This window comes from Triturus cristatus, chromosome 7 (assembly GCF_964204655.1).
Source record: "Triturus cristatus chromosome 7, aTriCri1.1, whole genome shotgun sequence".
NCBI classification, from domain to species: domain Eukaryota; kingdom Metazoa; phylum Chordata; class Amphibia; order Caudata; family Salamandridae; genus Triturus; species Triturus cristatus.
Window position 1 is genome coordinate 1,164,624,724 of NC_140590.1, and position 72,089 is coordinate 1,164,696,812.

The window sequence follows — 72,089 nt, forward strand, 5'->3', positions numbered from 1 at the left end:
CAAATCAATATAAAGCTCAAATCAAATTCAACATCACAATTTACAATCAAACCATACCTTTTAATCAGAGAATTGTGAGAAAGTTCCTCTTATTGGTTGGTCACTCCCATTTTTATGCTGACTGGAATCACAGGTTTTCCACCTTTGCAGGCCGGGGCACTGCTGCCTATGCCACACAGATTGTTCTCTCAGCTTTAAAGCATTGAAAACAATCCCTACTCCTAATTAGTATACTTAACTTTCCAAGAAGGCCCTAGAATATGGTGCAGGAAATACACAAATGGAATGTAAAAGTTAAATGTTACCTGTGGACACTAGCACATGTTGTGCCATCCACTAGACTGAGAATGAAAACATGGCTACAGGTCTACCTGTGTACTCTGACTCCTGTAGACTTAAAACTTACAGTCAACTGTTTAAAAATAACCTTATTTTACAGGAACTAAAACTACCTATAACTATTAAAAAATCATGCTTAATTAGGACTTGTAGCCCAAAAGATAGGATGCCAAGCAATTAAATGTAGTAGATTCAATTAGTTATTATTTGCATATACCCACGAAGATGTGCCCCATAAGCAATTTTCACTGAGACGGACTGTAGCAGTCCAATGAGAAAAAAAGCACCAAATAGAATATTTACTCTGAGACTTTTGGGTTAGATTAAGCTATTGGGATAATTCAAAGACTATTTTTAATCTTTCTTTAATATTCCAACTTATTTGTGAAGTTAGATTTTTGTTAAATAGTTGGGAAAAGCATCTTTTAAAAAGCTATTATTTGTCTGCATGAACCTCTGGTAAACTAATCTGCATTAGCCTGTCAGCAGTTGGCCTGTCAGTCCATCAGCCTCATGAGACATTAAAATTGCTCCCAGAGTAGAAACTATGGCTCAGACCTCTTGACAGGAAGACTTTGATGTGGGGTATCTGACACATATCAGCCCAGCTCAGGAAGGGCAGCAGGGGAGGATTTAAACGTTTCATTACCATTAAAGGAATCAGGATGAGGCCTAACAATGTATAACTAAATAAAGGGAGATCAAAGAAAACAAAGCTGTTTGTTCTCTGGGCTTTCTGTAGCCAGCTTAGTACCAGATCAATGGGAGAGTCAGTTGTTCCCAGAAACAATTTGGTATAGCTGAAGAACATGGAATGATCTATTCCCTAAATATGTTCCTGTTTGACAGACAAGTAAACTGTAAGGGCAGAAAGACGGTGCCATTTTGGATTTTCTTTAGGAGAGTGACTTTGCGATAGATTGGAGTAACACAAACAAGATATGTTTTGAGAGTGGGAAGGTTTGCGTATGTGAGGTTTTTCCTCATTGGTCAGGGAGAGTTTAAGAGTCATTTAATGCACTGGCTAGTAAATCCTTCAAAAGTGGTACCTTACCCAAACCTCTTCAGAATACTTTTGGTCCTGGTACAGAATATTAGGGGCTGGACATGATGTTTTTAACATGAGCTCAGACCTTAAGGGCTGGGTTTCATCTCACCTAAACCCAGGACAAAGAAGTAGACTCCAAGGCAGGAGCAGCCCATGCAGGTAAGTGCGGTGGGGGACAGGTTGAGGGGGATTCAACAGATGACCATGACGGAAAATTAAATAAATAAATAATTTTCCCTTGTTGTTGTATGTCGAAATCCCCCATCCCGGCTCCTCCGCCCCATCCCTTATATCTGCAAAGACCGCAACTGCTCCATGGGTCATTTGGCATGCATTCTCCTTGGTTAAAGGGACAAAACAAACTACAGGAGTAATGTTTGTTAGCTTTAGAAGTGACCAAGAGGAGATGCTCCAAAAACTATGCAAAGTTGGGATGGAGAGCATTTTTGTACTTCCATAACCTTCAGAGTTTCTGCAGACCTCACTATAGCATTGGCCCATTTTTAAAAGGACTTCCACACATAAAACTTTAGGTTTGTCCCACAGGAGGATATTTGAGCTTGAGAAAAAAATTAAGGGCTTGATTCACAGTTTGGCAGAAGGGTTACTCAATCAAAACATAAATGATATCCTGCCCACCAAATAACAAGTGTATTATATCCTAATTCAATTGTAATAAGCCAGACGAGACATCCATCTCCTTAGTAGTGTCATAACTGTCTGCCAAACCTTAAATTAAGCCGAAAGCCCAGAGGTCAGTACTGGATTATGGTGTAAAAATCATCTACCATATGGGAAGACTTCGGCAGTCACTAATTTAAAATTTCTCCAAATAAAAACTTTTTCCACCATACCCAAAGCCTTCAGCAGGACTTCATCAAGCAGCTACCCAGCTTTGAGAGTACTTATGCAGAAACAGATGGCAACATTCCCTGGCTTGAGGATTTCAACTTCCATTTCAGGGACAAAATCATAAGGTTAACATTTTAAACTGGGATTAATTTGCTAGGTGTATCTGACCCTCACTCCATCATGGCTGGAGTGTAATCACATCTAAGAGCCAGCATATTGTTTCCATATTTATGATTTCTGCTTCAAGCCATTTGCAATAGTTTAAAGTTACAATTTTACATATTGACATATTTAGTTTCTCTAATAAGAATTTGTTCATTAGAGTTTACTCAGTTTTTCTAATTCGGTTTGGGATTTTTATTGCTTAGTGTTTTGACTTTATTACTGTTTGGCACTGCTCAATATATTTCACATTTCCCTAAATTAAGCCCCGCTTCTCTGTGTCATAGCTATCAGGGGGTTGAGCTGAGGTTTATTTAGTGTCTTTAGCATTCACCCACAAATTAAGGTTTATAATTTCAGGTGGTTGACTGCCCACCCCAAAAAATAATCCACTTTTCTGTAGTTCACAAGTTTTTTTGTTTGTACTTATATTCTGACAAAAAAACTTTGTCTTTTCAGTTCTTAGTTCAAAGCCTGAAAACACACACTATGATGATATGACAGTTATCAACAGTTGATGCATACAATCCATCACAATTGAGAGAGTTTAGAGAGAAATGAAGTACAACAAAAATTAATAAGGTTCATTCAATAGTACAAAATGTCCAATTTCAGAGATGTTTGATGATTAGAAGAGCAATAAGAAAGAGATGTGAGCAATTAGATATAGAATGCAATCATTTAAACTGAACAATTGAAGTGGCCTTTACAAAATAAAAAAAAAATCATTTACATGTTAACAAAATATATTAAAATATCATTCTCATTTAGAAACATATTAATGTTCAGCCAATAGTGAAAAATTTGCAATTCCAGACATTGCATACAAAGTTCGACTTACTGATGATGACTGAAAGAGAGATAAGAAAGTGATATGAAAGATTAGTTATGTAAATTACTCTCATGAAAAAACAACAACAATTGAACTCAGCCTCTTTTAAAATCACACAAATACTACTTTACATGTTTACAATTTATTTCTAAAAAGCACTCCTATTTAGGTACAAACACATTGTTACCGTACAATTAAATTGACTCTGACAAGATTGAGCTTGAAAGTAACAAGTGCGCATCTTCCTAAAAAGGAATATAGCCAGTGCTATTTAAACTTTCCCCAGGGCACCCCGATTAATTATGTACATTACTGAGAATCATTCATGCTTGTCCATCATGTCATTTCTACATCTATATAGTAGACTACACAGGTTATGTTTTTAATGTGTTCATCTTCTTCCCTGTTACTTTGAAACATCAAAATAATTCCAAAATATCATGGAACAATTTGGTCAATTAAAAGTTGATATGACAACTTACATTGTAATGCTTCAGACCAGTTTTTTTATAAAGCCTGGAAAGTGTGTGCTAAAAGTTACCATTTTTGAAGTGACTGCTATCCTTGTTTGTTCTGTGTTGTCAATTTGTAATTTGATAGCCCAGAAATGCTCCCAATTTTACTAATGTTAAGAGACCTTTGCCATATTTAGACCATGTAAAGTCAGATAACAAGCACAGGCTGCGATTCATTTAAATGAAAACTTAATCCAGTTTACCAGCTTTGATTTTTTTTTATGTAATATCATTGATGAAATTGAACTACCGTTCTCTAGACTAAGTTGTTTTACTTTATACTTTCTTCAGTATCACATCTAAAACCAAAGTGCAACAATGAAAAATTCAAACGTTTCTTAATACATATACTAATTACAGGGCCATTGACTCCAGGGTTAATACTGGCCCGACAAGGGCAATGGTTTCATATGTTGCATGTATGTGTTCAACCTAGTTAGAAATTGCAAGGGGAGTAACAATAATCATGCCTCTTTTTAAAACCTGTCCATAATTGTTGAATACATTTTAATTGGTCCAACATGCTTCTGTCAGCAAACTCCTTCATTTTAATGGAGAGAAAATAGAAAAGGATTTAACTCAAGTGGGTGCTCACCAACAGACATGCAATGACAAGCTTTTTTGACTGTGCTCAACTAGTCTTCTGTGCTCCTATTTATTTATTTTTAAACTCTCTTCTATAAGGCACATAGAGAGTTTTGTTTGGTGATGCTTCACTTTGTTTTTACAAGAAACATAAATAGAGAATATTAAGAGGAATGAGAATTGCTTTGAGATGTTTTCATAGGGTATGGGTGTTACTTATTTTCCTTGTTCCAAAGTGTAAATATTAGCAGCATTAGAGGTGGATTATTCCAGGATAGAACCTGTGTGCTGTGTTACATCTACTTGGAGAACAGTTCTGCATTTTAACACTCTCAGACCACTAACAACTAATAGCAGATTGACTCAGTAAGGAGTGAAGAGATGTGTGGTTTTGCATTTGTGTACTACCAGCAATGGTTTGTAGCAATAACAAAAGACTGCATAATGTAATTTGCATTTTTAAAGAGCTGCCCTGCTATTCATGAATATGTCTACTAGTGCTGATGGAGGGTAATGTTCATGCAACATACTGTTCTACATTTTATGTGATATTTTCTTACAGTTTTAGAGCCCAACTTTACGTTTTGTTAGTGTTTATTTAACCAGCACACACATTTGTTTACTTGAAAAAAAGAAATGTTTCATAACATGCAAATGAGAGCTTAGAGCTCATAAGGAGTAAATGAAAGGCGCCATTGAGATAGAGATTTTCCTAGTAATGCAAAAAATGCAATAGAAATTTGAAACAAAACAAAATGTGCTTTTACTTTGTTGGAATGCAGGTAGAGAGATAAGCAAATGATGACATGGTTTAGACGATTTAGAGATAGAGCCTCTTTCAATCAGACACAATAGGCCGTATTTCATTAGATAAATCTGAGCATGAATTTAAATTTACAGCCTAATATACTGATGGTTATGCATAAACTGTCATAGATATATGCTCCAAGTGTTTGGAGAAATTTGGAGTGGTTAATTCCACTCAATTAGAGTAAAATGGTTGTTCAAAAGCGTGGCTTTATTTGGATGTTTGGATTCACCATCAAGCATCTATGTTTGTGAGCATTCGCAATAGTAGAAAATGAGTCATGTGCTGTGCTCCTATTTATTTATTTTCAGGCATTCTTCTATGAGGGACAACAAGAGTCTGGTTTGGTGATGCTTGGTTTAGTTTTACAAAAAATCATATATAGAATGAAGTAAGAGAATTGCTTTGAGATGTTTTCCTAAGTTATGGATGTTACTTATTTTCAGAGTGTCAAACTGTGAATATTAGGAGCACGAGAGATGGATTGCTTCAGGACAGATCCCTTGGATAGTGTTACATTTAGTTAGAGTACATTTATGGGTTTCAAACCCCATAGACCACTAAAAACTGATAGTGGATCAAATAGGTAAGAATGAGTGAAGTGGTGTATGGTTTAGTATTTGTATTCAATCAATGGGTTGTAGAAATAACAAAAGGCAGCACCAAGGTAATTTGTATATTTAAAGATCTGACACGCTAATTGTAAACATGACTATGAGTGCTGAGGAAGTGTAATCTCCATGGACCATACTGTTTTATATTGTAGGTGAAATGTCCTTACATCCATTAAGCCAATGTTATGTTTTGTAAGTGTATAATTAAGCAGCACACTCAATTGGCTGATTGGAAATATAGAAATGGTTCACAGCATTCAAATAGAGTTCAAAACAACTAGGGAGAAAATGAAAGGTAGCATTGAATTTGAGACTTTCCTTATAAATGCTTAAAGTGCAATATAAATTCTGAACAAAACAATAAGCTTCTACGTCGTTGTTATGCAGGTAGACAGATAAGTAAGATAAAAAGAACAATAAATTAAATCATCATCGAAGTATCAAGGTAGAAAATTCAGAGCATGGGGCCCTTTTTGCTTTAGGTAAATCAGAGCATGAGTTGAAATATATGGCGAAGTACATTGATGGTAATTTCATCAACTGTTTTATGCTCCAACAGTTCGGAGTAATTTGCAGTAGTTAATTCCCACTCAAGTGGAGCAAAGTGGGTGTTCAAAATCATGGCTTTCTGTGAATGTTTGGAATCACCCTCAAACGTATATTTGTGAACATTCTCTCACTGATGTTTTACTACCCCGAAAATAATTGGAGATTTATTCCATATTTCTAAATGATAAAAAATCTCCCCTAGATTTAGTGGGCATGAAGGGGGAAGGGCTTCCCCCACTGGGAAAGTATTTTCTTGCCAATAAAATAAATTGTACATTTACACATGAGTATTCAATCTCTCCCTGTGGGGTTCTCGCTTTTGCAGAATTCCACCCAGGGCAAACAGAATACCTTAGTAAAAGTCTAATGACATTCCACGTATCATGTGTCAGAACCTAGTAGCATTTCAGGTCTACTACTGGAAAATACCCCAGCACCTAATAGACGCCCTCCCAAAAAACATCCCACACGACCATCAACCACCAGCAGTTTAAACATCATGTCTTGGAATGTCGCAGGGATAACCAAATTAGTACAAAATCAAGCGGCAGTGGATTTCCTTGAAGGAGCCGATATATTCTGCACCCAAGAAACTTGGGCAGTTAAACCCATATCTCTAAGGGGGTACGCCGAATTTTGTAAACCAGCTATAAAAGCCAATATATTCGGAAGACCCTCAGGAGGGATCACGATTTACATCAAGCACTCGCTACGCATTGAATTCATTGAAACACTTTTTACTTCCCATTTATTCTTGGCTGGCATTCTGAAAGGGCTCCATACGACCAAAGGTCCCCTCTCCATCCTCTTAATCAGTGTTTATTACAACCCCCATGGGCAGGGGGCCACGGACTCCAGGTCACTGCTGACAAGCCAGTTAGAAGCCTTACTTTTGCATTACCCCTTATTGGACTCTATCATCCTTGGGGATTTTAATACTCACAACATAGGGGCTACCCAAAGTCATCTCCCTGGGGCAGCAAACGTCTTCAACGCTTTAATTAAATCTTATAACTTGGCTACCGCTCACGTGGTCTATTTAAAAACTCATCCAATGGCAGCCGTAGCCCCCACCTTCAACAATCAAACAACGATTGACTATATCATTTTAAGTGAACATCTTCAACCTCTACTGTCAAATTATACAGTTCACCCACGCAATGAAAGCGACCACGCCACCCTAACAATTACCCTGAACCTTACAACGGAATCCCGCCCTAGGACGAACTGCCTCGGGGCTTCCACTGGCGAAGAACTGTACAATCTTCCGAGACGAATCAAATGGGGGCCCGTGCCGGCAACCAAGTTCGAGGCCTGGAAACAAGCATGGGAAGGCTGGCCATTAAGTCCCAACCGTGGGGGCGTTATAAAAGAATGGGACAGATTAGCTCCGGACCTAGCCCTTGTGCTTCGCGACAATCCAGCAGGCCGTGCACGATCGTATGTACCCCATAAACTAGGAACCAATATTGCTATCAAAGAAAGCGCCCGATCACTAAATGCCTTACGCAGAACATACAGAAAAACCGGCTCTGATCAAGATAAAATGCGATTAAAAACAGCCGCAAAAAATCACTCAAAAACGGTGTGGGCGGCAAAGCGTGATCATGCCCAATGGCTGAGGATTTTTGAATTGTTAAGAACCTGTAAAACCCAAGAGTTCTGGACCTATTTAAACACCCTTGCCCAAGGTCATAACCATAGAGAAAACTCACTTGAAGCAGGTTCCTGGATCAGACACGTAGAGACATTATATCAAGACGACCAACATAGTCCCTACCCAAATCACGACCACGCTGGGACTGGCGATTCAGACTCCTCCACCAAATTTAAAGTCGACCTTGAGACTGCTTTAGTTACCAGAATTCTAAAAAAAATCAGACACAACGGAGCTCCGGGTCCTAACGGCCTGCCCGGATCCCTGTTCAGGGCAAATATAGAATTCTGGTCTGAGACTCTGACGCTCCTCTATGCAGAATGCCGCCTCCTGGGGGATGTGCCAGCCTCCTGGAGAGGGTCACTCCTTCATCCGATTCATAAAAAAGGCCCCAAATCCAACCCGAACAACTATCGCATGATTGCTCTCCTGGACATAGAGGGCAAGGCCTACGCCAGTTCCATCTTAGCAGAGTTAACCCACTGGGCAAGTTCCGAAGACCTTTTATCATTCTTTCAAACCGGTTTCAGATCAGGAGCATCGACGATTGATAATATAATAGCCCTCTCTTATCTGGTCCACCAAGCAATTAACCGTAAAAGTCTCCCTCTCTTCGCCTGCTTCATTGATTATTCAGCTGCGTTTGATGGTGTAGACCGATCAATCCTTTGGAAGAAGCTGACACTTTGGAACATCAATCCCGGGTTGCTGAAAGCAATACAATCACTATACTATAAAACTTGGGTCAGAATTAAACTTTCCAACACCGCAGCAACAGAGAAAATAAATACAGATCGGGGTCTAAAACAAGGGTGCGTGCTTGCTCCGCTCTTGTTCAACCTGTATACCGCTGACATGGGCCAAGCCTTGACAGGAGCAGCACTGGCTACGCCAAGGATCGGGGACACAAAGATACAGCTTATTCAATACGCTGACGACTTGGTACTCCTAGACCATACCAAAATAGGTCTACAAAAAGCCCTGTCGGCTTTGGCAACCTATAACGTGGCCCACAAGCTGGTGGCCAACCAAACTAAATCCAAAGTTGCCATCTTTGGCCATTACCCAAAAAAGAAATTAGCTAGATGGAGCCTCGGCCAGTTGACATTAGAACGTGCACAAAAATATAACTACTTGGGCGTCTGGCTCACAGAATCAGGGCGGCCGTCTGCTCAATTGCACAAAATCCAAACGAAAGGGAAATGCATTACTTATGCTCTCTGCAAACTACAAGCCACCTTGTACAGCCCAACCACGACGGCCATCCGGAGAGTTTTACGAGCAAAACTAATGCCCGCCCTAACTTACGCCCAATGAGCATTCCCCGGAAAACTATCGAAAGAACTGGAAAAAATACATTGCAGTGCCCACAAAAGGCTGTTCCATCTACCTGCGTGCACCCGCAACACATTAATGCGCTTAGAATTCTCTTTGAACCACCAACTATTGGAAGAGCTGGCCTTTCTGTGTAAATACTATTTTCTCACAACAGCGGCCCAAGAGAAATCTATGAAGGCGGTTTTAAAACACATTTTCTGTGTACCTGGGAACCCATGGTCAACCGCACTCGCAGCCGGAGCAGACCAGCTTAAACTCGCCCTGGAGTCCTGGAACCCCAAGATCATTAAGTACTCCGCCATCAAGTGCACACTCTCGCGCCTTAGATCTGGATCGATTGGATAAAAAAGGCCTGCATGAAAGTCAAACCTTGCCACAAAAAGGGTTCAACTCTAAACCTCACCTTACGCAGGCCGTGGGCAGAGCAGCTTTACTCAGGATCTTAGCATCCAGACTACACCCTCTGCCACTTCAAGAAATATATAACACTAAACTGAGAACATTGACGAGCAAGGGCTGCCGGCTCTGCGAGTACAAACATGAGTCACTGGCTCACCTCCTATTTTGCTGCCCCGCCTTGCGCACAGCCCGCAGTTTCTATCTACGGCCAATTTTATTACAACTGGGTACCCGCATAGCCAAGGAGGCGATTCATAAATTGTACACATTGAACACAGTAAAAGATATGGCCTCGTTTGGCAAATTCATCCAACAGACTCGAACCCTGCTGACGACTCCACTACCTGGAGCCTCAGTCAACTACAAGTCTGCCTGATGCCCATGGACTTTTAACTATTGTCTTCTTTTATGAGCTGAAATTTTTTTGTTTTATGTTAAAGTTTTATGTTATGGTTTTAAGTAACCAGCAATAAATACTCATTCATTCATTCATTCATTCATTCATTCATTCATACTACTGGAAATATTTGTTCATTAAAAAAGCAAACAGAAATATATACTGTTCTAGCAGCATAAATCTCCAACTGTAATTTTTCATTTTTTGTGTGAACTGGGTCCAATACATTCAACCCAATATTCTGATTTAAAAGAACGCAAATGTACCAGTAAAATGGTAGGATGTCAATAATTCACATAACAATAAGACATAAATACATCATATTTCTATGATATTACTTCTATTTGGAAGTCACATTTACAATTAATGCTTTGAATATGGCTACTATTACAACAAAGTGAAAAATTCAAAGATGACGGAAAATGTAATTAAAGTATTCTTTTCTGTTTGATTTATCAACAATATTTGTAATTTGTGGACTTTGCTAAAGCTTGTGAAAGGTAGGACTATTGGCATACATTGGGCCAAAAAATATATGTTGGTAAATAGACATGGTATCTTTTATGTTTCTATATTCCTGAAGCATATATTAAGCTTCTGTTTTTTTATAAAATTATATTTTCTGAGAACAATGCAGAAGTGATATAAATGTAAGTGACACCTAAAGATTAGGTGATTTACATAAGAAAAATACATTATTGTCTTAGGTACATCATACAACTGTTTCTTACCTCATACACAGGCTAAATGAGAATGAGAATAAAAACAATAAATTAAACAGATGCACTCTAAGGAAAGGTATTAAATATTTAAATTCTATACTGGGATAAATAATCGAATTGCTATATATTTAGAATGAGATGCCAAATCAAACAAAATGGACCACTCACTTCTTTATTTCTAATCCATATGAGACTCCAATCAGATTCAATATCACAATTTAATAACAAATCTTACGTTTTATTCAGAGAGTTGCAAGAAAGTTCCTCTTATTGCTTGGTCACCCCAATTTCTATGCTTACTGGAATCACAGTTTTTGCACCTCTGCAGAATGGGGCCCTGCTGCCCATGACCTACTGAATGTTCTCTTAGCTTTAAGGCATGGCAAAATTGCTTACTCCTAATTGACCTACTTAACTTTCCAATAAGGAGCTACAGTAAGGTGTAGGAAATGCACAAATGCAATGTAAAAGTTAAATGCTAGCTGTGGACACTATCACACATTGTACCACCCACTATGCTGAGAATGAAAATATGGCTTTAGATCTACCTATTTAGTCTGAGTCCTGTAGATTTAAAACTTACTGCCAACTGTTTTAAATAACCATATGTGCCAGGAAATAACAGTACCTTTAAATATAATAAGAAACACCCTTAATTAGGACTTGCAGCCCAAAAGATAGTATGCCAAGCAATTACATTTAGTAGATACAATCAGTTATTATTTGCATATACCCACAGAGATGTACCCCAGTAGCTCTTTTCACTGCGTAGGACTACAACTGTCCTATGAGAAAGAATAAAGCCCAGAAAATAAACGTTCTGCTACTACTGGGTTGGGTTAAGCTACTGGAATAATTCAAAGACTATTTTTTATCTTTCTTAAATATTCCAATTTAGGGGCCGATTCCAATTTCGGATGGACTGGAGTCCGTCCCACATCAGACAGGAACTGGAACCCAACGACCTATTGCCGTTGGTTCCAGATCTGCAAATAGGATGCTCAGGTAGGGTAAGCAGGGGAAGGTTCAAGAATGTCATTACTATTAAAGGCATCAGGGGGAGTCCTAATCATTTATAATTAAGTTTAAAGGGAGACCTGAGAAAAATAAGCTTTTTGCTTCTTTTGGCTTTCTGTAGCTAGCTTGGAACCTTGCCAATGGGAGAGTCAGCTGTTCCCAGAAATAATTTTTGTAATGTAGCTGAATATCATTTCCCTAAATATTTTCCTGGCCGACAGACAAGCCAATTCTAAAGGCAGAAAGGCTGTGCAATTTTTGATTTTATTTAGGAGAATGTACTTTGCGATAGCTTGGATTAAGACAAACAAGATAAGTTATGAGAGTGGGAAGGTTTACCCAAGTGACATTTCTTCTCATTGTTCAGGGAGTGTTTAAGAGTCATTCCATACACTGGCTAGGGAATCGTTCAAAAGTGGTACCTCAGACATATCTCTTTAGAATACTTTCTGGACCTGGGACAGAATATTTTTAGCAGGACCTGCTGTTTGAAACGTGTGTAGAGACCTGGAGGGCTGGACCTTATCCCAGCTAAACCCAGGACACAGAAATAGATTCCAAGGGACAGTTGGCTAGCATTCTCCTTCGCTACAGGGACAAAACAAGTTGCAAGAGGCATTCTCCTGAAATGCCTAGCTGAAACATCGCAACCAGGCATGAACTGCTGCATTGTAAGTACTGTCCTGACTTCCTATTAGCTTTAGAAGTGCCCAAGAGGAGATGCTACTGAAACTATGCAACGTTTGACTGAGAACATTTTTGGGCTTCCAAAATCTTTAGCGTTTTTATAGACCTCACTGCAGCATTTGCCATTTGTTATAACGTTTGTCCCACTGGAAGATATTTGAGCTTAAAAAAAAACGATAAATGGTATCCTGTCCACCTTATTACTATTGCATTATATTCAAATGCAATTGCAATAAGCAAGAAAGTTATATTTACAATTCTCCCAGCAGTATTTCCTATATGGGTGATACTAAAGAAAAGATTTTGGGAGGATGAATTTGTATATCCCGCTCTTCAGAAATTCAGTACTCCCTGGAATTTTCCATGATGTGGTTATGTCACGCTGGGAGGTCCTAGGAGTTAGGAGGATGGAGGTATATTTTTGACGTAGAGGGAATAATTTCATTTGAGGAAGTTCAAACCAATTACATGGTTAATCGGAAAGATTTTTTTAAATATCTGCAGATAAAGGTCTTTATAGCTGAGGAGAAAGGGGGGCCAAGAGGATTTATTAAAGGTTCTATAACAGAGAGCTGCACAATTAGCTGGGTAGATGGGGGGCTGAATCAATGGATGCAAGATGACCTTAAGAAACAAGCCGAGAAATGGAAACAAAGGATAGGTACTAATTGTGCATGTTTTTAAGAATCTTTAAAACTAGGCCAGTCAATTTTGTACTCGGCTGGCTTACAGGCACACCATTAAAAAACAATGTTTAACCACTAATGAACAGTGGCTCAAATAGCCAAATTAGGGGGCCTAGTTGGTGTTCCGTGCGCTCGCTGCCTAAGTACAGAACGAGATTCAGTACATGTTTTCTACTTGCCCACTTTTAGAAATTTTGAAGAAGAAATCTTATAGATTTTTTATTAGAACAATCCATTAAAATATAAGTAAAGTTAATTATTATTTTGACTATGGCAGTGGTTAGAATATGTATTTCCTCTGAAAAGTTGGTCCCGCTTGCTCCAACATTCCATCAATGGCTTGCATGTCTTTTATCAATTATTAATCTTATAAAGGGGGTGGACGAATGGAAGGCACAAAGGGCAAAACATCTTGGAAAATGCATATGGGCTCTGATATATTGTTGGAAAAAAAGATATTTAGATGAAGTATGAATTATTCGGAATCATTGTATATTATATGATATTTATTGTTGTTTGTATATGATGGCTCATGTATTTTTATTTTCTCTATTGGCTAAATCTCCTCATGTATTGATTTATGTATTTATCTATGTGATGCTGATAAAACTTTCAATGAAAATACATCTTTTTTAAAAACAAATGCAATTGCAATAGGCACCCATCACGTTTGTAAGTGGAATAACTGTCTGGTAATCCTTAAATCAGGCCCTAAACCCAGAGGTAGAAATCTGTACTGGACTAAGGTATTAACATTTTCCACCATATTTGATGACTCCAGCAGCCACTAATTTAAAATTTCTCCAAATCAAAGCATTTTCCACCACAATCAAAGGTTTCACTAAGTCCAGCAGTTTTCCAGCTTTAAGAGAATGTCTGAGGATACAGATTGCAACATTGCAGAGCTGGAGGATTTCGACTTCCATTTCAGGGACTGAATCATAAAATAAAATCTTTAACTGGGATTAATCAGCTTGGTGAATCTGACCCACAGTCCATCATGGGTGGAGAAAAATCACATCTAGGAGCCTGCATATTGCACCAATATTTATGACTTGCACTTCAAGCCATTTGCAATATTTTTAACATACAATTTTTACGTATTAACAAATCTGATTTACCTAATTATATTTTGTTAATTACAGTTCACCCAACTTTTCAAATTGTTTGTTATTTTTATTGCTTGCTGTTCTAACTTTATTACTGTTTGGCACTGTAAACAATTTTCACACTTCCCTAAGTTAAGCCTGTCTTTTTGTGTCATAACTATCAGGGGGTTGAGTTCAGGCTTTTTTTAGTGACTTTAGCGTTCATCCTGACAAGTTAAGGTTAATATTTCTTCAGCTGGTTGACCACCTATCCCAAATAATAATCCAGTTTCTTGGTATCAGCCAATTGTTTTGCTACTTAAATTGTGACAAAAAACTTTGTCTTTTCAGTTTCTAGTTGAAAGACTGAAAGCAAACAATATGATTCTACGACAGTTATCAACAGGTGATGTATACCACCTATCACAATTCAAAGGCTGTAGGAAAGTAGGATCTGCTTTTATGGTTATCCCAAATTTTTGTCTTGTGGTATGCTGTTTATGTCTAGTCCTACTGTGATCTTGCTAATCAGGACCCCAGTCTCTGTGCTCTTTCCCCTAAATTAGTACCGTAAGTGCTTAGGTACATGCCAGATTGGACACTAGTGCACCCTTATCAGTCCCGAGTATGTGGTACTGAGGTACCCAGAGCATAGGTACACCAGGGGTCTCCCATCGGCTCAAGCATGTATTATGCCACCCATGAGGGACCACTCAAACTGTAACTACAGGCCTGCCATTGCAGCCTGTGTCAGCTGGTGCTAGCACCACTTACGTAAGACATAGGTGTCCCTATATCAAAGGTCATTGCACTTAAAACCTATAAGTCACCCCTAGAGCAGGCCTTTCAATCCTGAAGGCAGGGTAATCGGTTCTAGATGTGAGGGAGCCCCTACATGACCAGGACACCCCTACAATCTTTGGAGTCCATTCTCCCGGGTTGTAAGTGCATCACCCATTAAGATACATATAATGGCCATACGTCTTTAAGCAATGACCATCTCTAAACTGGCTGTAATGGACCCTATCATGTTTGGTATCAAACGTGTTGTGGGAGGTATAATTCCATGAACTGTGAAGTTCCATCGGGAGGCCCTCAGTGTTCCCAGTGCCAGTCTTCTAGACCTGCACAGCACATTATGGATACTGCCCACCAGAGACACGATTCTGTCCTCCTGTTGCTGAGCCAAGCTCGAGCAGGGGAAGGCAGAACCATAGGTATTCTGTCACAAGGAGGTATGACCACCTCCCAGACAGGGTTTACTGCATTGTTGCCGGGTGGGAGTTCTTGCCAGAGCTACTCAGTCTGCTTGAAGGGCACACTTGGTGCCCTCCTTACATTGTCAAGTTCAAACCAGCTCAGGGAGCTGTTGGCTCCTGCTCTGGTGCTAAACTGGATAAAAGACATGGGAGTATCCTTGCCACTGTCCAAATCCTCCCCTGGGAGGAAACTATGAATCTTCCCAACCCTTTCTTTAGGGTATTTAAGGGCTTACCTGAGGATTGGTCCATAGATTCATCATGGGACAAGATTAATTTCGAAACACTACTTCTTCAGTGACCATCTAGGCACTCTGGACTTCGCTCTGGGCATCAAGGCAGCAAGCGGGAAGACTCCTGCTGCTCCTGATCTCGTTGTGCTGCTCGTCTGCTGCAACGTCCATGCCTGTGCTCCATACAGGAACATTCCAAGACTTGTGGGCATCCAAGACACCTTAAGGAATCTCCTTGAAGTGAAAGAGTCACTTCCCTGCATCTGCAGGCACCACAACTATACTGACTGGTCCACTGAATCTGGGCTAACACGGACTCCGAAATGCTCAGCAACACAGGTTGTAGTTATAGTTCTTCATATTCCTCAAGGCCTGTCCTGTCCTTTCACCAAGTTTGAGGCCAGTATCCCTTGTCGGAGCCAAAGGAACCGAACCCCTGTGCACTGCAACAACTTGCTGTTGCAAAGGCTTGTTGGCTTCCTTTCATCAAGATCTTCAGCCTCCTAGTAGCCCCAACCTCAGGCAGCTCCAATGACCAAGATCTTTGTCCTCACCACATCGCTTGAACCGTGGACCTGCGTCTTTCTTGAGCTGCTCGAGGTCCTCTTGCGGCTCCAGTGCTTCTAGCCTGTGGGTCCTCTTGAGGATCTTCTTTGATTTCTGCAGGCTCCCTAATTGCTTAGGGCCTGCCCTGACTCCCCTGCTTGTGGTGAGTCACCTGGACCATGCTGGTCCCGACACTACACCTTCTTTGCTTTCCACATTGTTTGCAGTTGCCAAGGCGTGTTGTGCTCTTGATGGACACTGACCCCTCAACTCTTGACATCTGACATGGGACAGCTTATGAATGGCTCCTGGTCTTCCACAGCATCAGCTGCCCTTCACAGCTGTAGCTCCAAGGTCACAGTCATCTCTCCTGCAGCACTCGACATCGGTGGCCATTCGGCGTCCGTGCCTCCTGGTCACTCCTGAGTGGCATAGACTCTGTCCCCTCTGCTTGCAGGTACTTCTCATCCTGAATCCACTTTTGGCTTCCACCAGACACTTTCACTTTCTCCAGAAATGGCATCTTCCTGAAGTCAACCATTGAGTTTGACGACAGTTTCCGACGCCACTTCAAATCTATGCACCCTGCTTCCCTGGTGTAAGTACCCTGGTTCTTGGGGTATCCATGGGTGGGGTGGCTCTCCAAAATTCTGTCCTCCATGGGGTTTCTTTAGGGTCCAATGGGAAGGGTGCCTTCTTCACTAAAATTGCAACCGTGACTTACACATTGACATGTATTGAGCCTGTGGTCGTGTTCCTACTCTGCACATGGCCTCTGTGTGGTTCCTAGTTACATACCTCGGGTGGGATCTTGGGTCCCCAGCAATTCTACGTCTTCTGGGTATAGTCTTGACTCAAGTCATGGTTTGTTTTCCACTATTTTAGTATATGGTTTGGTCTCCCCTGATGACCACTGTGTATTTCATGCTATTTACCTGTTTCTATTGATAGGTATTGTGTGCATTGTGTATATCTCCAGCTAGGAGATATCTGTATGTGTTAGTGAGTGTCTTATAATAAATACATATTTTTATAAATACACTGTGTGGTTCTTTTTCACTTAAGCTAAAACAAGCTGCTTTACACTTCTCTGGACTAAGCCTAAAGGCTGCTCTCCACAGCTACCACTTTGAGAGCTTTCTAAGGTTGTCTAAGACCACTAAAATCACTATAATGGGTTGTCTGGATTGGTACAGGGTGCCCACTTACATAAGTGTGCATCATATACCACCTCAGCTTCTCACAAAGACCACATAGAGGGATGAAGTACAACAAAAATACTAAGATTCACTCAATAGTGCAAAATATCTAAATTCATAGACTGAGTAAAACATTTTAGCTTTACTTCTGATGTCTAGAAGAGCAATAAGAAAGAGATATAAACAATTAGATATTGATTAGCATTATGAAAATTCATCAAATAAATCACCCTTTACAAAATGCAGACTTATTCATGTCATGTATTTCTCAACAGAAATATCAAAATACCATTCTCATTTAGAATCCCATTAGGATTCACTCAATAGTGCAAAATGTACAATTTCAGACACAGAATAAAAAGTAAGACTTACTGATGATGACTGAAAGAGAGATAAGAAAGTGATGTTAAAGATTAGATATATCAATTACTATCATTAGACATTTTAACAAAATATATCTAAATAACCATTCTTATTTAGGAGCAACCACACTATTTACTGCACAATTCAATTCATTCAGACAAGATTGGGTTTGATAGGAAAAAGCGCACATTTAACTGAATATGAGTATAGCAAGTGGTATTTAAACTGTCCCAAATGCATCGTAATTAATCAAGCAAATTTGTTGAGAATCATTTATGCTTGTACAGCCCCTCATTTCCACAACTATACAGCAGACATTCATTGTTATGTTTAAGTGTGTTCATCTGTTTCCCTGTTACTTTGAAACACCAAGATAATACTATAGAAATATCATTGATGATGCTGTGATAAAAGTGAATATGGCATATTCTATTTTAATGCATCAGAGCTGTATTTTTTACAAAGCCTGGAATGTATTTGCTCAAAGACATCATGCTTGAAGTGACTGTTATCCTTGTTTCTTCTGTGTTTTGATAACCCACAAATTCTCCCAATTTTAGGAATGTTAAGAGACACTTTCCAGAGTTAGATCATGTAAAGTCAGATTACATTCACAAACAGTCAGTCATTTAAAGTAAAACGTAATCCAGTGCATGTGCTTTTTTTTTAAACGTGTGATTGTATTGATGATATTGAACTACTATTTTCTAGATTAAGCTATGTTAGTTTATATTTTCTTCAGTAACACTTCTAAAATGAGAGTGCAACAATGAAAGATTAAAACATTTCATAATACATATAATAATTAGAGGGCTATTTAATCTAGGGTTAATACTAGGCCTGGGCGGTAAATTCCGTTCCGTTCGCGGAATTTGCGGAATTTTGGTAATTTCGGCCCAACAAGGGCAAGTGTTTCATATGTTGCATTAATGTGCCCAACCTGGTTAGAAAATGCGAGGGGAGTAACAAGAATCATGCCTCTTTTCTAAACTTGTCCATGAGTGTCAGTTACATTTTAATTGATCCAAAATGATTTTGTCAGCAAACACCTTCTTTTAAATGGAGAGGAAATAGAAAAGGATTTAACTCAAATCGTGCTCACTGTCAGACAGACAGTGACAAGCTTTTTTTGACTGCACTCAAATATACTGCTGTGCTCCTATTTATTTATGTTTAAGCAGTATTCTATAAGGCACATCAAGAGTCTGGTTTGGTGATGCTTGACTTAGTTTCACAGAAATACATATATAGAATAAAGTAAGAGAATTGCTTTGAGCTGTTTTCATAAGTTATGTATGTGCACATTTCCTGTGTGTTAAAGTGTAAATACTAGCAGCACCAGAGATGGATTGCTCAGGATAAACCTCTGCACTGTGCTACATTTTTACAGCACATTTTCGTGTTTCAAACCCACAGACCACTAAAAACTGACAGCGAATCAACTAGGTAAGAAGCAGTGCAGTGATGTATTGTTTAGTATTTGTATTCTATCAATGGGTTGTAGAAATAACAAAAGATAGCACCAAGGTAATTTGTATCTTTAAAGAGCTGCCACTCTTATAGTAAGCATATCTACTAGTGCTGAGGAAGGGTAATGCCCATGGACCATACTATTCTACATTGTATGTGAAGTGCCCTTACATTGTTAAAGCCCAGTTTTATGTTTTGTAAGTGTATAATTAACCAGCATGCTCATTTGCCTGAGTGTACATTTAGGAATGGTTCATAGCATGCAAATGTTGGGGTGACGTAGGGGTACGCGTGGTACTGTGGAAATGTGGATTTTCCTGATCAGTTATGTCCCCTATCTTGGACCCCAACGGTTCTATATGCATGTTACAAGTACATGTATGTTCCCTCCAGTTCCAGTTTCTAAGACGCAAACATATGTGTGTCTACCGTCGACATGTTCTCTGTCAGATCCGCCATCAATGGGCTGGATATTCGATTCCTAAGCATGAAAGGCCACCGACTTTATATGGCTAAGTTACTCCATTTTTACAGTTCAGGCAAGTAGGCCCGATTCTGTCCTCAAAGCCTTTCCCTGCTCTCTGTCTTTGACAGCTTCAGCTTGAGCTCGCATCTGTATCCATGAACTTTGTCCTACTCCCTGTGCAGCTAACGGTGCCTGCCTCGGCCAGTTTTCGCCTGCCTGCCAAGAAGCTGTATTTCACCTTCGAATTATCTATTTTGCTCTTCAGCCGATGCATTCCTGTCTAGTGATTTAGGTAAACATTTCCTTTAGCTCACAAGCAAAGGACTCAGCCTTTCCGTCCTCCTGCAAGTGATTCATAGCCTTGCTGCCATGGAAAGTTTTCTGCCTCTCGCATCTCATATAGACACTTAGGCGTTTGTGCACGCACACAGTCAGTATAGACTAGATTCTGTCCGAGAGTCCTTCCTTGTGGATAACATAGTTCTTTAAACATAGGATGTTAGATATGATTTGGGATTAGGTTGACTTGACCCCCCAGACTTCTCGTCTCCACATGTAGAGCTAAATGTCAAGTCCCTTCACCCCCTAGTTGCACGTCACCCACACGTCATGCTGCTGCGCGCGCATCTATGCCAAGTATTATCTTATAAATCCACCTATGTCTGATAATCCTAACCAATCATGTTTCTTTTATTCCTTATTACGCCTAGTTTCGATTACGTACCTGTTTTGTCACTTTTCTTATCAAATGTTACGCCTTCTACATTCGTTTCATTGTAATGTACTTATTATAAAAATGCATGTCTGACAATAAAGTATTGTACTTCACTTCCTGAACCCTCGTGGTGACGGAACCTGAAGGCCTTGACTCGAGTCGGCCATTTAAAATGGAATAAAGCCCATTTAGAAACTCTTATACCACGGATTCTGCCTCTTGTTATTTTGAGCTATTTTACTTTATTTTAAGATCCCGTATAAAATTCAGTCCGGTAAAGAAGATTTTATTTACCACATAATGGCGCCCGAACAGGGACACTTTCTCATCTCACGCGCCGGCGGTGCGTTGCAGGCCCGGTCTCCTGCCACAGCTGGACGGACCATAAACGCGTACCAGCAGGATTTCCTGTAAGCTCCCTCCGGTCAAGCGGGGGCGACTGAGGCTGCGATCAACCCAGACGAGGCGGTGAGAAGTGCGAAGTATCCCGACCAGAGCCTAGCTGAGAGAGCAAGATCCGAGGTATACAGAGGCCCACCAGGTTTCTCGAAATCCCGATGTCCAGAGGGTCCGCTGTCCGCAGTCATCGAGTCCTGTCCATTCTCTGAGGCCTTCCGTTTCAAGGAGCTACTCGGTGAGTACCATCGCCGGGGAGGCGTGTAGACGCGCACATAGGTTGTGCCGGTCAAGACGGATTTGGGTACACAAATCCGGTCTGCACTGTTTAGCAGTGTATATGTACTGTCTAGCAGTATATCAAGTATTCCGAAGTATGCAGTTATTGTCAAGAATTCAGCGTGGTGATTAGTTAGGCAGACTGTCATCATTGTCGGTCATTGTTAAAATATTTAATGTTCAATATTTAAAGTGTTTAAATGTCTTGCATATTGTGGTATGAATGATTGTTCATTGTTCACCGTTCATTATTGTGTTTTTCGTATTAAGTAAATTCAAGAGTAAGTATCAGATCAGTTGTCAAAATGCCGCTCTTCTCGAAGTTAAGACAGATTACTACCAGAAAAGGGGTGCTTGAAGAAGCAGTTCCTATTCCTCCTAGGGACACTCCAGGGCATTTTATGTACCATAAGCATGGCTTAGATGCCATATTGTTTCTTGATCTATGGGTAGACTATACCAAGGGATTGCCGGAAAGTCAAAGGTGGCCCGCAGCGGGAACCTGGGATGCAGAGTGCATCATGAAAGTAGAGGAAGAGTTATGGAAAAGAAAGGTCAGACAGTCACAGAAAGACGCTGTTGAGTTATGGCGTAAAGAATCTCATAGACGAACAGAAAAAGCACGTAGACAAGAAGAGAGGAGTAAAGAAAGTTCAAATAAAGCTCAAGAAAGTCTATTAATTGAGGAAGGTATCCGAGTGAAATCAGAACAAGTAAATAGGCAAAGAAATGCTCTTATGAATGGTATGTATCCCCTTCTAGCCGAAGGACTACCTAAGGCTGCTCCAGAGATGCCAAAAGACTTGCCACCCCCATTATTTCCAATTAAGGTACATCCAAAAGGGCATCCCAGAACCGCAGAAGATGTTTTTCTTTCCTCATATCTAGACGACGCAGCTCCCGAGTATGCTAACGCCCCACCACATAGACCGTCTGGTGTAGGGGTTCAACGTCAGGATCAGGTATCTGTCCCCGTGCAACAGCAAGTCCCGACACAAGCTTCGGCAAGCACATCTGTTTCCGCATCTGTCTCCGCAGTCGACTCTACAGAGGTATCGACACCCATAGTTGCCGTGTCACGTTCAACGAACCCATTCACACCCGACGCCCCAGATGGGGCCACGGGAGGTGCTAGCATTACCTTTACACCACCTAGAATAAATAAACTTGTTTTTCAAGAGTCAGCGCATTCACGTACACCTAAATTCGTAAGTGAACGTACGCTTAAGGAACTCCTTGTAAATTGTAGATATGATCCGGTGGTTGGTAAAGAGGACGAAATGGTCCTGGCATCATTACGTATCAGGCGAGCCGCAGAGTATTTAGCAAGGTTACCAGGAATGACTACGCATCTAGATAACATATATCATTTTGTTCAAACAGGACGAGATCCAGGATGCATTAACAGAGCTATGGAATTCCAGAAAGTAGAAATACAGGGGGAACTGTTACGTTTCCTCATAAACTGTGTGATCAGAAATCAAGACCGCCCGGGGGTAGACCCGAATGCAATGCTTATTCTTACAAGATGGAGTCAGAATATATCAGAAGGGAGACACGATAAGCAAAATTGTATAATAGCCATGTGCCGAAAAATCCGTAAAGAAATAGAGCGTATTCATGAAGAAAGATTGGGAACAGACGAGTTTGAGCAAGATGAAGTGTCCGAATCAGGGAATTCCGCAAGACAGTCAGAGACCATAGCCTATGTAGGCAGAGGAAGATCCTGTGAAAATACTAGATGTTTTTCTGATCCCATACACTCAGTATGCCCAAATAATAGCAGAACGTATCCGACGCCTATAATAAATCTGAAGTCTCCTGAACATTCGTTTCAAGCCGCAGATAAAATACTACGAGAACGAAGGGGTTACCACTTCCTCGATTCCATGGATGAGCAAGAATTAGCCAGATCAGCTGTTCACTGGATTGACAGTCCTGAAAAATACGGCGATGAGACCGTAGCACACACGTTTTTTAATCTCAGTGCAGATGAACAACGTTTAGCTGGAATATATATGATTCAGCAACTCCTCATATTATATAAGAGCCAACATGCTGACCCTGGTCCTTTACCTGATATATTAACGGAACTACTCACGAACAGATGGAGAGGTTCTAGTAACAAGCTAATTAAAGAGATATTAGTGTCACGTAAGCAGTATGTCCTTTTTGTAAGTCCGGATTCTCTCTCGCTGCCCCGCAGAGAAAGAGCGCCGTACTATATGGATAGACAAAATCCTTTACGAGAAGTGCACCCAATAAAAGGCGAAGACAATGAGTTTCACCGTGTATTTGTTTACACACCCATATCAAAAATGGAATTATTGGAAATGAAAAAAGTAGTACCTAGTCATGACAAAGACCCAGCGGGTTTCCACCGAGAAATTAAAGACATGTTACTGATGGGAGAGTACACCTTTCCTGATATTATGACGATATTAAAGGTGCTTTTGCCTGCTGGCATTTATGAAAAACTGAAAGAAAAAGAGTGGGAAGTGGGTGACCAAAAGATAGACTGGACAGCATTAGCAGAGGAAGAAAGGGGCCGAACTGCAGGTTCAGGGCTCGGGGATAAAGTTAAACTGTTACCAGGTTTACTAGTACAGGTACTGCCACGTTTATTAACTACAAAAAAGGAAGATTGGGGTGCAATCACAGCCTGCAAACAAAAGCAAGATGAAGACACAAGCGATTATTATGCTCGTTTTGAAAAATGTTTTGGTATAAATAGTGGTATAAAAGCAAGTAGTGACTCATATCCACATTTATTTGTGACAAAATTAGTGGAAAATGCATTGCCTCCAGTGAAGAATAGAATATTGAAATTCGAGAGTACCTGGCAAAGTAACACTCCGTCGCAAATGCTACAAATGTTACAGTATCATCACAATAGAATTAGGGATGAACAAGAACACGAGCATAGACGCATGAAGGATACAAAAATGAAAATGCTAGTTTCTCAGACAGTACCAGCAGATGGTCACAAAAAGGGTGTGACACATTCTGGTGATTCTGCAGTTCCTGTAAAGGGAACCTGCAATTACTGTAAACAACTAGGCCATTATGTACACGATTGTCCAGTCCTGAAGCGTAATATAGCTACAGGTATTGCAAAGGAGAGACCACGATTAGTTAGACAAGATCAGAATGAACAAGGAGCTATGCAGCATGGACAGTCCATGCCAGCCTCACAGCAACCCATACAGTTTGTGCCAGCTGCACCACCGTTGCCTGCTACTGCCACACAAACCACAACACGACAAATGTATCAGACTGCACAGTATGAATACCCTGAGTATCAGCGTTACGCATGAACCAGCCTAGAGAGGGAAGTTGACTTACCGCTTATCGAGATCCCTGTAGATCAAGAAGGACCTTATGTACATAGTGAATTATTAGGTCAAGATAGAAAATTCTTACTCGATACAGGGGCAAGTCGAACAACCATAAAACGTAGTGAAGTTCCAGGGGCACCCCTCTCAGGCTCTCAAAATGTTTCCCTTGGTTTTTCAGGAAAACCTATTGTTAATGAAGTATCACAGCCCCTACCACTTACGATAGGACCTTTGACACGAACTACAGATTTATTGCTTACTAAATCATGCCCAGAAAATCTGTTAGGAATTAAAACTCTGAAAGCACTAGGAGCCATAATATGTTGTTCTCCGGAAGGAGTAAGGTTGTTTTTACGTGATTTTAAAGGTCACTATGTGTCTAGAGACATGGATCCCCGACTACAGACTTTACCAGTACATCTATGGGCACAAGGCCCTACGGATGTTGGCTGCATGAACATTACACCCTATCGAGTCACACTGAAAGCAGGAGTGGTACTACCACGAATGCGACAATACAAGTTACCGCATGATGCTGTAGTGGCTTTGCTGAAAATCATTGATGAGCTGATTGACCAGGGAGTAGTTGTAGAAACAGACTCCAATGTATGTAATTCACCGATAATTCCGATTCTTAAACGAACTGATCCTACTGCCCCACCGGTGTACCGATTGGTTATTGATTTGCGTGAACTAAACAAGTGCATTGTACCACAATTCCCTGTGGTCCCTGATATATCATCATTGTTGACAGCAATTGATTCCGAAGCAACATTCTTTACTGTAATCGATCTCAAGAATGCCTTTTTCAGCGTCCCAATAGATCCGGAAAGCCAATATTTGTTCGGATTCAGTTTAAATGGGCGCAGTTTTAAATTCTCACGCGCTCCCCAAGGATTCACAGAAAGCCCCAGCATCTACAGCCAAGCACTGAAACGAGAACTTGACAGTATCCACATGCCAGTCAATACTGCACTGCTTCAATATGTCGATGATCTGCTGATCACAGCGAGAAGCGAGCCAGAATGTGAAAAAGCTTCTCTGACAGTTTTACATTTCCTAGCCGACAAGGGGCACAAGGTGTCTCCTTCTAAGCTGCAATTCTGTGTCCAGCGAGTTATTTATCTTGGTCACTCGCTGTCCAAGGAGGGAAGGCAGCTTACACCAGATCGCATCCAGTTAATTGCTAACATGTCAATACCCCAGACACAAAAGGAGGTGCGGGCTTTCATAGGCCTCACTTCATATTGTAGGCAGTGGATCCCTCAGTACGCATTTCTAGCAAAACCACTCATTCAGTTAACTACACAGGAGGCAGCCACATCGACTGTTCTCCCTTGGACTCAGGACCATACACAAGCTTTTGAGAGCTTAAAGAAAGCTTTATGTCAAGCACCTGTTTTAGCAACACCATGTTATAGCAAACATTTTACACTCTTTGTTACAGAACGCGAAGGTACTGCCTTGTCAGTACTCACTCAGGATCAAGCAGGATCACGCAAACCATGTGCTTATTTTTCCAGTACATTAGATCCCGTAGCTCAGGCTTTGCCTGCATGCCTGAAATCAGTGGCAGCGACAGCTTTAGCAATCAGACAAAGCGATGCCATAGTATTAGGACACCCATTGACAGTACAAGTACCACATGCAGTAGAGGTTCTTGTGAACCGAACACAAACACAACACTTGACCATAGCAAGACTTACCGGTTATGAACTGACATTGTTTCAACCACACATAGAGATCCGACGGTGTAATACATTGAATCCTGCTACACTATTACCTGTAATTGGAACAGACCCACTAGCTCATGATTGTGTTGAAATCATTGAAATAAAGACGAAACCTAGACAAGACTTGACAGACGTTCCATTGTTAGATCCAGACCTGACGTTGTATGTAGACGGATCGTGCATGAGAACAAGTACAGGAGATTTAGTGGCCGCGTATGCAGTCACAACAGACACTGAAGTTATTGAGACAAATTGTATAGATACTTTGTCAGCCCAAGCAGCAGAACTTATTGCTCTAACACAAGCCTGTATTCAAGCCACAAATAAGAAAGTTAATGTATACACTGACTCACGTTATGCATTCGGAGTTGTACACGACTTCGGCGTGCTGTGGCGAGAGAGAGGTTATTTAACTTCCCATGGTGCCCACATTCAGCACGGACCCCTCATTCATGCCTTGTTAGACGCAATACATCTACCCACTGCTATATCGATTATGAAATGTAAAGCACACACGAAGGTTACTGATATCATTTCTCAAGGCAATGATTTAGCTGACAGAACAGCTAAACAGACTGCTCAGAATCACACATTAGACATGACAAAGCCAATAGTTCAGACACCAACACAGTGTATGACAATTAAGGATCCCGCACTTGACGTAATTGACATACAGACACATGCCACAGCAGAAGAAATAAAGAAGTGGACTGAACTAGGAGGGATCCAGACAGATCAAGGATGGATGACGAAGGAGAAATCTGTATGGTTTCTCCCTGATTCCATGGTTCAAGCCATTATAGCTACAGTTCACAGTCCAGCACATTTAGGAGAGAAGGCTATGCTAGACAGCATTCAGCACATTTGGTTCAACAAACATTTACGAGCAGCAGCTAAACAAAAAGTTCGTACCTGTATGATATGTTGTCAGTTTAATCCAGGAAAGAGTGTTCCCGTAGAGCAGGGTGGATTTCAGCCTCCTGACCATCCTTTTGAAGTCCTCCAGATGGATTATATTCAGATGGAACGTTGTCGAGGATTCAAATATGTTCTCGTAGTTGTCTGCGCTCTCTCCCGTTGGACAGAGGCGTATCCCGTATCAGATTACACTGCCCCGACTACTGCCAAGCAGCTAGTTCGAGAATTCTTCCCACGGTACGGTTTACCACGTGTTGTATATTCAGATAACGGCCAGCCTTTCTCATCCGAATTAATGAAACATGTCTCGCTTTTGTTGGGATATCAGTGGAAATTCCACTGTGTCCGACACCCCGAGGCAGCAGGTCTCGTGGAACGACATAATCAACTTTTAAAAATCAGACTGTCTAAAATAAGTCAGGAAAAAGGTGTGGACTGGATAGTAGCTTTACCAGTTGCGCTATTTTACATGAGGATGGTAGCACACTCTCGAACAGGGCTATCCCCTTATGAGGTGATCTTTGGTAGACCACCGAATATGTGGGGGACGCCTATACCCCGTAAAATAACTGATGTTGACTGTAATATGCTGACAGATTACCTGGCTTCCTTGATGTCTGCACTACAATCTTGTCGTTCACAGGTAGTCGCAGCTTTTCCCGACAACACCGAGGTGAAACCTCATGATGTAATTCCCGGCGATTATGTTCTCGTCAGGAATTTCGATCGGAAAACCCAACTGGAGCCAAGGTGGAGGCTTCCTAAGTTGGTCCTGCTGACGACCAGAACAGCTGTGAAGATCGAAGGGAGAAAAGGCTGGGTGCATTCCAGCCATATCAAGAAATTTCATGGACTTCCTCCTGACACAAACAGTACTCCCCGTGTGTCTTCCCCCATTGACTCAAAGCTACCCTTGGCTGAGGCCAGTAGCACCGAACTCTATAAGCAGAAACTCAGGTCCAGATCTAAACTGTCGGACGATTTGATTGTTTAAGTCCTCTCCAAGGTGAAGCGGTTGAATCTGTCCCGACATGTATCCCTTAGGTCTGAATGATGTAGAGTCCAGAATCATAATGAAACGACATGCTTATTGTAAATTACTGCGTAGCCACTGTATTGTGACTTTATTAATTTTGTTTTCCTTGAGTTTTTTAATAGTTACTGCAAGTATATTGTTGCATATGTATTATCCTGTTTCTAAACGTGCTTTCAATATAACTGATGAACATTCTTTTAGTGAATTACCCCCACATGAGTTGTCCTATAGACTTGCGCTGCGCAATAACACCTTCATTAGTATGTTACATCATTCCCATCAGACTAGTAATGCCACCAATTGTTGGGTGTGTGGCCGACTCCCTCCCTATCAGAATAACAAAGGAGTTCTGCCTTTCTTTCCACATCCGTTCACACACAATGGCTCCTGTGGAGCATGGTTTAGTTTATTAAATTCCATAGACCCAGACACAGCAGTTTATCAACAACATTGGATATGGGGAAATCTGAATCTAGTTTTATTCAAAGTCTGTCACCCCAATAAGGAGGGTCACCCCAGTAGAACAGGAACTGATTTAGAAAATGAAGTGTATAAATTAGGTAATTTTACGCCTAATCTTATGATTTTGAATGTCAAATCCGAAGTTGAACTAATTCTGCCCACTATGTCAGTATTTCCAGTCAAGGGTGAATTATGTGTGAGAAAAGTTGGTTCCATACATATGGGCCATAGCCAATGCGTTACTACAGTAGAATATAGTGATCAAGGTAAATCTTCATTTAGAGCTTCTAGCCATTCTTACTTGATATGTGGTCAGACGGCATATATGCGTCTGCCTCTAGATTGGGATGGTACCTGTTACATAGCATTCCTTCTGCCACCTGTTTTCCTAGCCCCCCCTGATTATTATCGAAATGTTCATTTAGTACACAATAGAGAGCGAAGAGATCTCCCAGTTGTCGATTATACTGAGACGGCATGGGACAAGTATGTAGATTTCAATAAAGGTATCTTTCCCTATATAGGTACAATATCAAATAGTAAGCTGATACGCAGACTAACCAAGACTCTTGAAGCTGTAGTAAACGAGACTATAGCCGCCCTAGGCAATCTGACAGAGGAACAATCAGTGATGAGAATTGTTGTTCTCCAGAATCGTCTTGTCCTTGACGTCATCCTGGCCGATAGGGGCGGAGCTTGCAGGGTCATCGGATCCAGCTGCTGCATATTTATACCAGAAAATTCGCCATCTGTATATAAAGCTATAACACGCCTTCATAAGATTGTGAGCCAGATACACGAAAATCCAGGCACTTGGACGTGGTCCGGGTGGTTTTGGAGTGTGATATCAGCCTGGGGATGGAGAGTTCTATCCTTCCTAGGTATTGGCCTTCTTATGCTCTTCAGTTGTTGTTTATGCCTGCAATGTGGACCAGCGATTTGTGGTCTGTGTGCCACATCATGCATTCCATATCACAGTTCTCGTTCAAAATGCCGGAAGAAGAAGGAAGAAGAAATGATGCTCCATGAGCAAATCGATGGAATGATGAAGATTGATATCTCTTGAAGGGCAAGTAGGGGACAAGGAGGGAATGTGGAAATGTGGATTTTCCTGATCAGTTATGTCCCCTATCTTGGACCCCAACGGTTCTATATGCATGTTACAAGTACATGTATGTTCCCTCCAGTTCCAGTTTCTAAGACGCAAACATATGTGTGTCTACCGTCGACATGTTCTCTGTCAGATCCGCCATCAATGGGCTGGATATTCGATTCCTAAGCATGAAAGGCCACCGACTTTATATGGCTAAGTTACTCCATTTTTACAGTTCAGGCAAGTAGGCCCGATTCTGTCCTCAAAGCCTTTCCCTGCTCTCTGTCTTTGACAGCTTCAGCTTGAGCTCGCATCTGTATCCATGAACTTTGTCCTACTCCCTGTGCAGCTAACGGTGCCTGCCTCGGCCAGTTTTCGCCTGCCTGCCAAGAAGCTGTATTTCACCTTCGAATTATCTATTTTGCTCTTCAGCCGATGCATTCCTGTCTAGTGATTTAGGTAAACATTTCCTTTAGCTCACAAGCAAAGGACTCAGCCTTTCCGTCCTCCTGCAAGTGATTCATAGCCTTGCTGCCATGGAAAGTTTTCTGCCTCTCGCATCTCATATAGACACTTAGGCGTTTGTGCACGCACACAGTCAGTATAGACTAGATTCTGTCCGAGAGTCCTTCCTTGTGGATAACATAGTTCTTTAAACATAGGATGTTAGATATGATTTGGGATTAGGTTGACTTGACCCCCCAGACTTCTCGTCTCCACATGTAGAGCTAAATGTCAAGTCCCTTCACCCCCTAGTTGCACGTCACCCACACGTCATGCTGCTGCGCGCGCATCTATGCCAAGTATTATCTTATAAATCCACCTATGTCTGATAATCCTAACCAATCATGTTTCTTTTATTCCTTATTACGCCTAGTTTCGATTACGTACCTGTTTTGTCACTTTTCTTATCAAATGTTACGCCTTCTACATTCGTTTCATTGTAATGTACTTATTATAAAAATGCATGTCTGACAATAAAGTATTGTACTTCACTTCCTGAACCCTCGTGGTGACGGAACCTGAAGGCCTTGACTCGAGTCGGCCATTTAAAATGGAATAAAGCCCATTTAGAAACTCTTATACCACGGATTCTGCCTCTTGTTATTTTGAGCTATTTTACTTTATTTTAAGATCCCGTATAAAATTCAGTCCGGTAAAGAAGATTTTATTTACCACAGTACGACCCGTACCCACGCCCTCAGAGCGTGGGTACGGGCCATAGCCCTACGTCACCAGAACAATGGTGGTACGCCACGCGTACCCCTACATCACCCCAACAATGGTGGTACGGCCTTTACCCACGCCCTCAGAGCGTGGGTACGGGATGTACCACCATTGTTGTGGTGATGTAAGGATACACGTGGTACGGCCTGTACCCACGCTCTGAGGGCGTGGGTACGGGCCGTACCACCATTGTTGTGGTGACGGGACGCATCCACATCCGCTTCCGTTGTGGCGCCCCTCGCCCCCCCTTTCACCATGGGTGTTGTTCTGACCTTCTGCGGCGTCTGCTTTGGTTTCTGTGCACCAGGTCGTAGGCTAGGAGGGCCGGGATTACACGTAGGATGGGGTCCATGGCTGTCCGTCGTGTACAGGTGCTTCTTCTTCGCGTCGTCCTCAATTTCCCGGGAGTTTTTGGCTGCCGTAAAAAATGAGCCGTGCGGAGTGACGTAGGCACGAATCGTACTTGCTAGTCCACAAAACGCTGCCTGACTCCGTCCGGACGTCACGTACGCGATGTCCCGGATCGGAATTGTGGGTATTTTTTAGCCGCACGTAGTTTTGTACGAATTGTACGGAAATGGTATTCCTGTACGAATCGTACTTGCTGGTTTGTAAGGAGGATTTACCGGGTACGAGTCGTACGTAGAATACGCTCCGTACGACCATTCGTACCCGGGTTTTACTGGATCGGAATCGGCACCTAAATGTTTAAAACATCTCTTAAAACATTTAATAATTAGAGGTCTGTTTAATCTAGAGTTAATACTAGCCCAGTCAGGGCAAGTGTTTCACATGTTGCATGTATGTGCCAAACTGGTAAGCAATTGAAAGGGGAGTAATTATAATCATGCCTCTTTTCAAAACCTGTGCATGAGTGTCAGTTACATTTTAAATCATCCAAAAAGCTTCTGTGATCAAACACATTCAATTAAATGTAGAGGAAATAGAAAATGATTTAACTCAAGTGCTTACTGGCAGACAGTGACAAGCTTTTTTGACTGCACTTAACTATACTAGTGTGCTCCTAATTATTTATTTTTTGCCATTATTCTATGAATCACATTGAGAGTCTGGTTTGGTGATGCTTGACATAGTTTTACAAGAAAAAATATATAGAATCAAGTAAGAGAATTGCTTTGAGGTGTTTTCTTAAGTTATGGATGTTGCACATTTTCCGCATCTTAACATGTAAATATTAACAGCACCAGAGATGGATTCAGGACAGATCCTTTAAACTGTGTTACATTTATTTGAAGCACATTTATGTGTTCCAACCCACACAGGCCACTAAAAGCTGATAGCGTATCAACTAGGCAAGAAGGAGTGAAGTGATGTATGGTTTCGTTTTTGTATTCTACCAATGGGCTGCAGAAATAACAAAAGATAGCACCAAGTTAATTTGCATCTTTAACCCCTTCCCCGCTCATGACGGAACCGTTCCGTCATGAGCCACGGTTGCCGTGTGCTCATGACGGAATGGTTCCGTCATGACACTCCCGTTGGCGGCCGCTCCGCCTGCGCGGCGCTGTTTCCCCGCCTGTGCGAGGCGACAACGCAAATGGGCGGAGTCATGACGGAACCGTTCCGTCATGAGCACAGCTCAACTGTGGCTCATGACGGAACGGCTCCGTCATGAGCACAGGCCCACCGCGCTGCCCCCCTGCCCCCCCCAGCGCTGCAGCGGAATGTCCGCAGCAGCGAAGGGGTTAAAGAGCTGCCACGCTAATAGTAAACATATCTACTAGTGCTGAGGAAGGGTAATGTCTATGAAACATACTGTTCTACATTGTATGTGAAATGCCCTTACGTTGATGGAGCCCAATTTTATGTTTTGTAAGTGTATAATTAACTAGCACACACATGTTGCTGATTGGAAATATAGAAATGGTTCATAGCATGCAAATGAGAGTTCAAAACTAATAAGGGGTAAATGAAAGGTACCGTTGAATTACAGTCTTTCCTAATAACGCATAGAATACAATCAACATTCTGAACAAAATGATGTGCTTTTACTGTGTTGGAATGCAGTTAGAGAGATAGGTAATGGTGACAGTGTTTAGATAAACAGAATTGAGAAATGAAAACAATAATAAACTCTCTAGGTAGAAAATCTGGGCACAATTTCATGAGATAAATTAGAGCTTGAGTTTACATTTCCTGCCAATTGCATTGATGGTAATTATATCAACTGTTGTAGATTCCTGCTCCAAGAGTTTGGGGAAATTTGTAGTAGTTAATTCCCACTCAAGTCGAGTTAAGTGTGTTTTTCAAAACCATGGCTGTTTTTGAATGTTTGGAATCGCTCTCAAACATGTATGTTTGTGAATGTTATCAACGTTCTCTCACTGATGTTTTTCTATTCCGAAAATAATTGGAGATTTACTCCTAATTCTATAGGATAAAAGAACACAACTAGATTGTGTGGGCCTGAACGGGGGAGGGTTTTCTCCATTTTGAAAGTGTTGTCTTGCCAATAAAAAAAATTGTGCTTTAACACATGAGTCTTCATTCTCTCTCTGGGGAGTTCTCCTTTTTTGGAGACTTCCACACAGGGAAAATGGAAGACCTTGGGAAAAATCGAATGACATTACCATCTATCATGTGTGGGAACCTACATTCAGAGCAGCATCAGGCCTACTACTGGGAGTATTTGTTCATTAAAAAAGCAAACAGAAAATATACTGGTCTAGCAGCATAAATCTCCAACTGAAATGTTTAATTTTTTGTGATATGGGTCCAATATAGGCAACCCAATATTCTGATTTAAAAGAACGCAAACATACAAGATAAATGGCGGGGTGTCATTAATGTACATAGCTATAAGAAATAAATATGTAATATTTCTATTTTATTGCTTCTATTTGAAAGCCACAGCTACAATCCATGCTTTGAATAAGGCCAGTATTACAACAAAGTGAAAAATGCAATGATGATGGCAAAAGAAACCAAAGTATGCTTTTCTGTTTAATTTATCAAGAGTATTTGTAATATGTGAACTTTCCTAGAGCTCGTGAGTGGTGGGACTTTTTGATTGCTATTGGCATAAATGGTCCCAAAATGTATTTAAATGTGAATAGGCATGGCATTTTTTATGTTTCTTCGTTCCTGAAGCATACATTAAGCTGCTAAATTTGACAAAATATTTATTTCAGAGTACTTCTAATCACAATACAATTCAATGCCCAAATGATATAAATGTAAATGACACCTAAAGATTAGATGCTTAGAATATGAAATATGAAAAATAAATTATTTAATTAGGTGCATCATAAAACTTCTTCTTACCTCATATACAGGCTAAAGGAGAAAGAGAAGAAAAATAATACATTAAACAAACGCACTCTAAAAAAAGACATTATTATTCAAAATCTTTACTGAGACAAATGAGTGAACTGCTAAATATTGAGAGTGAGACATAAAATCAAAAACAATTAAGCACTCACTTCTTTAGTTCTAATCCATATAAGGCTCCAATCAGATTCAACATCAGAAATTAAAAACAAAGCTTATGTTTTAATTAGAGAATTGTGAGAAAATTTCCTTTATTGTTTGGTCACCCCCATTTCTGTGCTGACTGGAATCACAGGTTTTTGCACCTCTGCAGACTGGGCCACTGCAGCCATTGCCCTACTGAATGTTCTTTCAGCTTTAAAGCATTGCAAAATTGCTTAGTTTTAATTGGCGTACTTAACTTTCCAATAAGGCCCTAGAATATGTTACAGGGAATACACAAATGGAATATAAATTTTGAATGTTACCTTTGGACACTAGCACGTTTTGTTATCTACTAGGCTGGGAATTAAAACATGGCTTCAGGTCTACCTGTGTAGTCTGACTGCTGTAGATTTAAAATGTACCGTCAACTCTTTCAAAATAACCATATTTGACAGCAAATAACGCTACCTTTAAATATTAAAAGAATCACCCTTTATTAAGACTAGTAGCCCAAAAGATAGGAGTTCAAGCATTTAAATGTAGTAGATACAATCAGTTATTATTTGCATATACCCACAGAGATGTGTCCCAAAGCTATTTTCACTGTGAAGGACTGTAGCGGTCCTATGAGAAAAAATAAAGCTCAGAATAAAGTAATAACTCTGTTACTGTTGGGTTGGGTTAAGCTGTTGGAATAATTCAAAGACTAGTTTTTATTTCTTTAATATTACAATTTAGTTGTGAAGTTGGATTTTGCTAAGTATTTAGCAAAAGCTTATTTTAAAAAGGTAGGTTTTGTCTGCCTGAACCTCAAGTAAACAAATTGGCATTAGCCTGTCAACAGTTGGCATTTTAGTGCATCAACTTAATGAGACATGAAAACTGCTCCTAGAGCAGAAACTGTGGCTTAGACCTCTTGACAGGAACACATTGGTGTGAGGTATCTTATACATATCAGACTAGCTTAGGAAGGGGAAAAGGGGAGGGTTCAAGAACTTCATTACCATTAAAGGAATCAGGCTGAGGTCTAACAATTCATAATTAAATTTACATGGAATCCTGAGTAAAAAGAAGCTTTTTGTTCTCTGGGATTTCTATAGCCAGGTTGTTACAAGTCCAGTTGGCTAGTCAGCTGTTCCTAGAAACAATTTGGTGTTCCTTAAGAGGAGGGAATGATAATTTTGCTAAGTATGTGTCTGGCTGACATACAAGCCAACACTAAAGGCAGAAAGGCTCTGCAATTTTTGATTTCTTTAGCAGAGTGTAGTTTACGATAGCTTGGAGTAAGACAAAAAAGATATATTATGAGAGTGTGAAGATTTACCCAACGGAACTTTTCACTCATTGGTCATCAAAACCAAAAGTGTTATCTCACCCACACCTCATCTGAATACTTTTTGGACCTGGGCAGAATATTAGGGGCTGGACCTGCTGTTTGAAACATGTGTAGAGACTTTGAGGCTGGACCTGATCCCATCTAAACCCAGGACAAAGATGTAGACTCTGAGGGTCATTTGGCAAGCATTCTCCTTGGCTACAGGGACAAAACAAGTTGCTAGAGGCTTTTTCCTAAAGTGTCTAGCTGACTTGTTGCTACTGGGCCTGAATTGGACCCTGCTGGTAGCCTCTGCTGTAGTCAGTGCTGCATCCTAGGTGCTGTCCCTTAGTTCTTGTTAGCTTTAGAAGTAACCAAGAGGAGATGGTCCTGAAACTATGGAAAGTTGGGACTGAGAACATGTTTGGACTTGCAAAACCTTTCTAATTTCTGCAGACCTCGCTGCAGCATTGGCCGATTTTCAGAAGGACTTCCACAGATATAGCTTCAGGTTTGTCCCACTGGAGGATATTTGAGCTTTATAAAGAATGCAAAGGGATTGATTCACAGTTTGACAGAAGGGATACTCTATCAAAACATAAATGATATCCTGTCCACCTTATTAGAAGTGCGTTATATTGTTGCAGGGATTTTGCTCATGCACAGAACTATGCGATAGGAAACCAGGACCTCAGTGAATTGCGGTGTACCAAAAACTCACCTCACTACCCAGAACCCATATCCGACTAGCATCAGTGTCCCATTCGTTCTCCATATCCCCTCGAAGCTACCAATGTATAGACAACCCAGAACAAGCGACTTAGAGTACTCTCAGGAATGGTGGGAATCAGAAATACCTGTTCATTATTATTCTCATAACACTCCACAACAAGAGTAATCAGAGACACAGTAAAGTTTAAAACGTTTATTTTATAAACTACGTGCCCTAAGATGAAGTACTTTGGCTAACATAAGCAGACACATGATCAAAATTAAAACCATCAGCATTGCTACAATACCATAGAAAATGAAGGGAGAAATCATATTACAAATGATAGTGGAATACAACCACCCTCCCTTCGCTAGTGAGCTAGTATTATTATACTAATAGAAGGTATCTAGGTTTGAATGGGGAACCCCATACCGTAAAGATCAGCTTAGGTGAATCACATCACAGGATCAGCTTTGCTCTGCGCCTGGGAAAGTTCTTCTCCAGAATGTGTGTCTAATGCCTGCAAATTGCAATATTTAATGCTCTTGACTTTCAGACATTTGCAGCTGTGTGCGTGTTATGGCTAGAGCATGGGCCGATCAACCTGAACTCAAAAACATACATTGTTTGGTGGCTCAGACTGTTTCTGCACACAATGTTCAGACCAAGGTCACAGTGCACGTCTAGGGATGTGAACAACAGACAGTTCTCATGTGAAGAAAAGGCAAGCAAGCAGTTTTCAAATATTAACATCTATCTGCAGTGTCATGTGCAAAAGCAGCAAAAGTGGCAAGATGGCGTTTCTAACATCTAAGACGCTTATGCTAACATAGCAATGTATGTATCTAAAACGCTGCCTCCACTACACCCTCCCTTGATCGGACCACGAACTGTTAGGGATACAATTAAAGGAACGCAGAGTTCAAGTTCGATAGAGCAGAGCCAAGTGCATGTATTGGAAATCCATATAAAGGGGAGTGAAAGTTCGAAGAAAAAAAACGCAAAAAAAATTAAGGGGAAAAAAAGGAAATGGAAAATCGTAACATCATGCAAAGGCTCAGCGAGCCCAAATGTCGAATAAAAAAAAAAAAATTGTAGGTCGTACAAGGATAGTTGGACGACATCCAAGTTAATCCATCAATGTGTAAGCACAATAAGTAGCGACAGCTTCCAAGAAAAAGTCATTGGAATGGTCTGCAAAAGTTTCCGCCATCCAGTGTAACAAGGTAAAGGAACATACATGTTCTTCGACAACTGGAGCCCCTAGCACAATCAGAGGACAACTGGTGTGTTCTTCAAGATAACTTCCTGCCAAGAAGTCATAAGCAGCCATACTGATGTCCCAATTCCCTAGGACTCCATGTGTCGCTCCACAGGTCATAATCCTGATACCAGAACAGTCCAACTCATGAGCCACTAAGGGACTCATCAGTCGATCATAATCCGGGGTAGGAGACACCGAGTTTGACAAGCACACATCCAGAGCCCATTCAAAAGGACAATCTAGGCAATGGAAAAAAGGTTGCACGCATGTAAAGTAGGAAAACCGGAAGGACAATCCATAGGCTATGCTCAGGGTGGCCAGTGGTAATGTGCCATAATATTCAAGCATCCGGTTACGAAGATGGAACAGCCGGGACAGGCTGTCGTGTGACACAAACTGTGCAGCCATTGCACAGTAAGCAGACCAACAACAGCACACCAGCTGTGAGGGCGAGAATCAACTGGAAAAATAGAATGAAAAAATGTCGGTATCACACCAAAAATAGTTTGGAAGGAGGTCACGAGGCCGGAGCCCACAATTTTGAAAAAATGCGCCAAGCCAGTTGTTGACGAGGCATTAAATATAGTTTGAATCAGGGCACCGAAATGAAGTGGGAGATCAGTATTTAAAAGCGCATGCACCTCGGTGCGGGTGTTTGCTACGTGAAGGACAAATGTTTCACGGGATTAAGTCAGAGCGACTTCTTTTTGAGACAATAGAGTCCTTATTCTGCTCATCTTGCTGAACTCTGCTTTCAAGGTTGGAATGGAAGGTCAGATAGATACATCCAGCCACTCATGCGGGGGTGGTAAAAGGACATTTTTACAGCAGACTACCCTCTGTGAAACAGTCACAATGTAGGGAATTCCCACTAACATCCCGCAGCATGCCTCGTTATTTAAAAGCAAATAACTACCATTTGCTAGCAACGTGAAAGAGGGTGTAATAGCTGGCACTGGAATCCCTTTCAGGACGCATGCTAAATTTGGTGCCTGAACGTTGCATGCGCCATGCAATTGGATGCGCCTACATACTACTGAGTGATCGGGGTGGAAGTGCATTCCTCACCTTTCAAGTATACTTCTTTACCTTCCCACATGCACCAATATGTAAATGGGAGTGACCAAACCTCATGCAGGAAAGCAGTACCCAACGGTTCATATCTACCTAGGGCATAATGTTTCATGCACAAACTGAACAAAGGAAATGATAGTGCGATTAACCCGTGGATAAGCCACACAGCGGAGTTCAATTCGGCCATAGAGAAAGGCAAAGGTTCTAATTTTTCAATATGCAGTAAAGAGTATGTTGCATCTTTCATGGACATGAATTGTTGTTTCCCAGTCAGATTAAAGGGAAGGAATAAAGACGAAGTATTCATGTAGTCCCAAGGGACTTTCCCAGCCTTTAACGTTTGCAAAGTCCATGCAAACTGCATTATAGAACGTAATTGATTTTGACCATGATACAAAACAGACATATCATTCTGCACAATATCAACAACTGATGAAACAATATTATCTAATGTGTAAATTCTGGAAGAAAGGGTGTTAATGCTATTATCGATAACAGCTAGTACTTTTTCCAAATTGGCTTGATTAATGGCTCTCAACCTGGAAGCCACTTCAATTTGCGATAATTTCCAAACTTCGTTATAAACAGCATACACCCATCTTTTGGACCTGCCACCTACAGGACCCTTAACAAAATCATTCAAATCTATTTTGTCATTTAATTTAGATAAATGAAGTTTAACAGATGCCAAGGTGGAATGTTGCAGCCAAGATTGGCATAACTTCCCCACAGAGTCGGTAGTAACAGAATGAGAAGATTCAAAGTGGGGGTCTACGCAAACCTGCGTATCCCCAGGTTGCAGCGAGAGAAAACGATGTTGACAGGAATCTGAGCTCGTCTGCCACGTTAACCATCCTTCTGGATTTAATTTGGAAATATTGAAGGAGGTATTAGAAATGTATGACTGCAACGCATCAAGGGACAGATCTGTAGGATTATCCCAATTTGGATAAGCACCCAGATCAGGAACAGAGGGGGAATTCAGCTTTTTAGAAGTAGCCAATCCAAAGCAGGTGGTCTGAAAAATAGTAGAATTCAAAAATAACATGTGGTTTGGGATAAGGCAAGCACGATGCAGACCCTCAGTCCCTTGCACCTGCCATTTCTTGGAACCCCAAACAGATTTAAGATCAATAGTAGCTTTCCACAGGTCATACCCCTCGATAGCCAATTCATCCATAAAGGATTTGGAATACAGCAATTTAGTATGTGTCAGCCTAACCTTCGAGGAAGACTCTGCTGCCACTTTAAAATAAAAGGTGGCAGGTTTCGAAACACTGAAATCAGTAGAATATGCACATTTGTTCACCAATGTTTTGGAGCTGCCTTGTATTGGCGTCGGACAATGTTCCCATTGCGTATAATTTACAAAATTTCGAAATGTATTGGCCTTATGTAGGAAATGATTGCCATAATGTTGATAGCAAAACAGTTCCCCATAATACAAATCTTCAGCATCAAAGGCGGCATAATATTTTAAATCAGAAAATAATGCCTCTATGGCCTGAACGTCCCAATCATCAGAGCGGATTTTTTGTTTCACAACATCACCCATAGAAACACGAAGAATACTGGAACATTAATAACCTCAGTGGGTCCATGAATTTGAAATTTAACAGCATCCCACACAATCCCATCTAACACAGGCCAGACAGTAATATTCACAAAAGTTTGGTCCCTCTTCATGATGTGTGATGAGGAGTGGGGGGCCAAAGTTCCATCAATTAACCTAATTGTAGATCTTTCCTTCAGGTAGTGTCCATTAACAAGACGAAAAAATACCACCACAAATCCAATGGACATAAACAAAAAAATACATATGAGCACCAGCCAAATGTAAGTCCAAGGGGGAATTAAAAAATGTCTTTTAAACCAAACAGCAAAAATAGAAACTTTCGATGGAGCACTGGAAGTCATAGAGTTAGTGTCAAATGAGAAACGTGACTGGTTAACTGCGGTTGATTGTAAAACAGGCAATGGTACCTCTGTGGGATAAGCATACTCAGTATCTTCGGCAGAACCACCAGCCGGTGGGGCAACAAAGGATTAGTAACCGTATGCATCTCGATGGCAATGTCAGGCATGGTGGTGGAAGCCGGAGTCAAAACAGAATTTCTCAGCATCGCAGGGCAAGAAACTGCTGGAGTCATACTGCGAAGAATCGGCCGCTCGCTGTAGTTTGACATTGTCAATGGAGATGTACCTGTTATCGTTGCGACCAGGAAGTGGAGGTAAAATGACTGTTCTTGTACCCTGCACACCAAGCACTGGAACCGGTGCACGATAAGAGGGGCCGAACTCCTTCGTGTTCTCCACCTTCTCACGGACCAGGTCACCAACTCGAGGTAGCCAGCCGACTACCGGAATATGAAGCGCAGCATCAGATGTGGAGGGCAAGTGTTCCTTACGTTCCTTTCCAGCATCACTCCCACTGACTGGTCAGACCATCAGCTCATTCCTTTTAAGATCAGAACTAATCCCGCTCCCCCAACAACAATCTCCAAACCTTTAAAATGGACCAGAATCCTTAGTCAAAGTCCCTCAGATGTTCTTGAATCTGAACTCCAAGCCCAACTCCTGCTCACCCCTCTCTCCCACAATGCCAACAAGCTCACTGAGCATTTGAACAAGACAGTCAATGAAGTGCTGGATCACTTAGCCCCTCCCAAACTAAAAAAACAAAGAAACATCCCATCCAACTCTTGGTTCAACTCCGATCTGAATAATGAAGGACGCTCTTTTAGACAGACTGAAAGAACATGGAGACAACACCCCTCTCCCTCCCATCTAGCACTCCTCAGATAAGCAAGATCGAAATACAAGAAACACATCTTCAAGGAAAAGGCTAGTTTTGTTCGTTCCCGGTTTGATCGCGCCAAAAATAGGCCCAGAGAACTGTTCAATATTGTTAGAAAACAAACATCTTCCACCCCCGGAGCTGATTGCCTCCTCTGAGAGATGTGCTGACATTGCCAACTTCTTCTCTGAGAAAATCACTTAAATCGAGCAATCTTTCCTCACCACCCCTGCCTCGCCTACCCTTCCACCTGCGGGTGATATCTTTCAGCCCTCCCGTCCACATCGACCCTGCCCCATCATCTCAGCACTCCAACACATAGTCCTGTTTCTACCGCTCCTGATTCCTTCCCCTCCATCTTACAGCTGAAAAATTATGCCTCCTGGCAACATTTCCATCCTGTCACTGAACAGGAAGTCCTCAACATCATCTCCAAATTTAAACCTTCTTCTCACTCCAAAGATCCCCTCCCCCCTGCCTCGTCCATGACCTCAAACACACCATCGCCCCTTACTGGACTTCAATCATTAACTCCTCCTTTGCCACAGGGTGTGTCCCTGTCTCTCTCCAGCTCGGTCAAATCACTCCCATCCTCAAAAACCCATCAGCCGACCCGAATGACCCGATCAACTTTTGCCCCATTTCGAACCTCCCACTGCTATCTAAAGTCCAGGAAAAATGTGCTCTCCGACAACTCGACAATCACATCGACAATTTCCACCTACTTGACCCGTAGCAATCTGGTTTCAGAAAAGGATGCAGCATGGAAACATCCATGCTCAAGATTGTCGACGACCTTCACCGGTTCCTTGACAATGGGGAGTCCTGCCTTCTCATTCTCCTCGACCTCTCCGCTGCCTTCGATACAGTTAACCACGACTCGCTACTTAACTCACTCAAAACCCGTTTTGGCATCAACGGTGTAGCCCTCAAATGGTTCTTCTCCTTTCTCCAACAGAGAACACAACAAATCAAAATCAAGGACTGCCTCTCCAACCACACACCGGTCTCCCTGGGCGTACCCCAGGTCTCCTTTCTCTCTCCCTCCCTCTTCAACCTCTTTATGGACCCCCTTACCCTCATTCTGAAACAAGTCGGAATTAACCACCATCTGTACGCGGACGACACCCAACTGTACTACAAGATCAAATCCCACTCCGATATTCTCCTCCTTAACAATGCCCTGAGTATGATTTAATCCTGGTTCTTCTGCAATCACCTCAAACTTAACCCTAATAAAACCGAAATCATTCTCTTCTCACCAAAAAACAACAAGCTCCCCATCCAAGGCTGGCTCTCTCACCTCAATGCCCTGAACTGCTCGCTCTCCTTATCTAACTCAGCAAAATCACTTGGCTTCAATATCGACAATAAACTCACTCTTAACAACCACATTAAGAATGCGGCAAAAGGAGCTCTCTGCACCCTCCGGCATCTTTAAATGGGTTGTCCAATCCCTAGTCCTCTCCAAAATAGACTATGGTAATGCTATCTTCACTGGAATCCCTAAAACACACCTTGCCCCCCTCAGATCTGTGCTTAACTCTGCTGCCAGGCTAATCACCGACTGCAAATGCTTCAACCACAACTCCCCAGCCCTCAAGGCCCTAAAATGGCTACCCGTTGAGGGAAGATTAGCGTACAAGACTGCTTGCATTACACACAAAGTCCTCCACCAACAAACCCCGCAATATCTCTCCGACAAACTTGAAAAAGCGGGCTGCGCCCAGCAGACTAGAAGCTCTAATGCTCTTCTTCTCGTCCCTTCCCTATCAAATAGGAGCTCCACACAATCCTGCTCCTTCTCGGGAAATGCCCCAATCATCTGAAATGCCCTCCCAAGAGACCTGCGCTGCAATCCCTCGTACCACAGCTTTAATAAAGACCTAAAATCCCACCTTCTCTGCAAATACTGGGGTCCATAATTGCTGCATTCAGCCTTTTATTCATCCCCCGTTATTCATTTCCCCTGATCGTCTGACTCTTCTCCCCATCTCTCTCCCTCCTTGACTTTTTTCTTCACTCTAATGCTACTCTCCCTCCTTTTAACACTTACCTCTAGCTCCTCCTCAATTCTCCCCTAAACTCGTTGCTCCCTTCTCCTCTCTTTTGCTCCCTCCCATTCTATTTCACTCGATTTTTCTTCGCTTCCTCACTTAACAGACCCATCTCTCCCTCTCCCCCTTTCCTAATTTGAGCGGTGCTGCATGTTTCGGACAATGTATATTTGATTAGCCCCATCCCATTTAACTGCATAAACAAAAGCCTTGTCCCGGGTAAACTACCCTCTTTTAGCTCCCTTGCCTTTTTTTTATTGTTTCTGTGTTAATTGTCTGCAGTGACATTTTCATTCTACTCATGGCCATATCTGTTAGTCTATTTTGCTTATTTAAGAAGTGTTTTTTGTTAAATGTGTAATGTCTGTATAATTATTTTCGATCCCGCTGAATCTACTGTACCGACTGGAATCTTAATGCTCATGTAAAGTGCTCTGCTACCCCGGGGTCTTGAAGCGCTATATAAAACTTCTCAAATAAATAAAAAAATAAAGCCAGAATGTAATACTAGCCCAGCAAGGGAAAGTGTTTCATATGTTTCATGTATGTGTTCAACCTGGTTAGCAATTGCAAGGGGAGTAACAATAATCGTGCCTCTTTTCTAAACCTGTCCATGAGTGTCAGCTATGTTTTAATTGATCCAAAATGCTTCCGTCAGCAACCACATTCATTTAAATGGAGAGGAAATAGAAAAGTATTTAACTCAAGTATGTGAGCACTGGCAGACAGAGACTGACAATATTTTTTGACTGCGCTCATCCATACTGCTGTGCTCTTATTTATTTATTTTTAAGTATTCTTCTATAAGGCACATCGAGAGTCTGGGTTGGTGATGCTTGACTTAGTTTTATAAGTACACATATATAGAATAAAGTAAGAGAATTGCTTTGAGATATTTTCTTAAATTATCACATTTTCCGCTTGTCAAAGCGAAAATACTAGCAGCACCAGAGATGGATTGCACCCACACTACACTAAAAACTGGTAGTGTATCATCCAGGTAAGAAGGAGTTAACTGATATATTGTATAGTATTTGTATTCTACCAATGGGTTGTAGAAATAACAAAAGATAGCACCAAGGTAATTTGTGTCTGTAAAGAGCTGCCACGCTTTTAGTAGACATGTCTACTAGTACTGAGGGAGGGTAATGTCCATGGAACATACTGTTCTACATTGTATGTGAAGTGCCCTTGCATTGATAGAGCCGAATTGTATGTTTTGTAAGTGAATAATTAACCAACACACTCATTTGCCTGATTGGAAATATTGACATGGTTCATAGCATGCAAATGAGAGTTCAAAACTAAAAGGGAGTAAATGAAAGGTACCATTGAATTTGAGACTTTCCTAATAATGCATACAATGCTATAGAAAGTCTGAACCAAAAAAATGCTTTTACTTTGTTAGAATGTGGGTAGGGACATAAGTAAAGAATGACACTGTTTAGATAAACAGAACTGAGAAATGAAAACAACAATAAACTATCTAGGTAGAAAATTCAGCGATAGAGGCAATTTTAATTAGGCACAATGGCCCGTATTTCATTAGATAAGTTACGGTCAAATATTTTGACGGTAATTGCATCAACTGTTGTAGATTTATGATCCAAGAGTTTGGAGACATTTCTAGTACTTAATTTCCACTCAAGTGGAGTAAAGTGGGTGTTCAAAAGCATTGATTCTTTGAATGTTTGGAATCGCCCTCAAGCATGTATGTTTGTAAACATTCTCTGGCTGATGTTTTTCTACTCCAAAAATCATTAGAGTTTTTTCTCCGTATTCTATAGCCTAAAAGATCACAGCTAGGTTTTGTGGGCCTGAACTGGGAAGTTCTTTCGCCACTGGGAAACTATCTTCTTGTCAATAAAAAATATTGTGCATTTACACATGAAGCTTCATTCTCTCTCTTGGGAGTTCTCCTTTTTGGAGAATTCCACACAGGGCAAAAAGAAGACCTTGTGAAAAATCTAATGACATTCCACCTATCATGTTTGAGAATCTACAGCCAGAGCAGCAATTACAGGCCTACTTCTCGGAATATACGTTCATTAAAAACAAACAGAAAATATGCTTGTCTAGCAGCTTAAGTCTCCAATTGTAATGTTTAATCTTTTTGCGAATTTGGTTCAATGCATTCAACCCAATATTATGATTTAAAATAATGTAAACATACCAGTAAAATGGTGGGGTGTCATTAATTTACATAGCAATAACAAACAAATATGTCATATTTCTATTTTCCTAATAATGCTTAAAATGCAAGAGAAATTCTGAGCAATACATTATGCTTTTGCTTTTTTGGAATTTGGGTATAGACATACATAAAGAATAACACTGTTTAGATTAACAGAACTGAGAAATGAAAATAACAATAAACTATGAATGTAGGCAATTCAGAGATAGAGACACTTTTAATTAGGAACAGTGGGCCATATTTCTTGAGATGAATCAGAGCATGACTTAAATTTATGGACCAATATATTGATGTTAATTGCATCAACTGTTGTACATTTATGATCCAAGAGTTTGGAGATATTTCTAGTACTTAATTCATGCTCAAGTGAAGTAAAGTGGGTATTCAAAAGCATGGCTTTCTTTGAATGTTTGGAATCCAACTCAAGCATGTATGACTGTAAACATTCTCTGGCTGATGTTTTTCTACTCCCCAAAAAATTGGTGTTATACTCCTTATTCGATAGGCTAAAGGATCATCGCTAGGCTTTGTGGGCCTTAAAGGGGAAGGGCTTTCTCCACTGGGAAAGTATTTATTTACCAATAAAAAAAATTGCATTTACACGAGGCTTCATTCTCTCTCTGGGGAGTTATCCCTTTTGGAGAATTCCATACAGGAAAAATAGAAGACCTTGGGAAAAATCTAATGACATTCCACCCATCATGTGTGAGAATGTACAGCCAGAGCAGCAATTTCAGGCCTCCTACTGGAAATATTTGTTCATTAAAAAACAAGCAGACATTTTTTTTTCACTGAAATGGTGGGATGTCATTAATCTACTTAGCGATAAGAATTAGATATGTCAAATTTCAACTGTATTACTTGTATTTGCATGTCACATTTACAATCCATACTTTGACTACGGCCATTATTACAGAAAAGTGAAAACATTCAAAGATAATGGCAAAAGTAACTAAAGTATGCTTTCTGTTTGATTTATCAAGAATTTGTAAAAGCAATATATATTTCCCAAAGCTTGTCAGAGGTGGGTTTCTATGTTCCTGAAGCATACATTAAGCTACTAATTTTTACAAAATAATATTTTCTGAGAAATTCTAATTACAATACAATTCAGTACACAAGTCATATAAATGTAAGTGACACCTAAAGATTAGGTGATTTAAATAAGAAAAATAAATTATTAAAGTAAGAACATCATAAAACAGGTTCTTACCTCATACATAGGCTAAAGGAGAATGGGAAGAAAACCAGAAAATTGAACAAATGCACTCTAAAGAAAGACATTAATTATTAAAAATCTATACTGGGACAAATAAATGAACTGCTAAGTATTGAGATTTAGATGTAAAATCAAAATATTTGGACCACTCACTTCTTTAGTACAAATCAATATAAAGCTCAAATCAAATTCAACATCACAATTTACAATCAAACCATACTTTTTAATCAGATAATTGTGAGAAAGTTCCTCTTATTGGTTGGTCACTCCCATTTTTATGCTGACTGGAATCACAGGTTTTCCACCACTGCTGCCTATGCCACACAGATTGTTCTCTCAGCTTTAAAGCATTGAAAAAAATCCCTACTCCTAATTAGTTTACTTAACTTTCCAAGAAGGCCCTTGAATATGGTGTAGGACATACACAAATGGAATGTAAAAGTTGAATGTTACCTGTGGACACTAGCACATGTTGTGCCATCCACTAGACTGAGAATGAAAACATGGCTACAGGTCTACCTGTGTAATCTGACTCCTGTAGACTTAAAACTTACATTCAACAGTTTAAAAATAACCTTATTTTACAGGAACTAAAACTACCTATAACTATTACAAAATCATGCTTAATTAGGACTTGTAGCCCAAAAGATAGGATGCCAAGCAATTAAATATAGTAGATGCAATTAGTTATTATTTGCATATACCCACATAGATGTGCCCCATAAGCAATTTTCACTGAGACGGACTGTAGCAGTCCGATGAGAAAAAAAGCACCAAATAGAATATTAACTCTGAGACTTTTGGGTTAGATTAAGCTATTGGGATAATTCAAAGACTATTTTTAATCTTTCTTTAATATTCCAACTTATTTGTGAAGTTAGATTTTTGTTAAATAGTTGTGAAAAGCATCTTTTAAAAAGCTATTATTTGTCTGCATGAACCTCTGGTAAACTAATCTGCATTAGCCTGTCAGCAGTTGGCCTGTCAGTCCATCAGCCTCATGAGACATTAAAACTGCTCCTAGAGTAGAAACTATGGCTCAGACCTCTTGACAGGAAGACTTTGATGTGGGGTATCTGACACATATCAGCCCAGCTCAGGAAGGGTAGCAGGGGAGGATTTAAACATTTCATTACCATTAAAGGATTCAGGATGAGGCCTAACAATGTATAACTAAATAAAGGGTGACCAAAGAAAACAAAGCTGTTTGTTCCCTAGGCTTTCTGTAGCCAGCTTATTACCAGATCAATGGGAGAGTCAGTTGTTCCCAGAAACAATTTGGTATAGCTGAAGAACATGGAATGATCATATCCCTAAATATGTTCCTGTTTGACAGACAAGTAAACTATAAGGGCAGAAAGACTGTGCCATTTTGGATTTTCTTTAGGAGAGTGACTTTGCGATAGATTGGAGTAACACAAACAAGATATGTTTTGAGAATGGGAAGGTTCGCGTATGTGAGGTTTTTCCTCATTGGTCAAGGAGAGTTTAAGGATCATTTAATACACTGGCTAGTAAATCCTTCAAAAGTGGTACCTTACCCAAAACTCTTCAGAATACTTTTTGGTCCTGGTACAGAATATTAGGGGCTGGACATGATGTTTTTAACATGAGTACAGACCTTGAGGGCTGGGTTTCATCTCACCTAAACCCAGGACAAAGAAGTACACTCCAAGGCAGGAGCAGCCCATGCAGGTAAGTGCGGTGGGGGACAGGTTGAGGGGGATTCAACAGATGACCATGACGGAAAATTAAATAAATAAATAATTTACCCTTTTTGTTGTATGTCAAAATCCCCCAACCCGGCTCCTCCGCCCCATCCCTTATATCTGCAAAGACCGCAACTGCTCCATGGGTCATTTGGCATGCATTCTCCTTGGTTACAGGGACAAAACAAATTACAGGAGTAATGTTTGTTAACTTTAGAAGTGACCAAGAGGAGATGCTCCAAAAACTATGCAAAGTTGGGATGGAGAGCATTTTTGAACTTCCATAACCTTTAGAGTTTCTGCAGACCTCACTATAGCATTGGCCCATTTATAAAAGGACTTCCACACATAAAACTCCAGGTTTGTCCCACAGGAGGATATTTGAGCTTGAGAAAAAAATTAAGGGCTTGATTCACAGTTTGGCAGAAGGGTTACTCAATCAAAACATAAATGATATCCTGCCCACCAAATAACAAGTGCATTATATCCTAATTCAATCGTAATAAGCCAGACGAGACATCCATCTCCTTAGTAGTGTCATAACTGTCTGCCAAACCTTAAATTAAGCCGAAAGCCCAGAGGTCAGTACTTGATTATGGTGTTAAAATCATCTACCATATGGGAAGACTTCGGCAGACACTAATTTAAAATTTCTCCAAATAAAAACATTTCCACCATACCCAAAGCCTTCAGCAGGACTTCATCAAGCAGCTACCCAGCTTTGAGAGTACTTTAGCAGAAACAGATGGCAACATTCCCTGGCTGCAGGATTTCAACTTCCATTTCAGGGACAAAATCATGAGGTTAAAATCTTTAACTATGATTAATTTGCTTAGTGTACCTGACCCTCACTGCTTCGTGGCTGGACTAAAATCACATTTTAGAGTCAGCATATTGCTTCAATATTTATGATTTCTGCTTCAAGCCATTTGCAATAGTTTAAAGTTACAATTTTACATATTGACATATTTAGTTTCTCTAATAAGAATTTGTTCATTAGAGTTTACTCAGTTTTTCTAATTCGGTTTGGGATTTTTATTGCTTAGTGTTTTGACTTTATTACTGTTTGGCACTTCTCAATATTTTTCACATTTCCCTAAATTAAGACCCGCTTCTCTGTGTCATAGCTATCAGGGGGTTGAGCTGAGGTTTATTGAGTGTCTTTAGCATTCACCCGGACAAATTTAGGTTTATAATTTCAGGTGGTTGACTGCCCACCCCAAAAAATAATCCACTTTCTTGTAGTTTGTTTATACTTATATTCTGACAAAAAAACGTTGTCTTTTCAGCTCCTAGTTCAAAGCCTGAAAACACACACTATGATGATATGACAGTTATCAACAGTTGATGCATACAATCCATCACAATTGAGAGAGTTTAGAGAGAAATGAAGTACAACAAAAATTAATAAGGTTCATTCAATAGTACAAAATGTCCAATTTCAGAGATGTTTGATGATTAGAAGAGCAATAAGAAAGAGATGTGAGCAATTAGATATAGAATGCAATCATTTAAACTGAACAATTGAAGTGCCCTTTACAAAATACAAAAATATTCATTCACATGTTAACAAAATATATTAAAATATCATTCTCATTTAGAAACATATTAATGTTCAGCCAATAGTGAAAAATGTACAATTCCAGACATTGCATACAAAGTTAGACTTACTGATGATGACTGAAAGAGTGAAAAGAAAGTGATGTGAATGATTAGATATGTAAATTACTCTCATGAAAATCCAACAATTGAACTCACCCTCTTTTAAAATCACAGAAATACTACTTTACATGTTTACAAATTATATCTAAAAAACACTCTTATTTGGGTACAAACACATTGTTACTGTACAATTAAATTGACTCTGACAAGATTGGGCTTGAAAGTAACAAGTGTGCATCTTCCTTAAAAGGAATATGACCATTGCTATTTAAACATTCCCCAGGGCACCCCGATTAATTATGTACATTTATTGAGAATCAATTTTGCTTGTCTATTACCTCATTTCTACATCTATAAAGTAGACAATACATGGTATGTTTTTAATGTGTTCATCTTCTTCCCTGTTACTTTGAAACATCAAGATAATTCCAAAACAAAATATCATGGAACAATTTGGTTAATTAAAAGTGGATATGATAACTTAGATTGTAATGCATCAGATCAGTTTTTTTATAAGGCCTGGAAAGTGTGTGCTAAAAGTCACCATTTTTGAAGTGACGGATATCCTTGTTTGTTCTGTGTTGTCAATTGTGCCTATTGTTTGTAATTTGATAGCACAGAAATGCTCCCAACTTTAGGAATGTTAAGAGACCATGTAAAGTCAGATAACAAGCACAGGCTGCCATTCATTTAAATGAAAACATAATCCAGTGTACCTGCTTTGAATTTTTTTGCATGTGATATCATTGATGAAATTGAACTACCATTCTCTAGACTAAGTTGTTTTGGTTTATACTTTCTTCAGTATCACATCTAAAACCAGAGAGCAACAATGAACGACTCAAATGTTTCTTAATAATATAATAATTACAGGGCCATTGGCTCCAGGGTTAATACTGGCCAGACAAGGGCAGTGGTTTCATATGTTGCGTGTATGTGTTCAACCTAGTTAGAAATTGCAAGGGAAGTAACAATAATCATGTGTCTTTTTAAAACCTGTCCATGAGTGTCAATTACATTTTAATTGGTCCAACATGCTTCTTTCAGCAAACACCTTCATTTTAATAGAGAGGAAATAGGAAAGGATATAACTCAAGTGGGTGCTCACCAACAGGCATGCAATGACAAGCTTTTTTGACTGTGTTCAACTATTCTGCAGTGCTCCTATTTATTTATTTTTAAACACCCTTCTGTGAGGCACATGCAGAGTTTTGTTCCATGATGCTTCACTTAGTTTTTACAAAAAACATAAATAGAGAATATTAAGAGGAATGAGAATTGCTTTGAGATGTTTTCTTAGGGTATTGGTGTTGCACGTTTTCCTTGTTCCAAAGTGTACATATTAGCAGCATTAGAGGTGTATTGTTCCAGGATAGAACCGGTGTACTGTGCTACATCTCTTTGGAGAACAGTTCTGCATTTTAACACTCTAGGACCACTATAACTAATAGCAGATTGACTCAGTAAGGAGTAAAGAGATGTGTGGTTTTGCATTTGTGTACTACCAGCAATGGTTTGTTGTAATAATAAAAGGCTGCACTAATATAATTTGTATCTTTAAAGAGCTGCCATGCTTTTCGTGAATATGTCTATTAGTGCCGATTGAGGGTAATGTCCATGAAACATACTGTTCTACATTTTATGTGAAATTTTCTTACAGTTTAAAAGCCCAACTTTATGTTTCGTTAGTGTATAGTTAACCAGCACACACATTTGTATACTTGGAAAAAAGACATGGTTCATAACATGCAAATAGGAGCTTAGAGCTCATAAGGAGTAATTGAAAGGTGCCATTGAAATGGAGAATTTCCTAATAATGCAAAAAATGCTATAGAAATTTGAAATAAAACAAAATGTGCTTTTACTTTGTTGGAATGCAGGTAGAGAGATAAGCAAATGATGACATGGTTTAGACGATTTAGAGATAGACCCACTTTTAATTAGACACAATAGGCTGTATTTTATTAGATAAAACTGAGCATGAATTAAAATGTTCAGCCTAATATATTGATGGTTATGCATAAACTGTCATAGACATATGCTCCAAGTGTTTGGAGAAATTTGGAGGGGTTAATTCCGCTCAATTGGAGTAAAGTGGTTGTTCAAAAGCATGGCTTTATTTGGATGTTTGGAATCACCATCAAACATTTAAGTTTGTGAGCATTCTCAATGGTAGAAAATGAGTCATGTGCTGTGCTCCTATTTATTTATTTTCAGGCATTCTTCTATGAGAGACAACAAGAGTCTGGTTTGGTGATGCTTGGCTTAGTTTTACAAAAAAGCATATATTGAATGAAGTAAGAGAATTGCTTTGAGATGTTTTCCTAAGTTTTGAATGTTGCTTATTTTCCAAATGTCAAAATGTAAATATTAGCAGCATGAGAGAAGGATTTCTTCAGGACAGATCCCTTGGATAGTGTTACATTTAGTTAGAGTACATTTATGTGTTTCAAACCCCATAGACCACTAAAAACTGATAGCGGATAAATAGGTAAGAAGGAGTGAAGTGGTGTATGGTTTAGTATTTGTATTCAATCAATGGGTTGTAGAAATACCAAAAGAAAGCACCAAGGTAATTTGTATATGAAAAGATCTGCCACGCTCATAGTAAACATGTCTATAAGTGCTGAGGAAGTGTTATCTCCATGGACCATACTGTTTTATTTTGTATGTGAAATGCCCTTACATTCATAAAGCCCTTGTTATGTACTTAATGCATAAAGTGCAATATAAATTCTGAACAAAACAATATGCTTTTACTTTGTTGTAATGCAGGTAGAGAGATAAATAAACAATGACATTTTTTAGATAAACAGAAACTATAATTAAAATCAACAAGAAAGTATCCAGGTAGAAAATTCAGAGCATTGGTTCCTATTTCACGAATTTAAATCAGGGCATTTGTTGAAATATATGGCCAAATACATTGATGGTAATTTCATCAACTATTGTAGTTTTATGCGCCAAGAGGTTGGAGTAATTTGCAGTAGTTAATTCCCACTCAAGTGGGGTAAAGTGGGTGTTCAAATTCATGGCTTTGTTTGAATGTTTGGAATCACCCTCAAACATGTATGTTGGTGAATATTCTCTTGCTGATGTTTTACTACCCCATAAATAATTGGAGATTTACTCGTATTTCTAAAGGATAAAAGATCACCCCTAAATTTTGTGGTCCTGAAGGGGGAAGGGCTTTCTCCACAGGGATAGTATTTTCTTGCCAATAAAAAAAATTCTGCTTTTACACTTGAGGATTCAAACTCTCTCTGTGGGGTTCTCGCTTTTGGACAATTCCACACAATGCAAACAGATTACCTTGGGAACTGTCTGATGGCTTTCCACCTATCATGTGTGAGAACCTACAGTCAGAGTAGCATTTCAAGTCTACTACTGGGAATATTTGTTCATTAAAAAAGCAAACAGAAAATATACTCTTCTAGCAGCATAAATCTCCATCTGTAATTTTTCATTTTTTGTGTGAACTCGGTCCAATACATTCAACCCAATATTCTGATTTAAAAGAACGCAAACATTCCAGTAAAATGGTGGGGTGTCATTAATTCACATAACACGAAGAAATAAATACGTCATATTTCTATTGTATTGCTTCTTTTTGCCAGTCACATTTATAATCCATGATTTGAAAATGGCCATTATTACAACAAAGTGAAAAATTCAAAGATGATGGCAAATGTAACTAAAGTATTCTTTTCTGTATCAAGATTATTTGTAATATGTGGACTTTCCTAAAGCTTGTGAATGGTGGGACTTTTTGATATCTATGGGCATAAAGGGTGCCAAAATATATATGATGGTGAATAGCCATGGTATATTTTATGTTTCAATGTTCCTGAAGCATATATTAAGCTCCTAATTTATACAGAATAATATTTACGGAGAACTTCTAATTACAATACAATTCAATGCCCAAATAATGTCAATGTAAGTGGCACCTAAAGATTAGGGGCCAGATGTACAACCCTTTTTTGCGGCCACAAATGGGAGAACCTGCCGTTTGTGGCCGCAAAAAAGCATAATAACATGTAGAAAAGCTATTTTGTGAGTCACTGACTCGCGAAATAGCATTTTCGACTCTCGCTATTAGGAAGAGGCGTCCCTTCTTAATACCAAGTCAACATTCTATGTACTAGTGTTTTGCAGCCGCATTTACGGCCTCAAAACACTCGCAGTTTGTCACCTACTTCAAGTAGGTGGTAAACCACTTGCAAAGGTGAAGGAGTCCCCAGAGGATCCCTTCCCCTTTGTGAGTATGTTGGAAAATATTTTTTAAGAGTGGGCAGTGGTTCCAGAGACCACTGCCTGCCCTTAAAAAACATTAAACTGAAAAGTTAAATTTTTCTTTTTTAAATGCATCCCGTGTTCCTTTAAGGAAAACGGGCTGCATTTAAAAAAAAAAAAAGCTGTTTTATTAAAAAAGCAGTCCCAGACATGGTGGTCTGCTGAGCCCAGTAGGCCACCATCCTTGGGAGGTCCTGTCATTCCCAATGGGCTTGCAAATTGCGAGAGGCTCATTAGTAATCATAAGCCCCGTAATTTGCGACCCCATTGGGAATCTTAAAACAGTGTTCAACACACTGTTGTACATGTAAAATAGCACCTCGCAAATTGCGAGTCGCAAATGACTCGCAATCTGTGAGGTGCTATTTTGCAGGTCGTACATCTGGCCCAGGATGACTTAAATAAGAAAAATAAATTATTAAGTTAGGAACATCATAAAACTGGTTCTTACCTCATACATAGGCTAAAGGAGAATGAGAAGACAAACGGTAAATTAAACAAATGCAGTCTAAAGAAAGACATCAATTATTCAAAATCTATACTGCGACAAATAAATGAACTGCTTAATATTGAGAGTGAGATGTAAATTCAAAAGAAATTGGACCACTCATTTCTTTAGCTCAAATCCATTTGAGGCTTCAATCAGATTCAACATCACAATTTACAATCAAAGCTTAGCTTTTAATCAGAGAATTATGAGAAGGTTCCTCTTATTGCTTGGTAACCCCCTTTTCTATGCTGACTGGAAGCACAGGTTTTACACCTCAACAGACTGCGGCACTGCTGCCCATGCCCTAGAGATTGTTCTCTCAGCTTTAAAACATTGAAAAATTTCCTTAATCCTAATTGGTCTACTTAACTTTCCAATAAGGTCCTAGAATATGGAGCAGGAAATACACAAATTGAATGTAAAAGTAAAAGGTTACCTTTGGACACTAGCACATGTTATGCCATTCACTAGGCTGAGAATGGAAACATGGCTCCAGGTCTGCCTGTGTAATCTGACTCCTGTATATTTAACACTTACAGTCAGCTATTTCAAAATAACCATATTTGACAGGAACTAACACTACCTTTAACTGTTAAAAAATCATGCTTAATTATGACTTGTAGCCCAAAAGATAGGATGCCAAGCAATTTAAATGTTGTAGATGCAATCAGTTATTATTCGCATATACCCACAGAGATGTGCCCATCAAGCAATTTTTACTGAGACTGACTGCAGCAGTCCTATGAGCAAAACAAAACCACAGAATAGAAGAATAGCTCTGTTACTTTTGGCTTGGATTAAGCTATTGGGATAATTTAAAGACTATTTTTAATCTTTCTTTAATAGTCCAACTTAGTTGTGAAGTTTGATTTTTGTTAAATAGTTGGCAAAAGCCTATTTTAAAAAGCTATAATTTCTCTGCCTGAACTTCCAGTTAACTAATCTGCATTAGCCTGTCAGCAGTTGGCCTGTCATTCCATCACATTAATGAGACATTAAAACTGCCCTGAGAGCAGACAGTATGGCTCTGACCTTCTTGACCGGAAGACTTTGATGTGGGGTATCTGACACATATCAACCCAGCTCAGGAAGGGTAGCAGGGGAGGATTCAAGAATTTCATTACCATTAAAGGAATCAGGGAGGGGCCTAACCATTCATAATTAAATAAAGGGAGAACTAAGAAAAAGAAACTGTTTGTTCCCTTGGCTTTCTGTAGGCAGCTTGGTACCAGGCCAGGGGGAGAGTCAGCTGTTCCCAGAAACAATTTGGTATAGCTAAAGAGCATGGAGGTATCACTTCCCTAAATATGTTCCTGTTTGACAGACAAGCAAACTGTAAGGGCAGAAAGGCTGTGCCATTTTGAATTTTCTCTAGGCGAGTGACTTCACGTATGTGAAATGTTTCCTCATTGCTCAGGGTGAGTTTAAGAGTCATTCCATATACTGGCTAGTGAATCCTTCAAAAGTGGTACCTTACCCAAACCTCTTCAGAATACTTTTTGGTCCTGTACAGAATATTAGAGGCTGGATTTGATGTTTGAAACGTGAGTTGAGACCTTGAGGGCTGGACCTCATCCCACCTAAACCCAAGACAAAGAAGAAGACTCGAAGACAGGACAGTCCCATGCAGGTAAGTACGGTGGGGGCAGGTTGAGGGGGATTCACAGATGATCATGAGGGAAAATTAAATAAATAATGAATTTTTGCTTGTTGTTGTATTTCGACATCCCAACAATCTGGCTCCACCGCCCCACCCCTCTTATCTGCAAAGACCGCGGCTGCTCCATGGGTCATTTGGCTAGCATTCTTCTTGGTTACAGGGAAAAAACAAGTTACAGGAGGAGTTTTCTCAAGTGCCTCGCTGACTCGTCGCAACTAAACCTGTACTGGACCTTGTTGGTAGCCTCTGCTGGAGTAGGTGCTGCATTCTAGTTGCTGTCCCTTAGTTCCTGTTAGACTTAGAATTGACCAGGAGGTGATGCTCCTGAAACTATGAAATCATTTTTGGACTTCCATAACCTTTGGAGTTTCTGCAGACCTCACTGCAGCATTCGCCAATTTTTAAAAGGACTTCCACAGATAAAACTCTAGGTCTGTCCCACTGGAAGATATTTAAGCTTGAGAAAAAAGATTAAGAGCTTGATTCACAGTTTGGCAGAAAGGTTACTCAATCAAAACATGAATGATATCCTACCCACCAAATAACAAGTGCATTATATCCTAATTCAATGATAATAAGCCAGATGAGGCATCCATCTCCTTAGTAGTGTCATAACTGTCTGACTTAGGCGGCCACTATTGTTAAATTTCTCCAAATGAAAACTTTTTTCAACATATCCAAAGCCTTCGTGAAGCAGCTACTCAGTTTTGAGAATACTTTTGCGGAAATAGATTGCAACATTCCCTGGCTGGAAGGTTTCAACTTCCATTACAGGGACAAAATCATAAGGTTAAAATCTTTAACAGGGATTAATTTGCTAGGTGTATCTGACCCTCACTCCATCATGGCTGGAGTGTAATCACATCTAAGAGCCAGCATATTGCTTCCATATTTATGATTTCTGCTTCAAGCCATTTGCAATAGTCTTAACTCACAATTTTACATATTATCATATTTGGTTTCCCTATTAATAATTTGTTCATTAGAGTTTACTCAGTTTTTCTAATTCGTTTTGGGATATTTATTGCTTAGTGTTTTGACTTTATTACTGTTTGACACTGCTCAATATTTTTCTCATTTCCCTAAATTAAGCCTTGCCTCTCTGTGTCATAGTTATCACGGGGTTGAGCTGAAGCTTATTTCGTGACTTTAGCATTCACCCTGACAAGTTGAGGTTTATATTTTCAGGTGGTTGACCGTCCAACCAAAAAATAATCTACTTTCTTGTAGTTCACCAGTCTTTTTCTTACTCATATTCTGACAAAAAACATTGTCTTTTCAGTTTCTAGTTCAAAACCTGAAAGCACACACTATGATGCTATGACAGTTATCAACAGGTGATGCATACCACCCATCACAACTGAGAGAGTGTAGAGAGAAATGAAGTACAACAAAGAAAATAATAAGATTTATTCAATAGTAAAAAATGTTCAATTTCAGAGACGTTTAATGTTTAGAAGAGCAATAAGAAAGATATGTGAGCAATTAGATATAGAAAACAATCATACAAACTGAACAATTAAATTGCCCTTTACAAAAGACAGACATATTCATGCACATGTTAACAAAATATATTAAAATATCATTCTCTTTTTTTTTTTTATTGAGCAGAGCAAGAGGTGAACAAAGAATAGCATTGCAAAGTACAATTAGCATGGATTTCATAGATAGTATGGCTTTAAATATGTAATAGTACAAAGAAAGCACTAATAGAAAGTGCAATGTGCCTAGTACAAAATATATTAAAATATCATTCTCATTTAGAAACATATTAATGTTCAGCCAATAGTGAAAAATGTACAATTCCAGACATTGCATACAAAGTTAGACTTACTGATGATGACTGAAAGAGAGATAAGAAAGTGATATGAAAGATTAGATATGTAAATTACTCTCATGATAAAACACAACAATTGAACTCAGCCTCTTTTAAAATCACACAAATACTACTTTACATGTTTACAATTTATTTCTGAAAAGCACTCCTATTTAGGTACAAACACATTGTTACCGTACAATTAAATTTACTCTGAAAAGATTGAGCTTGAAAGTAACAAGTGCGCATCTTCCTAAAAAGGAATATAGCCAGTGCTATTTAAACTTTCCCCAGGGCACCCCGATTAATTATGTACGTTTATTGAGAATCATTCATGCTTGTCCATCACCTCATTTCTACATCTATATAGTAGACTACACAGGTTATGTTTTTAATGTGTTCATCTTCTTCCCTGTTACTTTGAAACATCAAGATAATTCCAAAACAAAATATCATGGAACAATTTGGTTAATTAAAAGTTGATATGACAACTTACATTGTAATGCATCAGACCAGTTTTTTTTATAAAGCCTGGAAAGTGTGTGCTACAAGTTACCATTTTTGAAGTGACTGCTATCCTTGTTTGTTCTGTGTTGTCAATTTGTAATTTGATAGCCCAGAAATGCTCCCAATTTTACGAATGTTAAGAGACCTTTGCCATATTTAGACCATGTAAAGTCAGATAACAAGCAAAGGCGGCGATTCATTTAAATGAGAACATAATCCAGTTTACCAGCTTTGATTATTTTTTATGTGATATCATTGATTAAATTGAACTACCGTTCTCTAGACTAAGTTGTTTTACTTTATACTTTCTTCAGTATCACATCTAAAACCAAAGTGCAACAATGAAAAATTAAGACGTTTCTTAATACATATACTAATTACAGGGCCATTGACTCCAGGGATAATACTGGCCCGAAAAGGGCAATGGTTTCATATGTTGCATGTATGTGTTCAACCTAGTTAGAAATTGCAAGGGGAGTAACAATAATCATGCCTCTTTTTAAAACCTGTCCATAATTGTTGAATTCATTTTAATTGGTCCAACATGCTTCTGTCAGCAAACTCCTTCATTTCAATGGAGAGAAAATAGAAAATGATTTAACTCAAGTGGGTGCTCACCAACAGACATGCAATGGCAAGCTTTTTTGACTGTGCTCAACTAGTCTGCTGTGCTCCTATTTATTTATTTTTAAACTCTCTTCTATACGAGAGTTTTGTTTGGTGAAGCTTCACTTCGTTTTTACAAAAAACATAAATAGAGAATATTAAGAGGAATGAGAATTGCTTTGAGATGTTTTCATAGGGTATGGGTGTTACTCATTTTCCTTGTTCCAAAGTGTAAATATTAGCAGCATTAGAGGTGGATTATTCCAGGATAGAACCTGTGTACTGTGTCACATCTACTTGGAGAACAGTTCTGCATTTTAACACTCTCAGACCACTAACAACTAATAGCAGATTGACTCAGTAAGGAGTGAAGAGATGTGTGGTTTTGCATTTGTGTACTACCAGCAATGGTTTGTAGCAATAACAAAAGACTGCATAATGTAATTTGTATCTTTAAAGAGCTGCCCTGCTTTTCATGAATATGTCTACTAGTGCTGATGGAGGGTCATGCAACATACTGTTCTACATTTTATGTGATATTTTCTTACAGTTTTAGAGCCCAACTTTACGTTTTGTTAGTGTTTATTTAACCAGCACACACATTTGTTTACTTGAAAAAAAGACATGTTTTATAACATGCAAATGAGAGCTTAGAGCTCATAAGGAGTAAATGAAATGTGCCATTGAAATAGAGATTTTCCTAATAATGCAAAAAATGCAATAGAAATTTGAAACAAAACAAAATGTGCTTTTACTTTGTTGGAATGCAGGTAGAGAGATAAGCAAATGATGACAAGGTTTAGACGATTTAGAGATAGAGCCTCTTTCAATCAGACACAATAGGCCGTATTTCATTAGATAAATCTGAGCATGAATTTAAATTTACAGCCTAATATACTGATGGTTATGCATAAACTGTCATAGATATATGCTCCAAGTGTTTGGAGAAATTTGGAGTGGTTGATTCCACTCAATTGGAGTAAAGTGGTTGTTCAAAAGCGTGGCTTTATTTGGATGTTTGGAATCACCATCAAGCATCTATGTTTGTGAGCATTCGCAATAGTAGAAAATGAGTCATGTGCTGTGCTCCTATTTATTTATTTTAAGGCATTCTTCTATGAGGGACAGCAAGAGTCTGGTTTAGTGATGCTTGGTTTAGTTTTACAAAAAATCATATATAGAATGAAGTAAGAGAAATGCTTTGAGATGTTTTCCTAAGTTATGGATGTTACTTATTTTCAGAGTGTCAAACTGTAAATATTAGGAGCACGAGAGATGGATTGCTTCAGGACAGATCCCTTGGATAGTGTTACATTTAGTTAGAGTACATTTATGGGTTTCAAACCCCATAGATCACTAAAAACTGATAGCAGACAAATAGGTAAGAATGAGTGAAGTGGTGTATGGTTTAGTATTTGTATTCAATCAATGGGTTGTAGAAATAACAAAAGGCAGGACCAAGGTAATTTGTATATTTAAAGATCTGACACGCTAATAGTAAACATGCCTATGAGTGCTGAGGAAGTGTAATCTCCATGGACCATACTGTTTTATATTGTAGGTGAAATGTCCTTACATCCATTAAGCCAATGTTATGTTTTGTAAGTGTATAATTAAGCAGCACACTCAATTGGCTGATTGGAAATATAGAAATGGATCACAGCATTCAAATAGAGTTCAAAACAACTAGGGAGAAAATGAAAGGTAGCATTGAATTTGAGACTCTCCTTATAAATGCATAAAGTGCAATACAAATTCTGAACAAAACAATATGCTTTTACGTCGTTGTGATGCAGGTAGACAGATAAGATAAAAAGAACAATTAATTAAATCATCCAGGAAGTATCAAGGTAGAAAATTCAGAGCATGGGGCCCTTTTTGCTTTAGGTAAATCAGAGCATGAGTTGAAATATATGGCGAAGTACATTGATGGTAATTTCATCAACTGTTTTATGCTCCAACAGTTCAGAGTAATTTGCAGTAGTTAATTCCCACTCAAGGGGAGCAAAGTGGGTATTAAAAATCATGGCTTTCTGTAAATGTTTGGAATCACCCTCAAACGTATGTTTGTGATCATTCTCTAACTGATGTTTTAGTACCCCGAAAATAATTGGAGATTTATTCCATATTTCTAAATGATAAAAAAACTCCCCTAGATTTAGTGGGCATGAAGGGGGAAGGGCTTTCCCCACTGGGAAAGTATTTTCTTGCCAATTAAATAAATTGTGCATTTACACATGAGTATTCAATCTCTCCCTGTGGGGTTCTCGCTTTTGCAGAATTCCACCCAGGGCAAACAGAATACCTTAGTAAAAGTCTAATGACATTCCACGTATCATGTGTGAGAACCTAGTAGCATTTCAGGTCTACTACTGGAAATATTTGTTCATTAAAAAAGAAAAAGGAAATATATACGATTCTAGCAGCATAAATCTCCAACTGTAATTTTTCATTTTTTGTGTGAACTGGGTCCAATACATTCAACCCAATATTCTGATTTAAAAGAACGCAAATGTACCAGTAAAATGGTAGGATGTCAATAATTCACATAACGATAAGAAATAAATACATCATATTTCTATGATATGACTTCTATTTGGAAGTCCCATTTACAATTAATGCTTTGAATATGGCTACTATTACAACAAAGTGAAAAATTCAAAGATGACGGAAAATGTAATTCAAGTATTCTTTTCTGTTTGATTTATCAACATTATTTGTAATTTGTGGACTTTGCTAAAGCTTGTGAAAGGTAGGACTATTGGCATACATTGGGCCAAAATATATATGATGGTAAATAGGCATGGTATGAGAAGATCATTAAGATCAAATCCAACATCCCTTCTGTATCCCCTCCTTCCTTTTCTCCTGCTCTTCCTGCGCCCTCTTCTTTTCTTGACCTTTTCTCGCCTATTTCTTTGGACTCATTTCTTGCCCTGCTCACTAATATTAAGTCTGGCTCTTCGGCCGACTGCGCCCCGGCACGTATTCTGAGAGTGTTATTCACTAATTGCCCTACTCCTCCCCTTTCCCTTCTCAACGCCTCCCTCTCCCTGGGCTCAGTTCCTTCATCCTTTAAATCCGCTATTGTTTTGCCCATCCTTAAAAAGCCTGGTTTAGATTCCTCCCTTCCTTCAAATTTCAGGCCCATCTCCCTTCTCCCTTACCTGGGCAAGATCCTGGAAAGTCACGTCACCTCCTGCCTGTCCACCTATATCGAGGAGAACCACCTTTTGGCTTCCCATCAAGCGGGCTTTCACCCGGGCCACTCTACGGAGTCGGTGGTCCTCGCAGTTCTTGATGAGCTTAAATCGAAAGCCGATTCCACCCTTCCTCAAGCTTTGGTGCTCCTCGATCTGTCCGCTGCGTTTGACACGGTTGGCCATTCCATCCTTCTCGACCGTGTCAGCGCAGCGGGCATTCGGGGCTCCGCTTTCTCCTGGCTCACATCCTTTCTTAAGGGACGTTCTCAAGTGGTTCATCTTTCCGGCTTCTCCACCCCCACCCGTTTAGTTTCCTGTGGGGTCCCTCAAGGTTCTTCTCTCTCCCCCTTCTCTTCAATCTTTATATCTATCCTCTTATCATTTCTCTTCTCGATCTGGGGGTCTCTGTGTATAATTACGCAGATGACCTCCAGCTCGTCTTTGATCTTTCCTCCTCTTCTTTGTCCCTCTCAAAGTTTCGCTCCACCCTGGTCTTCATTTCTGAGTGGATGAGTTTAAATCATCTTAAACTCAACCCGGACAAGACTGAGCTGGTCTTGACGGGTGGCTCATCTAGCCCTTGGTCCTCCGCCTTCTGGCCCCCTACCTTTGGTCCCTCTCTTGCACCTGTCTCTTCTGTTAGGACCTTTGGTATTAGGGTTAGCCAGGACCTTTCTATGCACGCCCAAGTTAGTTCCGTCCTATCTTCTTGCTTTTCATCTCTTCGGCTTATCCGAAACATTTCTCGCTTTTTTTCCTTTGACGCCCTCAAAATCATCATTACGGCCCTGATCACTTCCCGTCTTGATTACGGGAACAGCCTGTATGTGGGCATACCAGCCTATGAAATACGTCGCCTACAAGCTATCCAGAACCAGGCTGCCCGTCTCATCCTTCACCTCCCCAAAACCCATCATATCACCCCTGTACTCAAGTCCCTTCACTGGCTCCCCGTTCATCAGAGATCCCTCTTTAAATTGGGTTGTTTAGTTTTTCGGGCCCATGCCCGTTCTGCCCCGGCTTTTATCAGTTCTCTCATTTCCTCTCACACCCCCACCCACACTCTTCGCTCCTCCACTTTGGCCCTCCTCAATGTCCCCCGATTCCGCAAGTCCAGAACGGGAGGTACCAGATTTTCTGTCCTGGCCCCCCGTTTCTGGAACAGCCTTCCCCTGCCTATGCGTTCTATCCCTATCTATTCCCATTTCTGTAAAGCGCTGAAAACCCTTCTGTCCTCTCAGGCGTACTCCTGCTAAATCCCTGAGCTTCTTCTGTGACTGATGGCCAGAGCTCTCAGCGCCAGGAAGCCGCTTGGCCACAGTGCGCTTTACTAAATATTTTTTTCATTCATTCATGGTATCTTTTATGTTTCTATATTCCTGAAGCATATATTAAGCTTCTGTTTTTTTATAAAATTATATTTTCTGAGAACAATGCAGAAGTGATTTAAATGTAAGTGACACCTAAAGATTAGGTGATTTACATAAGAAAAATGCATTATTGTCTTAGGTACATCATACAACTGTTTCTTACCTCATACACAGGCTAAATGAGAATGAGAAGAAAAACAATACATTAAACAGATGCACTCTAAGGAAAGGTATTAAATATTTAAATTCTATACTGGGATAAATAATCGAATTGCTATATATTTAGAATGAGATGCCAAATCAAACAAAATGGACCACTCACTTCTTTATTTCAAATCCATATGAGACTCCAATCAGATTCAATATCACAATTTAATAACAAATCTTACGTTTTATTCAGAGAGTTGCAAGAAGGTTCCTCTTATTGCTTGGTCACCCCAATTTCTATGCTTACTGGAATCACAGTTTTTGCACCTCTGCAGAATGGGGCCCTACTGCCCATGACCTACTTAATGTTCTCTTAGTTTTAAGCATGGCAAAATTGCTTACTCCTAATTGACCTACTTAACTTTCCAATAAGGAGCTACAGTAAGGTGTAGGAAATGCACAAATGCAATGTAAAAGTTAAATGCTAGCTGTGGACACTATCACACATTGTACCACCCACTATGCTGAGAATGAAAATATGGCTTTAGATCTACCTATGTGGTCTGAGTCCTGTAGATTTAAAACTTACTGCCAACTGTTTCAAATAACCATATGTGCCAGGAAATAACAGTACCTTTAAATATAATAAGAAACACCCTTAATTAGGACTTGCAGCCCAAAAGATAGTATGCCAAGCAATTACATTTAGTAGATACAATCAGTTATTATTTGCATATACCCACAGAGATGTACCCCAGTAGCTCTTTTCACTGCGTAGGACTACAACTGTTCTATGAGAAAGAATAAAGCCCAGAAAAAAATAAACGTTCTGCTACTTCTGGGTTAAACTACTGGAATAATCCAAAGACTATTTTTTATCTTTCTTTAATATTCCAATTTAGGGGCCGATTCCAATTTCGGATGGACTGGAGTCCGTCCCACATCGGACAGGAACTGGAACCGAACGACCTATTGCCGTTGGTTCCAGATCTGCAAATAGGATGCTCAGGTAGGGTAAGCAGGGGAAGGTTTAAGAATTGCATTACTATTAAAGGAATCAGGGTGAGTCCTAATCATTTATAATTAAGTTTAAAAGGAGACCTGAGAAAAATAAGCTTTTTGCTTCTTTTGGCTTTCTGTAGCTAGCTTGGAACCTTGCCAATGGGAGAGTCAGATGTTCCCAGAAATAATTTTTGTAATGTAGCTGAATATCATTTCCCTAAATATTTTCCTGGCCGACAGACAAGCCAATTCTAAAGGCAGAAAGGCTGTGTAATTTTTGATTTTATTTAGGAGAATGTACTTTGCGATAGCTAGGATTAAGACAAACAAGATAAGCTATGAGAGTGGGAAGGTTTACCCATGTGACATTATTTCTCATTGTTCATGGAGTGTTTAGAGTCATTCCATATACTGGCTAGGGAATCGTTCAAAAGTGGTACCTCAGACATATCTCCTCAGAATACTTTCTGGACCTGGGACAGAATATTTTGAGCACGACCTGCTGTTTGAAACGTGTGTAGAGACCTGGAGGGCTGGACCTTATCCCAGCTAAACCCAGGACACAGAAATAGATTCCAAGGGACATTTGGCTAGCATTCTCCTTCGCTACAGGGACAAAACAAGTTGCAAGAGGCATTCTCCTGAAATGCCTAGCTGAAACATCGCAACCAGGCATGAACTGCTGCATTGTAAGTACTGTCCTGAGTTCCTATTAGCTTTAGAAGTGCCCAAGAGGAGATGCTCCTGAAACTATGCAACGTTTGACTGAGAACATTTTTGGGCTTCCAAAATCTTTCGCGTTTCTATAGACCTCACTGCAGCATTTGCCATTTGTTATAAGGTTTGTCCCACTGGAAGATATTTGAGCTTAAAAAAAACCAAAGGCTTTATTCACTGTTTGGCAAAGGGTTACTCAATCAAACGATAAATGGTATCCTGTCCACCTTATTACTATTGCATTATATCCAAATGCAATTGCAATAAGCAAGAAAGTTATATTTACAATTCTCTCAGCAGTATTTCCTATATGGGTGATACTAAAGAAAAGATTTTGGGAGGATGAATTTGTATATCCCGCTCTTCAGAAATTCAGTACTCCCTGGAATTTTCCATGATGTGGTTATGTCACGCTGGGAGGTCCTAGGAGTTAGGAGGATGGGGTATATTTTTGACGTAGAGGGAATAATTTAATTTGAGGAAGTTCAAACCAATTACATGGTTAATCGGAAAGATTTTTTTAAATATCTGCAGATAAAGGTCTTTTTATCTGAGGAGAAAGGGGGGCCAAGAGGATTTATTAAAGGTTCTATAACAGAGAGCTGCACAATTAGCTGGGTATATGGGGGGGCTGAATCAATTGATGCAAGATGACCTTAAGAAACAAGCCGAGAAATGGAAACAAAGGATAGGTACAAATTGTGCATGTTTTTAAGAATCTTTAAAACTAAGCCAGTCAATGTTGTACTCGGCTGGCTTACAGGCACACCATTAAAAAACAATGTTTAACCACTAATACACACTGGCTCAAATAGCCAAATTAGGGGGCCTAGTTGGTGTTCCGTGCGCTCGCTGCCTAAGTACAGAAGGAGATTCAGTACATGTTTTCGACTTGCCCACTTTTAGAAATTTTGAAGAAGAAATCTTATAGATTTTTTATTAGATCAATCCATTAAAATATAAGTAAAGTTATTGATTAACTAATGTTGTTGGGGGTTTGTTGTGAAGGAACGATGGGGATACATTAAGACATAATTATTTTGGCGATGGCAGTGGTTAGAATATGTATTTCCTCTGAATGGTTGGTCCCGCTTGCTCCAACATTCCATCAATGGCTTGCGTGGCTTTTATCAATTATTAATCTTATAAAGGGGGTGCGCGAATGGAAGGCACAAAGGGCAAAACATCTTGGAAAATGCATATGGGCTCTGATATATTGCTGGAAAAAAAGATATTTAGATAGGTTTAGATGAAGTATAAATTATTCAGAATCATTGTATATTATATGATATTTATTGTTGTTTGTATATGATGGCTCATGTATTTTTATTTTCTCTATTGGCTAAATCTCCTTATGTATTGATTTATGTATTTATCTATGTGATGCTGATAAAACTTTCAGTAAAAATATATCTTTTTTAAAAACAAATGCAATTGCAATAAGCCAGACGAGGCAGCCATCACGTTTGTAAGTGGAATAACTGTCTGGTAATCCTTAAATCAGGCCCTAAGCCCAGAGGTAGAAATCTGTACTGGACTAAGGTATTAACATTTTCCACCATATTTGATGACTCCAGCAGCCACTAATTTAAAATTTCTCCAAATCAAAGCATTTTCCACCACAATCAAAGGTTTCACCAAGACTTATCCAGCAGTTTCCCAGCTTTAAGAGAATGTCTGAGGATACAGATTGCAACATTGCACAGCTGGAGGATTTAGACTTCCATTTCAGGGACTGAATCATAAAATTAAAATCTTTAACTGGGATTAATCTGCTTGGTGAATCTGACCCACAGTCCATCATGGCTGGAGAGTGACTTTACCGTTCATCCTGACAAGTTAAGGTTAATATTTCTTCAGCTGGTTGACCGCCTATCCCAAATAATAATCCAGTTTCTTGGTATCAGGCAATTGTTTTGCTACTTAAATTGTGACAAAGAACTTTGTCTTTTCAGTTTCTAGTTGAAAGACTGAAAGAAAACAATATGATTCTACGACAGTTATCAACAGGTGATGTATACCACCTATCACAATTCAAAGGCTGTAGGAAAGTAGGATCTGCTTTTATGGTTATCCCAAATTTTTGTCTTGTGGTATGCTGTTTCTGTCTAGTCCTACTGTGATCTTGCTAATCAGGACCCCAGTCTCTGTGCTTTTTCCCCTAAATTGGTATGGTAAGTGCTTAGGTACATGCCAGATTGGACACTAGTGCACCCTTATCAGTCCCGAGTATGTGGTACTGAGGTACCCAGAGCATAGGTACACCAGGGGTCTCCCATTGGCTCAAGCATGTATTATGCCACCCATGAGGGACCACTCAAACTGTAACTACAGGCCTGCCATTGCAGCCTGTTTAAGCTGGTGCTAGCACCACTTACGTAAGACATAGGTGTCCCTATATCAAAGGTCATTGCACTTAAAACCTATAAGTCACCCCTAGAGCAGGCCTTTCAATCCTGAAGGCAGGGTGATCGGTTCTAGATGTGAGGGAGCCCCTACATGACCAGGACACCCCTACAATCTTTGGAGTCCATTCTCCCGGGTTGTAAGTGCATCACCCATTAAGATACATATAATGGCCATGCGTCTTTAAGCAATGACCATCTCTAAACTGGCTGTAATGGACCCTATCATGTTTGGTATCAAACGTGTTGTGGGGGGTATAATTCCATGAACTGTGAAGTTCCATCGGGAGGCCCTCAGTGTTCCCAGTGCCAGTCTTCTAGACCTGCACAGCACAATATGGATGCTGCCCACCAGAGATTCTGCCCTCCTGTTGCTGAGCCAAGCTCGAGCAGGGGAAGGCAGAATCATAGGTATTCTATCACAAGGAGGTATGACCACCTCCCAGACAGAGTTTACTGCATTGTTGCCGGGTGGGAGTGCTTGCCAGAGCTACTCAGTCTGCTTGAAGGGCACACTTGGTGCCCTCCTTACATTGTCAAGTTCAAACTAGCTCAGGGATCTGTTGGCTCCTGCTCTGGTGCTAAACTGGATAAAAGACATGGGAGTATCCTCGCCACTGTCCAACTCCTCCCCTGGGAGGAAACTATGAATCTTCCCAACCCTTTCTTTAGGGTATTTAAGGGCTTACCTGAGGATTGGTCCATAGATTCATCATGGGACAAGATTCATTTCGAAACACCACTTCTTCAGTGACCATCTAGGCACTCTGGACTTCGCTCTGGGCATCAAGGCTGCAAGCGGGAAGACTCCTGCTGCTCCTGATCTCGTTGCGCTGCTCGTCTGCTGCAACGTCCATGCCTGTGCTCCATACAGGAACATTCCAAGGCTTGTGGGCATCCAAGACACCTTAAGGAATCTCCTTGAAGTGAAAGAGTCACTTCCCTGCATCTGCAGGCACCGCAACTATACTGACTGGTCCACTGAATCTGGGCTAACACGGACTCCGAAATGCTCAGCAACACAGGTTTTAGTTATAGTTCTTCATATTCCTCAAGGCCTGTCCTGTCCTTTCACCAAGTTTGAGGCCAGTATCCCTTGTCGGAGCCAAAGGAACCGAACCCCTGTGCACTGCAACAACTTGCTGTTGCAAAGGCTTGTTGGCTTCCTTTCATCAAGATCTTCAGCCTCCTAGTAGCCCCAACCTCAGGCAGCTCCAATGACCAAGATCTTTGTCCTCACCACATCGCTTGAACCGTGGACCTGCGTCTTTCTTGAGCTGCTCGAGGTCCTCTTGCGGCTCCAGTTCCTCCAGCCTGTGGGTCCTCTTGAGGATCTTCTTTGATTTCTGCAGGCTCCCTGATTGCTTGGGGCCTGCCCTGACTCCCCTGCTTGTGGTGAGTCACCTGGACCATGCTGGTCCCGACACTACACCTTCTTTGCTTTCCACATTGTTTGCAGTTGCCAAGGCGTGTTGTGCTCTTGATGGACACTGACCCCTCAACTCTTGACATCTGACATGGGACAGCTCATGAATGGCTCCTGGTCTTCCACAGCATCAGCTGCCCTTCACAGCTGTAGCTCCAAGGTCACAGTCATCTCTCCTGCAGCACTCGACATCGGTGGGCATTCGGCTTCCGTGCCTCCTGGTCACTCCTGAGTGGCATAGACTCTGTCCCCTCTGCTTGCAGGTACTTCTCATCCTGAATCCACTTTTGGCTTCCACCAGACACTTTCACTTTCTCCAGAAATGGCATCTTCCTGAAGTCAACCATTGAGGTTGACGGCAGTTTCCGACGCCACTTCAAATCTATGCACCCTGCTTCCCCAGTGTAAGTACCCTGGTTCTTGGGGTATCCATGGGTGGGATGGCTCTCCAAAATTCTGTCCTCCATGGGGTTTCTTCAGGGTCCAATGGGAAGTGTGCCTTCTTCACTAAAATTGCAACCGTGACTTACACATTGACATGTATTGAGCCTGTGGTCGTGTTCCTACTCTGCACATGGCCTCTGTGTGGTTCCTAGTTACATACCTCGGGTGGGATCTTGGGTCCCCAGCACTTCTACGTCTTCTGGGTATAGTCTTGACTCAAGTCATGGTTCGTTTTTCACTATTTTAGTATATGGTTTGGTCTCCCCTGATGACCACTGTGTATTTCGTGCTATTTACCTGTTTCTATTGATAGGTATTGTGTGCATTGTGTATATCTCCAGCTAGGAGATATCTGTATGTGTTAGTGAGTGTCTTATAATAAATACATATTTTTATAAATACACTGTGTGGTTCTTTTTCACTTAAGCTATACCTATACGTTTATGTTCTAGTAAAACAAGCAGCTTTACACTTCTCTGGACTAAGCCTAAAGGCTGCTCTCCACAGCTACCACTTTGAGAGCTTTCTAAGGTTGTCTAAGACCACTAAAATCACTATAATGGGTTGTCTGGATTGGTACAGGGTGCCCACTTACATAAGTGTGCATCATATACCACCTCAGCTTCTCACAAAGACCACATAGAGGGATGAAGTACAACAAAAATACTAAGATTCACTCAATAGTGCAAAATATCTAAATTCATAGACTGAGTAAAACATTTTAGCTTTACTTCTGATGTCTAGAAGAGCAATAAGAAAGAGATATAAACAATTAGATATTGATTAGCATTATGAAAATTCATCAAATAAATCGCCCTTTACAAAATGCAGACTTATTCATGGCATGCATTTCTCAACAGAAATATCAAAATACCATTCTCATTTAGAATCCCATTAGGATTCACTCAATAGTGCAAAATGTACAATTTCAGACACAGAATAAAAAGTAAGACTTACTGATGATGACTGAAAGAGAGATAAGGAAGTGATGTTAAAGATTAGATATATCAATTACTATCATTAGACATTTTAACAAAATATATCTAAATAACCATTCTTATTTAGGAGCAACCACACTATTTACTGCACAATTCAATTCATTCAGACAAGATTGGGTTTGATAGGAAAAAGCGCACATTTAACTGAATATGAGTATAGCAAGTGGTATTTAAACTGTCCCAAATGCATCGTAATTAATCAAGCAAATTTGTTGAGAATCATTTATGCTTGTACAGCCCCTCATTTCCACAACTATACAGCAGACATTCATTGTTATGTTTAAGTGTGTTCATCTGTTTCCCTGTTACTTTGAAACATCAAGATAATACTATAGAAGTATCATTGATGATGCTGTGATAAAAGTGAATATGGCATATTCTATTTTAATGCATCAGAGCTGTATTTTTTACAAAGCCTGGAATGTATTTTCTCAAAGACATCATGCTTGAAGTGACTGTTATCCTTATTTCTTCTGTGTTTTGATAGGCCAAAAATGCTCCCAATTTTAGGTATGTTAAGAGACACTTTCCAGAAT